The sequence below is a fragment of the Seriola dumerili genome, unplaced genomic scaffold (genome assembly GCF_002260705.1).
Source record: "Seriola dumerili isolate Sdu_G_001 unplaced genomic scaffold, Sdu_1.0 BDQW01000073.1, whole genome shotgun sequence".
Classification (NCBI taxonomy): Eukaryota; Metazoa; Chordata; class Actinopteri; order Carangiformes; family Carangidae; genus Seriola; species Seriola dumerili.
The window spans coordinates 4401885-4472888 of NW_019174328.1; the positions used below are offsets into that span (position 1 = coordinate 4401885).

General features: G+C 39.6%; 6 protein-coding genes and 1 non-coding gene across 11 annotated transcripts in view; 3 read left to right on the forward strand and 4 right to left on the reverse strand.

Annotated features, from left to right (window-relative positions):
* Positions 1-19929: 19929 nt before the first annotated feature.
* On the reverse strand, positions 19930-20023 carry trnai-uau. The gene is made up of 2 exons: positions 19986-20023; positions 19930-19965 (listed from the first exon to the last, which is right to left on the reverse strand). It is a non-coding gene; the product is annotated as a tRNA-Ile (tRNA).
* Positions 20024-21046: 1023 nt separating this feature from the next.
* Positions 21047-23171, reverse strand: LOC111220699 (hydroxycarboxylic acid receptor 2-like). Its single transcript, XM_022743889.1, has 2 exons — positions 23017-23171; positions 21047-22489 (listed from the first exon to the last, which is right to left on the reverse strand). The coding sequence occupies exon 2, from the start codon at positions 22426-22428 to the stop codon at positions 21427-21429; it is 1002 nt and encodes a 333-aa protein (XP_022599610.1). The 5' UTR covers positions 22429-22489; positions 23017-23171; the 3' UTR covers positions 21047-21426.
* Positions 23172-26670: 3499 nt separating this feature from the next.
* LOC111220782 (transmembrane protein 229B-like) lies at positions 26671-28517 on the forward strand. The gene is made up of 2 exons (XM_022744002.1): positions 26671-26727; positions 28033-28517. Exons 1-2 carry the CDS (start codon positions 26676-26678, stop codon positions 28515-28517), a joined length of 537 nt encoding a protein of 178 aa, XP_022599723.1. The 5' UTR covers positions 26671-26675.
* Positions 28518-30254: 1737 nt separating this feature from the next.
* Positions 30255-34161, reverse strand: haao (3-hydroxyanthranilate 3,4-dioxygenase). The gene is made up of 10 exons (XM_022743852.1): positions 33983-34161; positions 33695-33773; positions 32720-32803; positions 32471-32577; positions 32292-32381; positions 32143-32186; positions 31895-32040; positions 31036-31104; positions 30798-30880; positions 30255-30662 (listed from the first exon to the last, which is right to left on the reverse strand). The coding sequence occupies exons 1-10, from the start codon at positions 34069-34071 to the stop codon at positions 30590-30592; spliced, it is 864 nt and encodes a 287-aa protein (XP_022599573.1). The 5' UTR covers positions 34072-34161; the 3' UTR covers positions 30255-30589.
* A 2656-nt stretch (positions 34162-36817) lies between these two features.
* On the forward strand, positions 36818-54569 carry papolg (poly(A) polymerase gamma). 4 transcript variants are annotated; one of them, XM_022743751.1, is made up of 24 exons: positions 36818-37165; positions 37951-38109; positions 38509-38575; positions 38724-38805; positions 41839-41948; positions 42917-42970; positions 43853-43964; positions 44267-44356; positions 44642-44780; positions 44924-44996; positions 46394-46514; positions 46713-46797; positions 47493-47546; positions 47802-47921; positions 48425-48534; positions 49335-49456; positions 49589-49746; positions 49983-50083; positions 50449-50651; positions 50789-50872; positions 50975-51034; positions 51184-51287; positions 51393-51493; positions 52244-54569. In XM_022743751.1, exons 1-24 carry the CDS (start codon positions 37149-37151, stop codon positions 52417-52419), a joined length of 2502 nt encoding a protein of 833 aa, XP_022599472.1. In that variant the 5' UTR covers positions 36818-37148; the 3' UTR covers positions 52420-54569. The 4 variants fall into 4 exon arrangements, with proteins under 4 accessions (XP_022599472.1, XP_022599473.1, XP_022599474.1 ...); XM_022743752.1 differs by having other exon boundaries at positions 50485-50651; XM_022743753.1 differs by lacking the exon at positions 42917-42970.
* Positions 54570-62470: 7901 nt separating this feature from the next.
* LOC111220546 (prosaposin-like) overlaps positions 62471-71004 on the forward strand; it is an 8778-nt gene continuing 244 nt past the window's right edge. Inside the window, exons 1-15 of one of the 2 annotated variants that reach the window (XM_022743637.1) lie at positions 62471-62598; positions 65772-65905; positions 66076-66150; positions 66248-66373; positions 67139-67351; positions 67440-67583; positions 67684-67740; positions 68101-68106; positions 68806-68979; positions 69079-69171; positions 69302-69485; positions 69624-69787; positions 69875-69955; positions 70140-70247; positions 70472-71004. The exon at positions 70472-71004 is cut by the window's right edge and continues 244 nt beyond it. In XM_022743637.1, coding sequence (XP_022599358.1) covers positions 62565-62598; positions 65772-65905; positions 66076-66150; positions 66248-66373; positions 67139-67351; positions 67440-67583; positions 67684-67740; positions 68101-68106; positions 68806-68979; positions 69079-69171; positions 69302-69485; positions 69624-69787; positions 69875-69955; positions 70140-70247; positions 70472-70507 — 1629 coding nt within the window. In that variant the 5' untranslated portion in view covers positions 62471-62564 and the 3' untranslated portion in view covers positions 70508-71004. The remainder of the gene's footprint in view (positions 62599-65771; positions 65906-66075; positions 66151-66247; positions 66374-67138; positions 67352-67439; positions 67584-67683; positions 67741-68100; positions 68107-68805; positions 68980-69078; positions 69172-69301; positions 69486-69623; positions 69788-69874; positions 69956-70139; positions 70248-70471) is intronic. The other variant, XM_022743638.1, reaches the window with a different exon arrangement.
* slc29a3 (solute carrier family 29 member 3) overlaps positions 70717-71004 on the reverse strand; it is a 7241-nt gene continuing 6953 nt past the window's right edge. The window contains exon 7 of the mRNA XM_022743639.1: positions 70717-71004. This exon is cut by the window's right edge and continues 1889 nt beyond it. The gene's annotated coding sequence lies outside the window, so the exon portion shown is untranslated.

The following is a 71004-nucleotide window of genomic DNA, read 5'->3' on the forward strand; positions in this document are numbered from 1 at the left end:
GATCACCTGCTGCAGAGGGGTGGGACTCTCATCTGTTGCTACAAGAGCGCTGAGAGATGGACAGATTGGAAGATGGGGGGCCGGATTCCTCAAGCACAATCCTCAATCACACACAAACACACACCTGGGATCAGATCATCACCTGTAAAGATGGACATACACACATACACACACACATCAGACCCCCCTCCCTCATCTACTCATACAGACACAGCCTGCGTGGCCAACCACATCCACGTGTACAAATGAGCAAAATGAGTGTAAATTGCAGTGACATAAATACAGAAACCTCAAGGATTAAACTGAATGGCTACAGCAACAGGTACCCTGATTCAAACCAGACCTGTAGTGTTTGCAAAGCATTTTGGGGGTTTGTTCCATTCTGCTGGGATAATACAGGTCATGTCAGGCAAGTGGCGACATCGCACGAAAGTGTATGACTTTTATATACCTATTCTAGGATTACCCAAAATTTCTGGCTAATCATTCTCAGCAAAGTATTTTCGTGCCAGGTATATTTCAGATGTCCATCCAGGAGGCGTCGACATCTGTTACTGCTGGCTGGGAGACACACAAAACACACACATAAAAAGAGGTACACAATGTACTTTTCATGCTGGTCAAACACACACACACACACACACATGAACACCATGAACACACACACTCACACACACACACCAGCTCATGGAGTTAGGAGGCAGGCATCCCTTGTAGGCATTTCTGTGGGCAGCTAAGGCTCTTTAGTGGTCAAGGCAGACGCAGACACAGTCAGAATGAGAGCGGCATGGAAATCTAAGGCCCTCATAAACACAGATGATTCAGCCCCTTTTCACAGTGCCATGTGTGTGTGTGTGTGTGTGTGTGTGTGTGTGTGTGTGTGTGTGTGTGTGTGTGGAGGAGTTAGGGGGGTGAGAGTGGGTGTGAGAGCATCATCCACTAAAGTACTGGTTGCAGTGGAAAGGTTGTGACCCCCACTATTTGCAAACAGCTCGTACAGTTAATTTCTTTCCTGCGCAGGTGCCAGGAACTAATAGTATTTATACACTCACTGTTAGTGGCGTCATGTTTTCCTCATCTGGATTGTTCTCATATAATCACTTGAACATAAACAGCTTTAAACACAGACTGGGATTTATATGCAGCTACTGAAGCTCGTGAGGTCAGAGGTCAATAAGGAAGGCTGCAGGTGACCACAGGTGTGTGAATGAGTGTGTGTAATCACATAGGTATTTTTTTACTGGTAACAAGAGGTCAAAGGTCACCAAAGCTACTGCTACAAAACAGCAACAGTAAACTACTGGCCGCTGACAGACGAACGGTGATGTAAAGACTAACAACTACAGAGGAAAGACCTGCTGTCTATGAAAATGGATCCCTTCATTTATCACTTTAAAATAATTGAACGGACCCAATAATAATTATGTGTTGTTAAGGACATAAATACAAAACGGATTCATTGATGAACATTTTAATTGGCAATTTAGTCAAATTTACAGATTAATTTATACCTTAAAGATGCCATAAAAATTCTGTTCAGATTTTAAATTAAACTGAAATTAAGGATTTATTAAGAAGACATCTCTTAATCCCTTAATAACAACTTAAATTGACAATTAAGGTGGAAGTCATGTAGCCCTTAAAGTGTACTTGATTTTTTAATTAAGGGATTTTGAAATTAAGGTGTTGTAAGGGGTTTAGATTATATTTACTGTACCTTCATAACACCATAAATATAATGATGATTAATTGAATTGTTAATTACTAATTGTGCAAATGAATAGTTCATGTACCACTTAAAATCCATTTATATGAAGTTGTGTTTCTGTCAATGAAACTAGTCCAATATTCACTCTCCTTTTAGCCTTCCCCAAATCCTAAGGGAAATATCTGGCTCTTCGCCAGTTAAATGCTCCACCGGGTTCCCCAGTTAGTCGCTAACCTTGCTGTTTGGTGCTGTGGGTTTCATCTGGCGAAGCTGAAAACAAATGATTGATGAGAGCAATGAGAGTGAACTAAACAGTAAAATTGTGGGCTGTGAAAAAAAACCCAATGAACTCAAAGATGCAAAAAAGCTCCATAGAGTTAAGATGAACTGTACAAACTCAGTTTTCACAGGTAAGGATGGATCAAGGCTATTTTAAGCGATTCTTGTTTCATAATGTGAAAAATACAAGCGACAGAATGAAAATAAGGTTTTATTTGGATCAAGGAAATTGTCAAGGTACTGAATGATCACCTTAGGATAACTGAGCAAGGATAATTGGCAGCTAAATTGATATTTTTTCTTAAAGTTGGTGATGGAACTTCAGAGGAGATCTATCTTGCCTTTTCTGTGCAGGTGCAGGAGTGACGCTTAACTCGTTGGACTAACCTTTTTAATTAACGCAGAATCCACTGCCTCAGGTAACCTGAAGCTAAGTCCACTCACACACACAAACACACCCTTTTTGCCTGCTTGCCTGCCTGCCTGTCTGACTGCCTGACCACCTGAAGCATTGTGGGATATTGGAAAGCCGCCCCCATCCTCCCCCGGCTCTTGTTCTCCTCCACCCAGCCCCATTAAAAACTCGAGCCACTGGAGGAAACACCCACTTCCTCCACATTCCTGAAGGATTTTCCATACAGAGAATAGTAAACAAACCTGTGAACAAAGACGGAGTGGGGGAGGGAAGGGGTGCATGGACAAGTTAATGTTATTTCCTTTCTGTAGTAAATCAAACTAAAGGATGAGGAGGAGAAGGGGGGTGTTTCTTTTGTGAGTTGGCAAAGGTGTTTACCATCAGCAGCGCTGGCAGCAGGAGTAGGACAGGGAACAAAGGCCCTGGCGACGGCATGCATCACCCTCCTCATCCTCCCACTTACCTTTCCCAGCTGCTTGGTACACACAGCCCCACAAACACACACTGGCTTTCACCGCATGGGAGGAGAGAGGAGTTGGCAAAGGGAGGAAGGCCTCCTTATCAGCTTTCAGCATGGGAACCTCCGTGTTGTTCACTGACTCGTGTCAAAACCTCGGCCTGAACTTGACACAGAGGGAGTGCTTTTGTGTGTACATGTGAAAGGAGGAGAGAATCTGGAGAGACAGGAAGAGAAACAGTCTGTCGTTAACTGACAAGTACAAATAGCCAAGAAACAGACAGCTAAATGGAAAGATAGACATTTGGCTTATTCCCAGTGGGACTGATAGACAGGTAAAAGTCTGATCTTGTTACTGGTGTATCTGTGTTTGTGTAAAAGGGAGGGGAAGGACACGAAGCGCCCATTGGCGACATTTAGCATTTTAACCGACAGAGCAGGTGAGTCTTTGATTTTTCCTGTAATGACGGGTAACGCTGGCATACAGCTGTTGACTTTTAAAAGCGTTGATTTGCGCAGTTGTCAGACATTTCCTGCTGGCACACACACACAGAAACACATACATACAAAAACCTTAGCCCACACAAATGTGTGGACCTCTAAAAAAAAGTCGGCTTCCTTCTTTAAAGGTCACTCCACTCAGTGTTGACAGTTTCTGAGGGCATGTGAATTTGACATCCACAAAGCGTCCAGAAACAATAAAGCACCATTCCAACCTTAGACCTCCGAGCTGTAGAAAATATCTGCTGCGCTCATATAACACAGGAGGCCCGTTAAACTGTGTCAAGGTCCAGTGTCATGGAGGCCGGCACAGGATGTGTGAATGACTCATCTTCTATCCTGCTATCTAGCAAGGGCCTACTAAATCTGAGTCCTGACCTGCTGCTTGTTCTGACGACGTCCTCTCTGCCCAATCCCTCTGGCAGAGGCCGGCCTGTAGCTGTGGATCCTGCCCCAGCTTGCACACAGGAATGTACTATTGAGAAAGCGCTGCACCGCAAACCCTCCCAGCCATTCCAACCCGTAATCAGATCCAGCCTGTCATCCCCCATCCCGTCTCCAATCTCTCTCTCTCTCTCTCTCTCTCTCTCTTTCTTTTTTCTCTTCGATCCTTCTTTCTCTAAATGACATGCACACACGCAGAACACAAACACCCACATACAGAACAAGCACTCAGACACCCACACAGAATCGCAGACACCAATTTGTAGACATGTATGCTTGTGCAAACACGGCGCAAAAGTCACACAGACTTTCTGCAGCAACAAGTAAATGTAGCTCTACAGGGAAAATTGGAGATTCATTGGATTTATGTCACATTTACTTGTAACTGGGAAAGATGAAAACCCCTAAAGGCCTGGTAACACCTGGTCACACCAGAAAGTGACGTGATCTGTGTTCTCGCAAAATAGGTCAGCTGCATTATCTCTCTGCACTTCTATTTTCCAGCTTTGTGGCTAACAGCACAATAAGTTTGTACAGTTTATTCAAAAGAAGTATTCGTACCGGCAACCTCGATCTTATGACTGTGTGAAAGCCATCCCTATTTAGTGGATTATTTGACACTGACAGAGGAGGTAAAAACGGCAAACAACCTAAGATAGCTTCTGTCCAGTCCGTCAAAGGTCAGCGCTTTCAAGGCGGCTTCCTATTGGACAACAAGTGCTCAAGTGTCAAAGTTCATCAGAGTGGAGAGTTCAGAGGAAATCCACTGATCACCACAAAACCTTACAGTTGTAATTGCTGGTGTGACGGGTCAGTCATGCGGAGTTCAGTGGGCATTACACTGTACCACTTCACCATATGTTTTGAATTTCAAATTTGAATCAATTCTGATTCACAACTGGTTCTGAAGTTTCATGAATGTATCTGTTTACTTTTCCTACTTTTCATATTTCACTGTTTCCCCATTTGTGCATGTGCCTTGCTGGTTGTAGGTTTATCCTCTTGATGTTATACAAAGTTATTAAAATGTAAGAATCCATTGTGCTTCACCAGAGGCAAATATTTTAGTTCACATGTCTGCTTATCCACTTATACTCTTAGTCATTGTTTCAGTTAGTTAATCACCCTAACAACGAGCAATCTCTTCCTCCCTCTATCTCCAACCACCAAATCTCCTCATCTCTTTCCACCTGACTGGCTATGATTGCTGCTGATCCTTCCCTCTTCATCTCCAGACCTCCTCCCCCCTCCTCTCTCTTTCTGTCTTTTTCACTGAGGCAGGATGGGGAATATTTCTTTAAGCTCCTTTTTCTCTCTTCTTCTCTCAGGAAACTCTGACTGTGGGGCTGCTTTGCTGGCTTTCAATAAACTCTTGGATCCTGCGCCTTTCTGAAAAAACCACAGCTTCGATTACACAAAATGAAGCACCACACAACCCTGGGCAACCGAAAGGTGTTTTCAATAATTACTTATTATATGTGTTTGGCGGATCAGAAACATCTGCGGCGAATTTGACTGAAAGAGCCCCAAAACATTCCTAAAATAGGAGTGACGCACGCAGGCTCTGAGACACAAACTGTCTTTCAGACACACGCACACACACTGGAGGGCTACACTGCGCCATTGTCAGTATGGGTCTATTTGCGGGCTGTTTTTTTAGCTGGCCACAGCTGCGGAAATGAATATCAAATGTGGTTATGCTCCCATAAATCAAAACCGTTTGCTGTGTTCTGACTTTCTTTCCCCCCGTTTAAAGTCAATTCGCTGGGGCAGTGTGCATTACACTTACAGCTTAACTCTTTCCTCTGAAACAGTCACAGAGGAGTGTTCAGGAGCTGGAAGATAAGAATGGTCGGTGAGGTTTATTTAATGAAATGTTGTATAATCCTGAGAACAAAATGCTAGAGGAGAGAAAATGACAAAAATAAATGTACAAATAGAAAGAAGGTTAAAAAGCTGTTAAGACTGGCTAGCATGTTAGCGGTAGGTTCGCCAGTTACAGTAGTTCAGCCTTACAAGTAGTCACTACGTCATCAAGCTTTCAGAAACACATATTTGTGAAGACGCATTTTGCTGTGCCACTTTCTGGTGCAATCAGGCCTTTTAGGTAATGAAAGACATCATTGCTGACCTTTATGGGGTCCAATCATAACACTGTGTGTGTGTGTCTGTGTGTGTGTGCACATTTGTGTGTGTGCAGGTGAAGGAGGGTGCGTCGCTGAAAGCGCCGGAGGTCCTGGAATGGGCTTTACCTCTGCTTTTCTGGGATTAGAGGGGATCCAACGCTGTCCAAATCTTATCCTAACCTACTGTCCAGGCCAAACCAACACACACACTCCAGATCAAGCTGTGGGACAATAGACCTGCCATGTGTTAGTTTAACAGGTCTGGATGCTTGCTAAAGGGGGATTGGGGAGGCCTGCTCTGATGTCCAAAGGCCCGGGAGGGTGAAGGAGGGAGGAGGGAGTGAGGCTTTGCCAAAGGGGAATGCGTGTGTGACTTAGTGTGCATGTGTATGTTCAAGTAGGGCAGGGTCACATAAGGCCGTGCATGTGAGTGTGCGTGTTTGGGACACTGGAATGTGAGGGAAGGGGGAGGGGGGCATGCAGCATGGGACATCCCATTAATACCAGACCTAATCTCCACCCTGGGTACTGAATATATACACACACGCATACACACACACACAGAAAGACTGACAGACAGACGGCCAGACAGAAGGAAGGGGATAAAGTCAATGTTTTCATTCTGAACTGAAATGGAAAGGAAGAGGAAATGTTTTCATTTCCTTAGTTATATCCACCATCTACACTTACACTGTAAGAAATGAGACATGTTTGAATACATATCATCAGCATAACTTTTCACTTTCTCTGAGTTTAATCTCGTATTTTATAACTTCATGACAAAAATTTTAATGTCACCGTGCTTTTGGTACTGAATTTCAAATTTTTAACATTTCACTCCTAGTAACATAAATACTTTCATAATCATGCAGCTTTTCTAGAAGGAAGCTACTTTTTACAGTAGCAGGGAGTGAAACCAAACACTATCACAAACCAATGAGTCAGACAGAATATAATAATAAATTATAAATTATGTTCCTATAGAATAAACTGACCCACAAAATACTGAGGGCATTTGTTTACTTTATCAAATGTTTTTTCTATGTAAAATAGCTTCCACGTATTACGCTAATTTTCATGTGGCGTGTCCTGTTACTTTTAACTGAGCTACTTTTTAAGTTTTGCTATTGCTACATAGCCAACATTAGCATTAACAGCTGTCTACTTACCAGTATAGATGAAATGTTACAAGTTCAGCATCTATCATGTCTTTACTTCCAATGAAGTTAGCACGCTAACCAGTTAACCCTGACCCGTCGCAACACTTTCTGATAGCAACTCACTGTAGCCTCCAACCTGCCCTGAAGATGTAGTGCTGCTCAGAGGACGTATCATAACCTCTTGTCTTGTAAACACAACAGTGGCCAGCAAGAAAAAAATGTTTGGCCGCAGTGATAACTTAAAATTAGCTCCTTTTAAATACTTTTAGTTTAGCTAGCCAGATGTAGCCTCCTCAACATAGCTGGTAGCAATACGTCTTTTCCACTGACTGCAGAAAACATGCCACTTTGTCTGAGATGCAACTGGACAGAGGTTCACAGACGATTTGTCTTTTCAGGTTGGTCAGTTTTATTAATTTATTTAATAAAGGTGACAAAGTGAGTTGCTGGTATTTTTGTACTTTTGTCTACTGTTTAAGTCCATGTATAAAAGAATATGTTTTTTATAATGAAAGGCTGAAGGATTTAAACTTGGTTCTCTGCATTATTTCAAATAAAATATCCTCTGAATTTCACTGTACTCTTAACTATCTTAATCTGCAAGTTGTTTGAATTTAATAAGCTCAACAGTCGAATCTATAATTATCCTTTGGTTTCTCCTATGAATCATTGTCACACTGCTTTGGTTACAGTGTTTTTTTAAAGTCAAACTTATTCACCACTTTTAAATGTTCTTTTCATACAAGGCCAAAACAAGAGCGATAAAGTGCATCAAAGCTCTGTTCATAAATCCAACATTTGTATCGAGTTACTGTGACTTAACAAATTTTTGAGGAGGCTTATTTCCCATCAGCCATTTCCCAAAGTCAAACTTTTTTAATGCACATGTGAGTATGGACAGTAAAATAAATTCCAGATTGCACCTTTAAACTCCATTCAGTGAAAATTACTGCTTCACTCGCACTGTGCTGTCAAGCTTAATAAATTCCCCCTGAAAGCATGTTCTTTGCATGCAGCCTAATGTGTTTAAGCCCTGAGTCTGGGCAACATGTGCAAACAAGTGCCTACTTGCACCCATCCACACACACAGAGCTGTAGCCATCACCCCCCGCCTAGCTTTAGCTTATTAAGATGGGCAGATTTACAGCTGATGTTGAGCTGTAATTGGCAGTTTCACCAGGAGTGATAATGCAGTGGTGTCAGTTGCACTCTGTAATTACACTGGAAATGATCTGCTACTCTCGTGTGTTTGTGTGTGTGATTGTAAGCTGGTCTTTTTTTCATGCTTACGTACGTATGTGTGAGAATGTGCGCCAGTCGGTGTGAATGCTTCGTAGCGTGTGTGCGCTTGTGTCTCTGACAGTGTGTTTATCTGCTTGCGTGTGCATGAGTGTATAAGGAAATGACAGAGCGCCTGTGATGTGAAGTCCCATAGAAGTGTTTGCTGTAGCTGCGGCTCCTCTAAGCTGAGAATGGCAACAATAACAACCCCCTCAGCACTGGAAGGAGTGATGTCAGCCTCTCCCCTCCCTTCTCACACACACACACACACACACACACACAAACAACTGACACCCCCTGGATCGCTCACATCAGACACTGGCACAGCATACCACCCTAATTTAGCCAGTCCTTACACACATACAGCTTCTGTCGCTTCACTCTCCAACCTTTCCTCGCACCCTCTGCTGAATAGCCACATTCATAGCTGTCTGCAGAGAAACATAAAACACTATTAACAAAACAGCAAGGGCCTGCTGAGTGACACCTGCCTGGCCATGCCAATGTACACTTAAGCCCGCTCAAGTGTTATCATAGTCAGCCCTAAGGAAGGTGTCATAAAAAATATGTTAGAGTTTAAAAATATGGATCCTGGAGGGCAATTTGTGTGAAGCTTGGGGAGGATGGTCGTACTGTAGCTTGGAGGCAGGGCAAGATGGCAGAGCAACAAGTATAACAGAATCTACAGCCAGGTGTGAGTGCATGGACTGCAGGTTATAAACACCAAGCATGGAGTGTCGGAGGTGATAGCCAGCCTGTATTTAGGGCAGAGAAGAATGGTGCTACATAAAGAGCCAATGGAATAATACCAGTGGGAGCACTTTAGTGAGCTGCTGCATGGAGCCAGTGGAAAATAAAGCTGTGCCATGCTAGTGAAGGTGCCAGACTGAGAGGAGAGGAGGCAGAAGTAGAAAAGAAGGATGATGGTGATGTGCAGATGATGATGGTGAAGAGGTAAAGGGTGTCAGAGAATGAACAGGATGATGAGGACTCGGATATTAAACACCAGTTGTTCCAACAGTGCTACATCAGCATCATATGGCCTGGCTACAGGTGCTGCAAGATTTGTTCCTTTGCAGTTTTTCAATGTGCTTATATATTTCATTACATTTTCATCAAGTATTAAAACTTGTATTTTTCACTTCATATTAGAATTTCATCTTACATTTTCAAATGTGTTGAACAAAAGCAATAAAATGATTTACAGTATATTATCACCCCGGTTAAACTACGTTGTGACAGGAACCAAAGTTCCAGGTGAAGAAAACATGGCTCAGCAATGCATGATGGTCCCATGCAGTTATGTTGAAGCATTGGAAGCTAACAGATCTGGCAATATCGCCTTTGCCATTTCTCACTCACTGCTGTGTTTGTATCAACCTCACAAGTCAGCCAGTGACTTGTACTACTGCAGACTTTTGATCAGTTCTGTATCTGATGGCTGCTGACTTTTACCCTGGTTATATAAACCATTCCACCATTTTCAATGTACACATAGAGTAATTGCAGCTATATAGTATGTAAACAAGCCTGAAACACAGTCTGTGATATTGCAGGGATGGCGGTCAGAAGTCAGCTTTTGAGGTGGAGTCATAAGACATGAGTTTTCAGCCTCTTATAAAACAGAACAGCATCAGCACTGACTCTGATGGGAAGATCAATATCACTTTTTCAACATTTTTGACAGACTGGCTTGTGATATTTTCATACACTTCACTACAAAACATCACACTGCACTGTGTCGTCCATCAACACTTAGCTCTCATTGAAATACATGGGATACTGTGAGTTTTTTCAACAGATCATAGGTTCTGGGATATCACGGAGCCTGAGCACTATGCAGCACCTGTAAGTCCACTTGCCTCCCTGCCTGTAACCACAGGCGAAGACAGAGGACTGCAGAGTTTTTCCCAGGCTCGGCCAAGGTGCATATAAAGGCAGCTCTGTTCGCTCTCTGCCTGCATCTCATGCTCCATCTCTTTGAACTGGGCAGTCATGTCAGCAGCTCCCAGCCCCCCGCCACCACACCGCCCTTCATGTGCCCATGGGGAGCGATAGGCTGGTCGCAGACAGATCCACACAACACCCAGAACGCACGCACGCATGCACGCACACACCACACACACATGCACACACACACACACACACATCTATAAACACATGTGCTTGGTTGTGCCCTGTCTGCCTACAGGAGACGCTGATGCAGACATGTGCAGTATTCATTAGACAGAGAGAGGGAGGAGGAATATGTACCATTGGCTGTATTTCTGCATTTAGCATGCATTCAGTTACACACACAGTGTTTGAGCCAAAGTTGGCATTTAATAAGTTGTGTCAATGCTGTAAAATTAAACTTTTGGCTGTTGATTAGTAAACATTAATTTAACAGTGTCTGCTAGCTTGAGCAAAGATGGTTTGTCGCATATTATTGTTATATATTATAATATTCCACTGCAAGCAAACAAATCACGGGACATCATGGGTGTGTCTGGCTAGCAGCTTGTTTGCTCATTTGCAAAGATTGTATGAATAAGCAATCAACAACAACAATTTAAGTGACTTTGTAGGTTTTTCCTGTTGATGCCACTCACTTTCATATTTGAAATAGTTTGTCTTTTTGCTGTTCAAAAAGACAGACAGAGTGAGCCTGCTGGTTAGTGAACAATGTAGCATCAGCTGATTGCTGTACATTCTAGCCAGAGAGCATTTGAGTACTATCGACAGCTAACACTAGCTAAAGCTACTAAATAAAACTCCCTTAGCTACACTTTGAATCTGCAGTGACTGATGTTTTAGCCACTTGCGAATACAACATTCTCCCCACTGCCATTAGGTTGTACATAGCACCTTAACCAAAGGCAGTCACTCATGACCTGGACTATGAATCTAAACTGCAGATATGTGCAAACTGCTGAACAATTTGAATTTCTCCAAGGGGATGAATAAGGTACCTATCAATCTATCATCACGTTTTAAGTTGATCTGGTAAACTTGCTAACAACTATATTAGCAATTAGCACATTTGATTATGAGCAACATCATTCATTTAAAGCTGTGTTTCTGGCCATCTGTCTTGGTCTCTACTAACTAATGAAGGCCATATCTGGTTCTTTAGCTATTAAATGCTTAGTTGCTAACTGTGTTACATGCTGAGCAGTTAGTGAGCAGTGGGCTTTTCAAGCTTTTTCACTGAAAACAGCTGCCTGCTGTGGTTGAAAACAACACTATGACAGCGGTAAAAGTGAACAACAGCAGTAAAGATGCGGCCCAGACAGCTAAGCAATGAGCTGAAATTCACTATAAAGCTTTGACAAGCCAAGAGGAGGTACAAATGACTTTTCACATTGCTTTCACTGATTTTTTTTATGATACATTTATTAAACATTTATTATCAGTCCATAAAACTATAACATTAGCTAATGTTAGTTAAGCAGCTAAATGGTGATAAGAACTGTAACCATGAATTTATATCTTCTTTACACCAAAATTAGCATGCATAATGAGGAAACTCTTTTCATACTGCTAGAGGAGCTTGCCTTTCATCACAGCACAGAAAAGGGACAAAAGGTTGCGTGTTCACCTGGGTATCGTGTTTACATCATTGCTGATCAGAGCTGGAACCAATAAATATCCACGATTACTACAGAGTCATTTGACCCGGGAGTGAATGCCAGTTGTACTCTTCTACTTTGTGGACAAAAGCCTGATGTTAGCTGTTCTTAGCAGGTGTTTTGACCAGTGTGAAAGGGGCTTTAGAAGATAGTAGTAGTATCTGATATCTTCAGCTTTAAAAAAACATGTTTTGAATATAATAATACAAAGCTTATTTTAGGTATAAAAGTGATGTAGCTATCACAAAATCTGAGCTTTAATACATATTCAGGTTTTTTAAAGTGAACTTAAAGCAAAATACTGCACTCTCATTTGTTTAATTTAATGAAAAGCAAAACAAGCCATTTAATATGGCTTATATAAATTCTCATATCAGTATTTTGTAGCCTTCAATAAGTTCACAGTTAGAAACAGTGGAAAAATACTAATTGGTCCATTTGACCCAGATAATCCTGCCAGGATATTATATTAAACAGGAAGGTTTTTAGCGAGAGATAAGCTGTACACAAACATACAAAACGCATAAACATTAGAGAAAAATAGGATTATGCAGTCATTTATAAAACTGTATTGAATTACAGTATGTTCAAACACATCAAGCGTCTTTGCCTTGCCAAATACGTGTAGGCATATATACACATGTACACTTTCCCTCTCATACACACCTACAGTCAATATACAAACACACTAATCAGGCATCCTTTCCTCCTTTTCCGGCCACGGTGAGGTTAAGCTGGTCTGTAGATAGAGTACACAATCACGCTGGCACAGGATCAGACAGTTCGTTTCCTCTATCACAGGTCATCATTCTGTTATTTATACCATCCATGTCTGACTCATACTGTGATTGCTACACAGTGAGCAAAACAGACACAATGGAAGCCTTATAAATCATTGAGTCCATACAAAGTATTTGGAGGACTGATGAAACACACCTGGCTCATGCCAAAATGAAGATTATGGTGTTTGTTAGCAACAAAGCAGTAAATACACAAGTCATGGTGACCGGAGGGAAGTGCATGTGTGTGTATTTGTATGAATGTGTGTTTATTTCAATGTCTGTTGTGGCAGAAGCAGATGTTTTAAAGAAAGAAAGATGTTGAACTTGTGCGTGTGTGTTTATCTACATATGCAAACTGTTCATGGGAAAAGACAGAGCAACAGTCAGAGAGACAACTGTGAAAGCAAGACAAATATATATTCATATTAACAGCATATGAAAACTCTCCTCTCTCTCTCCCTGTGATGAGTTCAGGTCAGTCCATCCAAGAGCGCTGCCTGGCTCAGACTCTCAGGAAGGACCCTTTTAGGGATTCTGGCCCTCCATCAGGTCACACACTCTTCCTCTTCCAGAGGGCTCTGCACACACATAAATCAAACACACTCCCAGCGCTCTCCCCATTATTTGTGACATCTATCTGGATGGGCAGACGCATTGTAGAGGATGTGGTCGTTTACCAGGCCCCGCCAGGCCAGAGTCCTGGGCCAGGGGAGTGGGGCGGAGGCTGGAATACAAACAAATCCCTGGCTGGGATGATAATACTCCCCATGCTATTTTTTCCAAATGAAAGCCTTAAACCTTGCTGGGAAGATATAGGAAGTTGCAGAAGTTGAAGAGTTTCAAGTCCAAAGTTTCCTGGAAGTTATGTGACGCAGCAATAGTTTGTTGTAAAGGTTTAAGTACAGGTTTCCTGGATATAAAACAAGAGAATTAGTATGTTCATGTGCACCTATACTCCCACACAAACACCGATTCATACAAAATGTCACACATCTGACCCAAGTGACCGTAAATGAAGAGTGAAGTGCTGCAAATCCTTTAAAACCACTGTCATTTCCAGGAAGATGGTGTGAGTACGTATGTGTGTGTGATTGGAGTTGGCAAAGAAGACAGGCTCTTGGAGAGATGTTTAATTAGGTTAAGGAGGTGCAGCAGGCAAGACAGCCAACTGGCCCTACACACCCTTGTCCTCGACACACACACACACACACACTCGTAGACACTCACCTCTCAAGTGTATCTGGCTCCTCTGGCTCAGTACACGCAAAACTTGGAAAACTGTGCAAGTTTCCAGCTGCCACCTGCTGCTGTACTCACTTTTCATTACTCCTGAGTGAGAACGCACAGCACAACTTTGAGTAAACTGCAACCTTTCATTTATTTTTAATGTCTGTAGAAATTGACAAAGCAAATATGGAAATGTAGAAAAATGATTTACTTTTGACCTTTACTTATCCCTCAGTATTTGAACATGCACTGTATACTTCACTTTACCATGGTAGAGGTAAGCACACACACATGTCCTACATAAAAACCTTGCCTTGAGGCACGTTGGCAGTAGCTCTTGACTTGGATTGGTAAATCAGTGCTCAGATTGGAGAAATAGTTCCTCACCTCAAAATAAAGCCTTGTCATTCATGTCAGTGAGGCGCTGCAGGATCCTGACACAGACAGCTCCAAAACCAGAGACAGTTTGTTCAAAGACGGCACATGGATATATCTTACTCCTCTCTAGTGTAGCTACATCTGCAGAGACTGTCCTTTGTGATAGAGGAAGTTAAGGTGACTACAATGACACTGAAATTAGCTCTACCTCTCTCAGTCACAAAGTGATTTCAACACATCCAGATTACAAAACAAGACTATGTTAGTTACTGCATCTGTTGGTGTTGTGTTTGTCCACCAGAAGCTCTGTTATAAATTCAGTCATTTTATCCACTTTGAAGCCACTTTTTGATGCAACACTTGTTGTTTTTCCTATACATTTTATCAAGGATTGATTGATTGATTGATTGATTGATTGATTGATTGATTGATTGATTGATTGATTGATTGATTGTGGTGGAAGTACTGAGTTACATTTACTGTCATTACTGTAACATAGTCCTTTTATTCTGTACTTTTTGTGTACTGCATGCTTGTGTATGTTCGTCGCTGCAACTACCAGCTATCTTTCTACAAAGCACAGTTTACAGGCTTATTTTCACTATAAATTCATTTCTGATTTTAGGAGAAACAGAAAACTTTCCAGAGTTGTACGGTCTTTTTTTGAAGGAGTATAAACGTTGTTGTATCTAATAGTCATTTAATGGACTCCCTGGATTGTATTTTGTCTGCCGCTCCTTGTGCTGCTTTGCTGTAGAGGTACTTTCAGTCTGAAAGCACACTTACACAACACTCTCCAAAAGATGATGATGATGATGAAGTGTGAGAGACATTCACAGTTTACCTTGTGAAAGTGAAGGTTAAAAAATGTAAATGGCACATCTGGGAATTCTTCACCGGATGACCCTGAAAATTCACACACTTCCCATGAAGAACAGTCACATAATTGGCTTCCTAGAAACAAAACATTATCTCATGTCTTCCTCAAAACTCATTCACCCTCCCTGGCTGTAGGTTATATCCAACACACCCACACATCTCCCCCTCTGACAAGACACACCTCTGACCTCAGAGTTTGCTGGTGTGCAGCCAGGCAAAATGACATCACTTCCTTTTGGCAGTTTGACAGACTCTTCATCAGTGAAGTTGCTCAAGGCTTGAGAGAAGAAGTGGAAGAAAAAAACAATAATGATAATAATTATACCTTCACACGTAATGAGCAGAGCCCACGGGCCACAATATATAACAGCTGGGCCTGGGAGCTGTCAGACAGCTAGATAGTGAGTGAACACTCAGTGCTAATCAAAGACACATGTGAGTTATAGCTTGTGACACATAGCTGTGTGGTTAGTAACGGGTTGGGGGCAGGTTTGGATCTAGATATCTTAATATACTGTGGTGGAACGCCTTTCAAAACACTGAAATGAAAGTTTGACGTTATGGGTGAGAAGTTATTGCAATATCTAGGCTTTTGCAAAATTTTGAATAGATTTCAATGTATGATGTATATTTTCCCACAACTCTTTTGGCATTTAGTGTTCTTGTGTGAAGCAATTATCCTAAAGTTGGTAGTCCTAACATCATCATTATAACCAAGCGCCAACCTCTGGGGCTGTAAAATGAAGCCAACACCTATGTGCCAATCTGCAGTTACACGAATGGCCACTTGAGACTGGCACCAAAAGTCAGTCAATATCCATAGACTCCAGTGTTAAAATGAACAACTTTACAACAGAAATAAACATGTTTACAGCCTGGTGCAACGGTTTTAGTCTGTATCAGTAATTTCCCTCTGTACGGGAGTGACTTTTATGTAAATCACCCGTTTACATTTTATTAAGGCTTAAAATTATGCATAATTGAGGGCATGCTACTTTGAGTTGACTTTGACGGACACGCCACATCTTTGCCCATTTTTTAATTTAAAAATAGGCAGAGTCAAGCACTGACATTCATGACAAGTGTTTTTATCATTTATTAATTAAAAGCATTGGCAGTTAATTTGATATTTTAATTGAAAAAGATTAGGCTACAATAATTTGCAGTCTTTGTAGTAGTGTGTGCACATTCAACTGTGTGTGTGTGTGTGTGTGTGTGTGTGTGTGTGTGTGTGTGTGTGTGTGTGTGTGTGTGTGTGTGTGATTAATGCTGCAGGCCAGATTAGGGCAAAGATATGAGCACAGGCCATGCCACAACACCTACAAATTTGCAGTTTATGGTGCCTTCAGGTTCTGTTTATTCTCAAGTCTCCTCTTCATCACTCTGTGTGGTTTCATCATGACACTCTCCCGCTCCTCTTTTCTCATCAAACAGTTTGTCCAATCAGTGTCCAATCAGTTCACTTTTAATGACATTATCACTCATACTTGTGCACACAAACTCGTTGTTACAATGAAATGGATCTCCAAGATGTATATTCAAATCATAACAAACCAAAGCTATTGTACAACTAAAGACAGGATGACCCACATCTTGCTCACACAGACAAAATGTGTCTCAAGTGGAATGTGTTGGTTGATATGAACCTACTGTATAACCAATACAAACCCATGATCTAATAATACTGCACAGGTTGTTCTGACATAATGGAAACCAAACAAAAAATTTGTGCAATGTATGTATATTGGTAGACTGCTGCTAATCCACTGTGCACTGTTATATTACATTTTATGTGAGGCACCAATGTCATCAAGACATTGTTTGGATTTGAGACAAAACCTGATTTGAAAAATTCCTGTCACATGAAGGAAATAGGTTTTGCTAGGTTGCAATGCTTGAAGGTTTAGCATACACTAAAATCAGAGTCAAGGCTGCATGCTTAAACTTTAGTACACACTATGTTGATGCTATGCTTTTATTTCAGCACTTTATAGAGCTATAGTAGGTTAAATCCTAACAGTGCTAACACAGAGATATATTCAGAGACAGTATTTGCTCTATGCTGACTCTTTTGACACACTACATTGGCAGAAAATAGACTATAATATTTTTGTTGGCTTGAAAAACAATAGATACCATGCTAACACTTTAGCAAACGCTATGTTAAGATGTAGTTGGCTATTTGGTAATACTTTAGCATGCTATGTTGAGAGCCCATAAACACCATCATAATACCTTTGCCTATACTACTAGACTAACACAAAGAAGACTCCATGTTAAAGACACCATGCTAACACTTTAGCATTAGCTTTGAGAAACAGTAAACTCTATGCTAACATTTTGAAAACACAACAGACAATAGACTCCATGCAAACACTTAAGCTATCACTGTTCATCATCATCATCATCATCATCACCATCATAATCATCATCATCATCATCATCATCATCATCATCATATTAACATTTTTATATACACTATTCTGAGTGATAAGCTTAATTTAAAATGACTTAGCATTTAGCTTTAACACTGTTTTTTTCCTCATTTTCTCTGCATCACAATTCCTCTTTCACATCTTAAGCTGCATGTTAAAGGATGTTGTTTTATAATAATACCTAAAAGAAATTCATACTTTACTCACCATTTTACTTTCAGTGCACTGTCATATTTATTCTAACATGCACACAAATAAAGTAATCTTGAGAGGAGATGACTGGTTTACACTGAAAGCTAAGTGAGAGGAGAGAAATCAGCTGTGGGAGGAGAGGGAGAAAAAACAACACTGGCAGAATGAAAAGACTCCTGCAAATGTTTGTACAGGCAAGTATGGTGATAGGGACTGTGATGAAATGTAAGAAAAAAATGTTTTCACTGGATCAGATGAGACTTGGTAACTTCTTGAGTAGTTTTGGTGACATTTTCCCACCCCATACTTATTGTGAATGCTGCTTGTTTAAGTGGATAATCAAGTACTCTTTACAAGAATACACCCCTGACTTTGCAATATGGTGATCTCATGCTCACTGCATCTGGCCTGATTTCAATGGAGCAAGTTGAAGTCTCTCAGCACACCATGTTTTCTACATCAGCCCCGTTCTTGAGCTTGTGACAGTCAATAATACACATCAACCTCAGGGTTAAATTTTTGTAACCAGTGTGTTGTGTGTGTTGTATTGAGGTTTTATCATATCAGTTCTACCTAAACTATCCACCTTCTATTCATGCATACGTAACACCAATCATACACAGCTTTCCTCCTTCACCACTCTTAGGTATGTTAGTGGGCAGCATGGCAAGATGAAAAATGACAGCCTGTTTGACTTAAATATGCAGAAGCAACCAGATAGTACTCAAATGGCACATTTTCATCAACACACATTAAAAAAAACAATCTATCCAGACATCTATATGTGTAGGTCATGCTGCAGTTCCCACTAGATAATAAAGTCAGCTTGAGTGAATTGAGAACACACACACCCAGAATACATAGAGTGCAGAAGTGGGAAGAGCAAAACTGGACCAACTGTTTTCATTCAAACACTAGACACAGCCAGTCATACTCAAGCATCACATCAGCAGCGGGTGGGGGGGTGGGGGGTGGACAAAACGAGGAGCAGCACAACCAAAAAGTGGGCAACACTGACCCCCAGTGGAAGAAAAGTAAGTTGTCATGTCAAGTCAATAAGAATTTATTTAGCACAATTATCACCTCTCACTCACACTGACTCATGATCTAATCATATGCATGAAAATTAATATTTGCATTTCTCCCAGGAGCTTTAAACCATGGTATGATGTTTATAATAGATATGTGATTATACACTTCACTTTTTAATGGAGCAAATTGGTCCAGAAAACTGAATGAAGCCAGAAAAAAATTGCCGATTTGGACTGAACTCTGTCTATATCAGATTTACAATACAATGACACAACTATCTAAACTGAATATAACTTGAATTAGTATTTTCTTCAAATATTATTTTTGGGCATGAGATTTGATATCCATTTTAACTATTTGTGAATGGATATAATACCCTGCACTGTGGGATCTGACATCCATTACAGTTTTGACATACATTATAAACTATTTATAAATGATTACTACAAATATGGAGTCAGAATATAAAGTACTGCAAGTACATGAGTCACTTCTTTTTTCAAAAGTTTTGGCTTGATATTTGCAGAGATGGAGTGATACTGCCCCCTGTTGACAGCATATCTGAACTACTACTTGTATTATAAAAAAAAAAATTACTTTTAATCATCTTGCATGCTATGTTTCTACAATATGATGGTTTTGCTTTTGGGTGTGTCACAAAAAATATAAATAATGGATGATTTGTAATTCATGTTAAAAATGTGGGTTTTCAATATGGAAATATTTATATGTTCCATTGCCTCTTATGTTTAAAATTTCTATGTAGGCAACTGACTTTGTGTGTGAATTTAAGGGACACTTGCTGTTGCCTGTATTATCACATTTGGTATGGTTTTCATTCTATCACTATAATAATCCTACAGACTTGTAATTAATTTGTAAGAGTGACATTGTAGGCTGTATAACTATACATTTTGTCGTTATGGGCTCATTTTAACACTACATAACCACATTTCTAGTATTTGTAATCCAAAAGAAGAGTGCATTCACTTAAAACATACAGTGGATTAGTATCAAAAGGCTGCTCCAGGTGAGGCTCGAACTCACAACCTCGGCATTGCTCTACAGTGTACTGTCATATAAGTACCGCGCGCTAACCGATTGCGCCACTGGAGCTCACTGTTTCTGAGCCGTAGTTGGGTTTATAAGCATAACACAGCTTGACACCGGTGTAAATGTTGTGTCCTTTTTTTAATTGTGTAACGCTGCTGCATTAGTTCCATGTAGACGTTTCCCTTTCAGATCAAACTACAACAACAAAGTGGTGGACTCATTGAAAATGAAATCAAAAGTATTTTTATTAGTATTGTGTTATGTATCAAACACGTAAACAGGGTTACCGGTCAGAAACATTGAACATATGTGATACGAGCAGTGCCTTAGTAGACCCAATTTTCGATTTCACTTCACTTCAATTTTATTTCGGTCCTTGTTAATATTCTTACATAAGTAAATATAGCTTATTACAAATACCCTCTCCACATAACGTTAAATAAAACGGCAACCCTCTCACTACAGTCCAATGTATGGTCAGCAAAATAGGAGCGAAAATAAAACAGACTGAAACTTTGATTTACGATGATTATATGTCATTAGTTGCTTGTCGTGTCGTGTCGTGTCGTGTCGTGTCGTCTCTCCTATAGTGATGGGTCAGTGATGTCATGCCTGTAGTAGCTACTGTGACGCACGGGGAAGTAGTTACACACAGTCAACAATTTCAAAGTAGAAAAAATCTCAAAGACACAGCAGATAATCCACCATGGTCATGCTTGAAGTAAGATGATGATAAATTAGTCACTGAAATATTATTTGTTGAAGATATATCATTTTATTGAAAATACATTTTAGTGTTCTTGAATGTCACTGTTGTTTTCTAAAGTCTATCTATCTATCTATTTATCTATCTATCATTGGTCCATTTCAAACATTTTGCATATTCATTGTACAGACTGTCCTACCTTAAGTACCATGTTTGATGTATAATGTATTGTTTTCATCAGTGTCGGCTTTCATTTTATAGTAATGGTATACATTCATACACAGGACACAATCAGGAAGTGAGCATGTATACATGTTATATGTATGTATATATATATATATATATATATAAAATACATCAAATAATAAACAAATAATGAAAAGAAATTGCATAGTCACCATAGTTTTAAAGCTTAAACACAAGTAGACATTCTGTGCAAAGAAATAGATGCAGTGAATACCAACAAATGACTACACACACTCACAGGCGTCTGAAAACCTGGAGCCCACTTGTGGGGGCCGACAGCTCTGTGGGGACTAAAATGCTGAACCTTACAAGTTTAAATGGCTTCTTTCAGGGCTAAGACTTGAGTTTAAGATTGCAATTAGGTTTAGGTTACTGTTGGGGTTAGACAATTACAGTATTAGTGAGGGGATGCATTATGTCAAAGAGTATCCTTACAACTATTGTAAGAGCGACATGTTTAGGCCTATATACATAGATATACAGTATATTATAATATAAAATGTTGTGTTTGCCTTTAGCTGTTACTGGCTGTGCTATTGGCTGGCCTGACATTCTTCTTCACAAAGCTCAGGTGGCTGATGGAGCTCTTGAGGGCATCATGAAACATGGAGCTGGAGAAACAGTAGATGACAGGGTCCAAAGAGCTGTTGAGGTAGGTGAAGGGAATGCTCATCATAAAGAACTTGATGATCAGATTGTAGGATGCACAGTCGTCCGGGTAGAACTGCTTGATGTACATCCCCCTCAGACCTGTGATGACACCTGGCATGAAGCAGATAGTGAACACCAAACTGATCACTACTACCGCTCTGGTGGCCTTCCACACCATCTTCCGCCTGTATATCCACCGTTGGTGCAGGGAGCAGGCTATACGAGCTGAGCAGAACAGCAACAAGAACCACGGCAGGAAGAACTCTGTAATGAAGACCCCATAGTGTACCTTTATCGCCGAAGGGGTTCTCTTATAGGAGTTGAAGCTGCGACACAGGGAGACGTTGCCATCCTGGTAGAGGAGATTGGTGGTCAACAGCGGAATCCGAAGGGCAATTACAACAGTCCACAACAGGCCTACGAGCCAGCCCGCCTGAGTTAAAGTCATACGGCTGATGCGGTGATGTGGATGGACCACTTTAAAGTAGCGATCCACTGTCACAGCTGTCATGAATGCAATACTGGCAGAGCGATTGACCGCCAGCATGAAGAGGTTGATGCGGCACCAGTACTGTCCAAACACCCAGTAATCCCCTCGCAGGCTTGTGTCGATGCGGAAGGGCACGCTGATGATAAGCAGGAAGTCAGCTATAACCATGTTAAAAAGGAAAAGAGCATGGGGTTTCCAGAACTTCATGCGGAAACAGAAAATCCACATGGCTACTGTGTTTCCTGGCAGGCCCACAATCATCTCAATGATCATGACAAATTGCAAGAACAAAGATCCATGATTTTGGGGGGTTTGGCAGTGCATGATAATGTTAGTTTCATTTATTGCCTCAGGAGTACAGTTCACCAAAGCCATTTCAGCTGTGAATGTGGTTGGATCTCTCCAACTTTTCAACTGCTTCTTATTTTCAGCAGCTCTTATGTTCCCGAAATTTCCAAAGAGGAGGGAAGAAGAGAGAAAAGTGTTTTAGACCTCAGTATTTCATGGATCAAATAGATAAAGCAAAAACACGTATTCTTGAAGACTTAATCTTGAACTACTGCTGCTTGGATTGTACCACATTTGTACATTGCTTTGGGCAAAAACATCTTTCATAATAAACGTTAAAGTAAATACACTATTCACTTTCTTGCAGAGAGTAACATGATAAGTTAATACCACTCTCATGTCTTTATGGTTGACAGGAAGGTACAGCCAGCAGCTAGTTAGTCAGCTAGCTTAGCTCTGTACAAAGATAACACAATCCACCTACCAGCACAACTATGATTCATTAAATGTGTAAAACTCTGTGCTTATCAATTTATATCTTCCAATACATTGTTTAGTTCAACTTTCTTCATATTGTATTCTTAGTAATGAGATACACCAGTAATAGTAAACGCTGTCATGCAAGCTATCAGTCTTTATACAGAATACAGATCAAGTTTAAATATCTGTACTCACCAGCAGTCAACACTGAACTCTTTCATTCCCTCAACAAGACCCAACAATCTTCATTTTCAGAGGAGTTGTTTCAGCAGCGCTTTCAGCAGATGTGGACAACCCCTTATATAGAGGAAGTGATTCAGTAACACAAAAGGGTTGAAGCATGCCCTAAATAAAATCAAGTTCCTCCAGTGAGCTAGTCATAACATGAGGGTTATATTGGTTCCAGTGAAAAGAGGCTGATGAGAAAATGACTGCTGGTATGAGAGATAAGTTCTTGTGGGTGGTGATGATGAAAATACACATCCATACACTTGCATGAATACTTTGATTTATGTTTACTTTATGTTTACAGAGTATAAATATTGAATAACAGAATCCTCTGTGCCTTTTGGTTTATAATTCATATCCTCATCGCACATTTCACTTAAATGATACATTTGTATCTACTGTACAATATGTGTTAATATTATACAGTGATTCAGTACTTGTATGTACATAGGTGTAAATCTATTGATACACTGTAGTAGCTACTGCCAATCGCACACTTTCATTGCAGTAATTTGTGCTACTATGCGTCGTTTAAATACCTGCATATATTTTGTAAAATGTTCTATATTAACTTTGTGCTATTATGATGTATTCTGGTCCTTGTCTGTGTCAAACAATTTCATCTCACCTATTAAACTTCATCTAACAGTAGGTGTCATTTTGCAAAATATGAACTGATTTCATTACATTTTTCTTCGTCATGAATTATCTCATTTCATTCGAATTAATTTTGCCTTAGACTAACTGTATTTAACCCCTGATATCATCTCGATCTTTTGATTTAATCTAATTTCATTTCATTTAGATTCACCTTACTTCACCTTACCTCACCTCATCACAGTGTATTTCACCTTGATTTATATCAGCAGCACGTCAGCTCTTCTACAATATCTCATCTCATCCCGTTTCATCTCACCTTGGCTTATCACACCATGTGATGGCTGCACCAGCAGCCACACATTGAACAGAGGAACGGTGGTAACTCTTTTGATTTGTTTATTTACTTAAAGAGTCTTTCTTTCTTAGTGTGACACTTAAAATTCACATATAAAAACATAAATAATTGCACACAGGTTTTGGTTTGATAAAACATACAGTTTTATTAGCAAAATTTGACAGTATAGTTATCTATTTGAAGTGCACACATTTAGTTAGCGATATAAGTTTCATACATTTAAGTTGTTTTTCATGAAATTAATTAAGCTTTCTTTGACTTACCAGTTCCTGGGGTTTGCTGCTGGAGTTGGAAATCAAAGGGAGTCCCAGCTCCATTAGGCCTGCTTAAATAGTGGTGATTACTAATTGGACTGCAACGTGTTCCTCCAGCATCGTGGGAGGGGTCAGTGTCTTTTAGTTTGATTTTTTTGTCATTAATACTTTGACAATTCTGTTTATTTGTTTCAGTACTTTTCCTTAGTTAACATGGTGTAGCACTATACTGACATATTTTGTGGTTATTGTGGTTTGTTTAAATGGTTATGTTTTAGTCTACCCCCTTGTGTGTCTGAATGGCCTGATCAGCCACTACATATGTCTCCCCTATGTTTCAGTCAGGAAGGTCAGTTTGTGCTGTTTAGTTCACTTCTGTTAGTACTTGACTTTAGTTCTGTTGCCTTGACCTCTTTTATAGGCCCAGAATTAGCTTTTTGTAAATAAAAAATTGACATTATTCTTCCAAGAACCTGTGTCTCTCTGTTCTATGTGCTCGGTCCTTGACATACCAGTGAAACTCAACTCCTCAACATCTCAGTTCTCACCTAATCCCACCAAACCTCTTCTTATCCATTGTCATCTCATCTTGTCTCATTACCTCTTCTTGACTGTTATTTCATCTCATCTTCCTCGTATCGTCATCCTACTTTAACCTCAAATTGTCATCCACACCCACGTCATGTCATCTCCTGCATTACATCATCCCATCAATTTTCTCTCCAGATTAATTTATATGTCTCATTTTATTTCATTTCACCCCATTACATTGCATCCTGTATACCCTCACTGTATCTCATTTTGTTTAATCTCATCTCATCTTGCCTCATTGCATCTCATTTTACTAAACCTCATTCCGTTTAATCTCATGTTATTGCATCACATTTCATCTCATCTCATGGTATCTCATTTCACCTTATTGTATTACATCCCATATACCCTCACTGTATCTCATCTATTTTATTTCATCTCATCTCATCTTGCCTCATTACATCTCATCTTGTCTTGCCTTTAATTATCTCCTATTTATATCCAATTTCATTTCATGTCATCTACTCCTTTTGCTCTCAATTTTTTTTAAATCAAATTTGAGTACATTCAGTTCAGTGTACCAGAGTGATCCAACACTGACAATAACTGACTTGCAGAGAGAAACAGGTGAAGTCGCTCTTTATTTTCTCAGAGCGAGAATGCTAATTTCCCTAACCAAACTTTCTCTGGCTCATTACACATCAATACAATAAATGCACACATAGAGTCAGCCTCAGTTCACCACTGTGTGAAGAGCCCGACCTTTGTCAGTTCAATAACTTTATGGTCACTGACTCCCATACAGCAGCATAGTCCCCCTTCACAGCCCTAAAAGTGTGTTTGCTAGATCCACTGGACTCTGATCTAGAGGTCCACCATTCATCTAACTGTTTTATTAGAGTACACACAAAACAAACACACAGAACCCAGCAGTGGCACCATGTCAAGACTGACATCTGCTCTCACTGACACTTTATGGTTAAACTGCATGCTGTACATGTGTGAAACTGGTAGAGCTCTGTGTCCATATTTATATAGTATGTGTAAATGTGTGGTGAAAGTGAGTGCTTAGTGAGTGAGGGGGGAAATTAATGCGTGCATCAAATTTCAAGGCTGTTGTCAAGATACTCATAACCACAACCACATTGGGAACTAGAGGAAAAGTGTGGGGCTCACATATTCATTCTGTTGGGACCAATGTCTGTAGCAAATCTCATTTCCGTGAATTTTTGTAGAAAATCTCATGCCAATCCATCAAGTGGTTTGGTTTGGACCACAGAAGTGGACTGATAGACAGGGCAACATCGCTATCCTTGGATGTATTATTGTATAATTTCTAAATAGGTCCTTTTCAGTATATTAATATGTGTATAATATGTGTATAATTTTGAGCAGGTTTTCTGACACAGCCAGCTAATGTGATTCACTGATAACCCCAAAGCTGGCCCACCAAAATTGAATCAGGAAATACAGCATTATATGGAGCTTCTGTGTGATACAGACACATCAATACAATTATTTGCACATTTACTGTATGCTTAAAAGATAAGATTCAAGCAGCCAGTGTGGGATCAATACTAGAACTGGCAGTGCACAAAGACATGCACGAAGACACACACACACACACACACACACACACACACACACACACACATTTTTCCTCAGGTGGTCCAGGTTTCACAACCTTAGCCTGTGACAGAGACATCACTGTCTCACTCTGACAACATGGGGCAGCTTAATGTTTAGCCCTGGATCTGCACACACACACACACACACACACACACACACACACACACACACACATACAGAGAGACACAAATGCACGCACACACACATAGGGAAGCAGAGGGATTACAAAGGCACAGAGACCCATATGCTGCCCAGGGATGGAGACGAGGAAACTAAATACAAGAAGAACACAAGATAATTATGACCAAGGTGAGAATACTGTTTATTGCATTCCAACCTAATTTTTAATGACTGCAGAAGGACACTTTGAGGCTTCATGTGACTGACTTTTTTGTCACTGCATCTTTATCTCAGTTGTAGTGAGTGAAATGATGGAGTTGGATTCAAAGCTTTTGTGAAACTGTTGTTGATTGTGTTGAACTTCAAGGAGAAATAATTGACAATGACAGTCGCCTAGTTGATAGACTTGCACTAAAAATTGTATTATTTTCTAGTGCAGAGTGAAAACCTGTTGAAGATTTTCTGAGCCTTTAATTTGCTAAGCCGGGCTAGTAGCCTGTTAATCCACATTAGAGCATGTAGGCTATACGATGCTGTGTGCCCTGTGGAGGAGGGACAAAACAGGACTCTATACACACTAAATAGAAAATGCAAGAAGAACATTTATAGAAAAAGATGGACTCTTCCAAAAAGAAATAACATTTATCTGTCAAAAAATGTATACAGTCTTAATATACCTTTGTTTAATTTTTAAGACCATGGTAGAAAGAGATATCAGATTCACAGGGAAGCAGCCTCACACTGAAGATTCATTATACAGGAGAATTTCACGATTACCAGAGTGAAATGATAATTCTAGATAATTCCAAAGAAGAAATATGTTGAAAAAGAATTAAAGTAAATGTCTATGGACTAAAGGTAGTGTCCCTCTACAGGGACTGAAAACAGGCAACAGCTAATGTAAATCTGTCATTACTGTTTTCTGAAGCTGTATCAGCCACGTAAACGAAGCACAAAAACAGCCTGTAATGTGAATTATGATCAGAGAAACACACACCTTCTTTCTTTCATGTATAACTTTTCAACGTGTGTAAATGTATTTCAAATGTATATGAAAAAAAAAGAAGTTGACTGACTGAGCAGTTCCTGTCACTTTGTTTTCCATTTCTTGTAGTAGTCAGTAATTTTACTTTTACTTCATAAGTTTACTTGTGATTTTACTTAGAAATAGTTTAATATTTTGGGAGACGAGACGCTCTTTTGTGTCTGTGCACTTAATATGTAGCTGGAGCCAGCAGCCGGTTAGCTTAGTTTAGCACAAAGACCAGAAGAAAACAGCTAACCTGGCATGTGAAAAGAAATTCAGCTCTTCTAAAGGTCTGGCACATAACCTCTTGTAAAACAAAAGGTTCACTTCTTGGCTATTTTTTCTTTTTTTCTCTATGGATTAGGTTTACATGCTTTAAATTCAGCTTTTCAGGATAACTATAGAGAATATTTGCAAAAGTTGGGCCAAAAACGTACAGTACATTCATTTCATTTTCTTTGTGACAGGGAGCAGTGTTGAAAAGGACGCTCCAGCAGAACCACAAGGCAGCAGCTCCAGTCGTCCTCTCTCTGCTGTAGTTCGTCTCTATGTGTATGCACTGCACGGCTGCCTATGTGAGGTGGCCTTCACTGCAGTGTGGGACTGGTGCAGTACCCAAGACAGGAGGCTGGAAGGTCACAGCAGCCTGTGGGCGCTGCCCATGTACGCCACCGCAATCTACCTCATGGAGAGCCTGAGAGCGTGGCTGCTGGCCCAGCATCAGCCGCTGCCTGTCCGTCTGACAGCCTACACCTTGTTCATTTACCTATGGGAATTCAGCTGGGGAGCAGGGCTGACGCTGCTGCAGGCCTGTCCCTGGGACTATTCAGGTTATAGGTACAACCTGGGAGGATTGGTGACTCTGGAGTACGCAGTACCCTGGACTGTGGCAGCACTTATAGCAGAGCAGCATGTGATCAGGAACACTCTGAGGATAAGACTGCACAATTGAACTGATACCAATCTGGAATAATGTGCTTCCAAAAAACAGCCACAATATATCTACGGACAATGTTTAGATTACTGTGAGTTTTTGACATTTTAATAATAAAAAGTTGGTTCATTTGCTGCGTCTCTCTGTTATGTTTTTCTGTTCAATCTAAGAGCATTTTTTTCTCACCTGCAGTCTGAAGACAAAACTATTATGTTAGGACAAAGGGTTTGGCAAGCTAATGTAACCGACTGAATGACAGCGTCAAAGGAATAGTTTGACCTTCAGCTCATGCGCTTTCTTCCCAAGAGTAAGACATGGAGAATGACATCGCGCTCATATCTGTCAGTGAAATATGAAAGTAAAGGTGGGGGATGGCTAGCATAGTTCAGATAAAGCAGGAAAGAGAGCCAGCTTTGACAAAAATCAAGGTGGAAAAACACCAGGTTGTGGTGTTATAGATTTTGTGTTGGATTGTTTTGAGCTTGTGAGTGTCTGCTGGTTCCTTGGCAAAGCCACAGTGTTGACATGACTCCAGGAATTTGCCACGCCCATCTGCTACTTACCGAGAAAAAGTCCCAGCACCTAACTCTGTGCAAAACCACACCTTGTCATTTTAACATTTCTGTTTGTGTATGATTCAAACTCACTATAGGTTCATTATTGAGCTTTAGGCATTTTTTTAAATTTTGGACAGAGGCTGTGTCCCCCTGCTCCCAGTCTTTATGCTAAGCTAAGCTAATCGAATACTGGGATCGACTCTGTACATAACGCACAAACTTGAGAGTGATAATAACTTTCTTATCTGAAATTCAACCATTTTCAAGGAAATAAATAAGTTTATTTTCCAAAATGTGAGACTGTTGCTTTAAAAATGGGAATGTTTGAATCAGCTCAGATTTGAACAGTGTAGTCATAGAACTAAATTATCAGAAAGTGTAAAGTGAAAGTGTAAAGAAAGTCAAATACAGGCTAATGTCAGACTTGGAGATAGTTGTAACATCAAAGTTAAAGCCATGTCTGTCACTTCAACACTCAACAAGTTCAGATAACAGTGACTGAAAAACGCCACCACAGATACAACTGGAAATCTGCTGTATGCAGTGTGGTTAGTCCTGTTAAGTTTTTTTGAAATTAAATCATGAATCCTAGCACTAGTGATCATTTGCAAAGACTTAATTACCAACATTTTTTAAATATCTATAATTCTGATTTATCTTCTCTTATAAATTGTCTCAGAAATCTTTGTGTTAAAAACCCCAACAACAACAACAACAAAAACCTTAATAATCCCTCTTGCATCAAAGTCCACTTCTATGCTATCCATCAGCTTTTCTATCTTCATCACTGCTATATAAAGGAGGAAAATGCAGCTTTAAATTACAGGAGGTAAACACAGTATTTGATACTGAAAAGAGAGAAGAAAAGAATTTTACTGTTTAACTTCAAATAGACTTTCCAGCAATGTAAAAAAGTGGGATTCAGAACAAAATTACACCTATGTCTCAACAATAGTTGCACCCATTACTGGAAGACTGTTGTATCACTGGGAGAGTGCCATCATTTTCAGTCACAGGTAACAGGATTCATGACCAGTCAGTTCTGCGTTTCTCTGGAAAAGCCCCGCCCCCCTTGTAAAGTGTAACTACTGCAGCAGGAAAAAAAAAGGAGAAGAAATTTAATAATGAGGAAGTAAAAGTAACTGTCAAGGAAGAGTGTGTGTTAAGACAAATAATCACATCGCAAACTTTGTTTTTTTTCTATCCACATTTATGTCTTCATTTTCTCTCAACAATAAAGATGTTAACATAAAATGTATTGATATAATTAATGTACACCACTGGTCTGGTGTATGTAACTACAACAAAGTGCAATTTACAGTTTCAGTTTCAATAACTTCTTGTGCCCATTAATACTGAAATGAGTCAAAGTCCACTTTCATTAACAAATAACAGAAGCTTATAGCCTGTATGAGGTCATGATTTATATTATTGTATGTGATGATACACAATCTACTTTTCAATGCCGCTCATTGACTGATACTGTAGTAGCCTACATGTCAGGTTGGGGGCAGGTCAATAGGCAGGTCCTGGTCATGGTCTCTTCCTCTCAGGGTTTTGAACCACAAACAGGGCGACAGTCCTCTCATCTCTCTGCCACTGGTACCTACAGAGGAAGAAGTCATTTATCAATTTGTATAGCATCTCAAGTCATTACTGCCAAATCACTTCCTGTAAAATTCTCTTTATCTAGTTATGTGTGCCCTGATAGGTTTGCCATTAACTGTTAATAATGACTCACTGGCTCTGTTCAGGAATCAGTAAACTGTCTCCTGCAGAAAGAGTGAACTCCTGCTCATTCATCGTTACTCTTGAGGATCCCTCCTGAGAGACAGAGGGAGAAGGTGATGAGAGAAGAAAATGCTCAGAAAAAGATGGACAAAATGAGAGTATGAACAGAGGGTCAGACACAGATATGTCACATGGACAGCAGCTTTAGGCAGCACTGACAGACTGTTGAAGCGACAGAGTGAACATACCAGCTGCCAAATCCACACATCACTTTGTGGTGTTGTTGTCTCTGTGAGCCCAGGGCCAAACACCATCGCCTGTTGGAGTCATAAGAAAGAGTATTATAGCATTTTCAATCTTTTGTCTCGTTCTTATGAGTTTACAATGAAACACTCTGTGGCATGTTTTCATCTATAATGTAATACAGTCATGAGGGATTTCCACAAGCAGAAAAATGCCAAAAATTGCCTGGGATCTACTCTTGTTTCAGTCTCACTTTACCAAACCCTTTGGTTTAAGGATATCAGTAAAGTGTTGAGCAGAATGTCAGTGAGAGGACTTCCAGTAAAAGGGCTTTGGACCACCTGCAGTGTAATTGCTGTTCCTTGAAGTAATGGATGAAATCGAATACTTTTGCCCTTTACTCTCAATGGTCATGTTTTCTTTCACCATACCTAACAGGATATATTTTGATGATGGATGGAAATCACTTGCTGTACTATAAGGTTTTATAAGGGACATGTATTGTTTAAAATATTTTGCTTATTACTGAAAATATGATACCTGAGTTTTGCTAATGAATATTTTTCTCATACCTTACTTCAAGAAATATAAGCATGTTTTTCTACAAAAGCTATTTTTCATTTCCATTCCTCTTAAATGTTAAACATTGCTTTAACACAAGTAGTGATAAAAGAACCTGAATAAAATAGTCTAAAATGAGAAAAATTACAATTTAAATTTAAAGCATCTATCTGATGAAAAAAGAAGTAAACATGATTAAAACTCTGACAAAGAAGTTGATGCCAGCTCAGTAGTGGACAGTATTTAATACTCTGTATTTTATACTAAAACTGATAACTTAAAAAAAAACTCTATTCCCAGCACCTCTGTCTCAAACTGAGCTCCGAACATGTCGACGGGCCTGCCACTGGCCAGAGAAGGCCTCTGTTTATCCAGCCAGTCTTTGAAGGAGAAGGGAGACATCATGTTCATGGTGTTCATCTGGAACGGAGGCTCTCTGAAGACGTCATCTGTTCATCAAAGGACAGCAGTGAACCCAGTTAAAAATTTACAGGGATCAGACTCAATATCTTGATTTTTCAGGAATCACAAGAAATATCAGAACAACTCACTTGGGTCAGGTTTCCCTGTTTTGCACTGCTTTGATGCCATGAACCTGCAAGTGACAAGTCAGCCAACATCTACTGTAGTCAAACAGATATCCTGGTGTGATGGAGACTGTAAGCGTACAGATAACAATAAAGGAGGGAAGATGTCTTACTCTTTGATTATTGGCACCAGTTGGGTTCCTAGATTCTCACAGTAGAACCATTTCTCAAACAGGATATCAATAGTGTTGTCCACATAGTACCTGAAAGCACCAACACACACTGATTTTAGAGGACAAGAGAGGAGAAGAGGGGAGGAGAGGAGAGGAGAGGAGAGGAGAGAGGAGTTAACCTCAAGCAGTCGGTCTCAGTCAGCAGCCGTCTCCTCTCGACCACCAGTCCCACTGTGTTGGCCTGCCTCTGTGGGGAGTGGGGGATCCGAGCTGGCAGCAGGAACATCTACCAATGGGGAAGAAATCAATGGAATACTGCTTTAAAGTTAGACTCCATATAAAGTAATAATATGTTACATTGACTTACTATGTAGAATAAAGAACTGTGGCAAAGAAGAACTAAATTTAGACATAAACATATTGCTCACCTCTCCCTCTCTGATGTGCACATCTTTGTGTTTGCCATTTTCAATCACCTTCAGACACATGTCTCCCTTCAGCTGGTAGAACAACTATTTAAAATAGGGAGTGGGAGACAAAGGAAGAATAGATCTGGATTAAAGGGGAACTCCAATGTTTTTCACATCAGCATGTGTGTTTATAGGTGCTGGAGAAGACGACTGCATATCAGAAAAATCTGAACAACAACATTAGTAGTACTATCATATTTCACCTTAATCTCTGACTGAACTGTCAGTGGTCGAGTTGCATTGTGGGTAGGGCAGGTGCCAGGTTTTGACAAGAGAGAAGAATGTGTGGAATAAGAAAGATGATATCTTTTCTTCTTCTGCATCAATCCTTTTTTTTTTTTTAACTGTCCAACAGTGTTGTAGGAGTGCAATGCTAAACTGGTGGAGTACTCTTTTGGGTAACTGACAACATGGTGATTAAAGATATATTTAGCATAGTGCAGAAAAACAGCTCTAAAGAGTTACACATTGCAATATGTAACAGCTTATTGCATGTTACACATTCCATGTACTGTCACCTGACCACACTCTACACTTTGACACTTCAAAATGCCTGACAGCAAAGGATGCTAATAACAACAGCACCCAATGAAATGCAAGTAGCAGCAGCCAGCCAAAATGATTTGACCAAGCATTGCAACACTGGGGTGGAATAGTGGGGGGAATAGTATATTTTTAAGAGGCAGTTATTATGTAGAAAGTAGGGAGTTAACTGTAAATGTGAAACAATTAAAGGCAAGCAGGAATTTAGTGTCCTTGATGTGCAATCAATGGAAAAAGTTACACTCAAGTAAGTGATTTGTATTTCTATAGTTTAAGGTAAACTCCAAGTCGGCATTGAAAAAGCAGAGTGTAGTTTCTCCTGGTTTAATTACGTGTGTGTCTGTCGTGAATTAAGACTTTATACAGAACAAATCAGTACTATTCTCTTACCTCCTCCCCTTCCTCAATATGATAATCCTTCCTGGTGTTTGGACCTCCAACAAACATGACATTCAACTGGAAAAAGTGCCTGAGGAATTGAAGACAATCATTGACTCATCACGTCCTCTAATGGAAGTTAGTTGTTCATTTGTCATTGCACCGTAACTAAATTTATTGTGATTTGAATTACACATTGCTCATCATATCATGCAATCCAACAAGTTGTTGTAAAGAGGAATTGACAGTAATTACAGACATATGTAACAATGTGGCGAATATGAAAAATGTATTACTCACATCAGCTTATTGCACACTGGTGGCACAAAAGCATTCTGGTTCTCTGCTATCCAGTCTTCCACATTCACAAGAAGAGAACTGTTACTCATGTTTTAAACTGATTGGGCTTTATTCTGTAGTGTTAAATGTCTCTGACCAGTCTGCTAGTCTGGGTAGTTTAAACAATGTGACTAAGACTGAAAGTCCAAAATGCAGAAGTGGGTGTAGGCTGAGTGGGGAGGAGCTCTGCTCCCCAGACAGGTGAAAGGTTGCTTGCACATTCTTAACAAGTAACATAGTATTTGACCTGCTGTGACTCTGCAGATCTACTGAAAACCATTTCAACTCTCATGAAGTCAAACTAGCAAAATGCAGACATTGTATTAGGTCTCTCCTTGAAAGTCAATGCATAATTTGACTGACAGATCCCTGTGAGATAAGAACACACTAATATTAGAGCTTCAACACTGAACACAGAAAAATGCTTAAATAGCGGAGAATAGGTAGGTATTATATGTTTAAAACAAGTTTCATTTGCACATTGTTTTTTTACTTGGCCTACAAGAAAAAAAGTACACTGACCAATTAAAACCAATGTTGTTTTAGGCTGATAATTTGCCCCTACATACATACTACATGTAATAGTCAAGTCAGTTATACCTCTTGTCGTGCTTAGCAATATCATATCTAGTATTGTTTTTACTGAGTGTCTTTTGTATTTATCAACATACATACTACCACAATGGATTGCCTTACAAAGACTTTACTCCACAAAAAAGTTAACTGAAATTGCAAAATGGCAAATAATGCTCAGTGTAATTTCACATGCCTGCATCATGTGTGCAATATCATGTCTGTAGGACCAAAATCTGCAGTTTTGACAGGGAATGTAACCAGTTCACTGCTCACACTGAGGTCGAGAGTTTACACCACGTGTAATGAGTTAAACTGTCCACCAGAGAGAGCTGTTTAACATGGTGAGATAAGTTCAAAGCTGTGTTCACGGTAGTGAGTCATGAATCCCCCAAAGGTTGCAGCTACTCATGTGGTGAGTTCTTCAAAGAGCCTGATGGCCAAGCTGGGCCTTCAAGTGAGACAAGGAGTTTGGGATCATGAAGACCTACATTTTGTTATTGAATTAATAAAAAAGAAAAACAGTTGTCTGTCTCGAAAGGTAAACTCTTTGGGTGCTCAGTGGGTAAAGTTTTTGTCGGAGGCTATGACAAGAATGACCTCCAGGTCAATACAGACATACATTAAGGAGCTGGTTGAGGGTAAAGGCCAAAAATTGGTTCTATCATGGCAACCCCTTCAATTGTCTCTATGGCAAAACTTTTCCATCTTTCGACGTTCTTTATTCACCACCTCATCACAATGTGCACCCATGCCCCTTACCACAATACCAAACTGAAACTGACAGGTGATAGTAGCTAGCTTCATTATTTTTTTATATATATATAGTCATTTCAATTTATTCTGAGGTTGCAGAAATTATAAATGGATATTTGTCCTCCAGTAAATGGCAAAATAAATTTGTTTTGATAATATATTAACTGATAATCATTCCCCAAAATGTGAAGCTTTATCTTTTAATAGCTTCATTCCGTCTTTCACTGTGAGTGAACATCCATCCATCCATCCATCCATTTTCTTTCACTTATCCAGGGTCGTGTTGATGTGGAAGCAGGCTAAACAGATTATTCCAGACATCCCTCTCCCAAGCAATGCTTTCCTGCTCCTCCTTTGGGATCCCAAGGTGTTCCCAGGCCAGATGGGATATGTAATCCCTCCAGCAAGTTCTGGGTCTACCCCGGGACATAATAATGTCACAAGCATTTATATTAATTGCATTGCTGTCTCTTTAAAGGAGAGCAAAATAATGAATGTCAGCAAAAATAGCATTTCTTGTGTTAAGTACAATTTTATTGACTGGGAAAATAAACTGGTTAAACTATAAAAAATGTATTGCCCTATTTGATTTTCACAGTTAAAACAGTATCTGTCAGTTATTAAGTCCGTATCAGTCCCAACAAACACACAATTATTATCTGTTATGGTTTTTGAAATTATATATTGGTACATCTGTCGTTCATTCGTCTAGTTATTAGTTAGTAATTTGTGTTATGCCCTTATCGTGTGCTTCCTTCCATCCATCTTGTTTTTCTGTGAAGAGGTGCTCCCTGGTGGGCACAACAGTACACCGCAACAATAAACACAAATCAACAGTTCACTTTACAGACGTGAAGGTTTTATTTTTCATACAGAAAGGCACTGTGCATTAATGAAATGCACTTTTTTACATTCCTTTATTTGTCTAAACAATCCTAAAATAAAGAATGTCATAGTCTCACAAGTTGTGTACAGAGTTGCTATTTTTATTGGACAAATAGGCCTACAAATACAGCTATTACGTTGGCAAATACAACTATTAAATTGACGGAAACATTAAGGTGAATTCGTAAATGTCCTCCTGTAATAGTGGCTTACAATTTAGTTTGTTTTGAAGAAAAAACCTGAAGTTCAACAGGTTTAAATAATGCTGTATGAATTTGTGTCATAACAGGCTAACAAAAATAGCCAATATTAGCTTACATAAGTTTGGCCGACGTACTTCATCTCTTAAACATTACACCTGAGCTTTTTTGCTACTTCATTTCCAGACTATTCAGTTAAGAATGCATTGATATATCTCGCATTTTACTCCTTCATACCTACCTTGTGTAACAGGTGTGGGTGACATGTTGCAGCTAGCTGTGCTACATTGCGTTAGACTCGGTAGCATCAGGCCTCCTCGGTGGTCACGTGATTTGTGGCCTCAGTGAGGAGGTGCTTCCTGACGATGGTTGCTGAGCGTGCTGCACGCAGACGTTGTCCCGACAAACGCCGTTACATTTGTAGTTTTGAATTTAAAAAAGGTCCTAACAGCTATTAAACGCGTGTTTAGCTGCTGGCATCCTAAAAATCCCGTGGGATTTGTAAACGAATTAGATATGAATATTCTTTCAGGGTTACGAACTTGTACGTTATCTTATAAGAAGTGATTCCGGTTCAGTGGGAAGGTTTGAACGGTTCTCTGGAAAGTGACCATTGTTGTAATCAGGTCGAGGCTGTTATCATTTCCACTTGCGGACTCTTATAGTTTTTTACCGGTTTACAGCTGAACACAGGGCAAGCTTTTAAGAGTGTCATGAAAGAAATGTCAAGGTAAGTCATGCATATGGCACATTTTCCACTTATGAACATTTTTGTGCGCGGTTAAGATAGTCCTAAAGAATAGGCTAAAAGCTAACGTTAGCCAAACTGTCACAACAACCAAACAAGGCCTGCAGCCATCGTTTGTTGGCTAGCTCGTTTGTATGTTGTTGGGTAACCATAGTGCAAATGTGCCTGACAAAATGAACAAATTTCACATGTGTTTTTTTGTTTTAATTGTCAACTCTTAAATAGGTCTGACATGATCATTAATGAAACCAATTCTTCCGTGGCAGCCAGCTAACGTTTGCTAACTTTGCTAAATTAGCTAATTTGTTAGCGCGTCCAGCCTGTTTCTGGCATCTCAGCTAACATTCAATCGCCGCCAGCTGAGGTAGAAAAGTGGCACATTTCATACACATTTATGCAATTTTGGTAAATTCAGTTTTCGGATTGGATTTGTACACAACTATGGAGTCAGTAACACGCTTTTTGCTTTACTAATGTAACTTAAGGACATTGCTCTCAACGTTTAGCTAAGTGTTTACACATGGGTTCGCGGTAATTGGAAAGGAGAAAAACAGAAACTACTTAACAGTGACATCTTCCACATTTGGCTGTTGCTGATAAAAGCCTTAGCAGTAACTTGGTAACGAATCGCCATTTCACATCATGTTCATTGTTTAGGTTTGGTAAATCATGACATGAAACAATGACCACAGTAACGTTAAGCGGTATTGTATAGTAGCTGTCACTCCATGTATTGTGTCGTGTTCACATGTCATGTTCCCTCGCAGCACCATGCCTGGTGGGCAGCAGCCTCAGAAACACTATGGCATCACCTCTGCCATTAGCCTTGCACCTCCACGAGAAATAGACCACCAGTACACCAAGAAACTCTGTGATGCTATGAAACCTTTTGGGGTATTTGAAGACGAAGAGGAATTGAATCATAGGTGAGGAATATTTGACATGACACAAATAGTGGATATTTTGACTGCATACCTTTCATTGCAGCAGTCTCAACTACACTTAAGAGTTCATTAAAGAAACACCTGTAATATAATGCACCAAGACTTCTCTAGTGGTCTCAACAAAAATGAAAAGCCCTCTCAAAGCAACTTGTAAATAGTATTTATTGTGAGTCTGTTGTGTCCTACTGCATTGTATTTACACCTGTTCATGTTATTGTGGTAACTAAATGTATTTTCCTTTCTCCCTTAATTTATATTTAAGACAACTGAACATATAACTATGTATAGTGTATTTATTGTATCATTTCAGTCTTGCTGTATGTATAGTCAAAGGGGTGGAGTATGGAAGAAGCACCTGCTAAAATTTGTATCTCCTTTCAGACTTGCAGTTCTCGGGAAGTTGAATAACTTTGTTAAAGAATGGATTGCAGAGATCAGTGAATTAAAGGTATGTTCTGTTGTCTGCATTCTACATTAAAGCAATGATGTATGATGCATTGTGGAGTCATTAACGGGAAATATCAAATCGGAGACTCTCATCCAATTGAAAGTGGGAAAAGTCATACTGACTTAATTGTAAATGCTTCTCTTCACAGAATCTACCACCATCAGCTATTAGCTGTGTTGGGGGCAAGATATTTACATTTGGTTCGTACCGCCTTGGGGTGCACACAAAAGGTATGTGTAGTATTTATTTTGATATTATAGTCATTCATTCAGTGCAGTGACATCAATCAAATCCTTGTTTTATGCTGGGAAATTGTCTGACAACATTAAACTTTAATAACAACACCATGTAGTGTATGACTGGCTGTATTGGTCCTCAAAAGGAGCAAAGAGAGACAGAGGTACCTAGACATTACTGCCACACAGCACTCAACCCTGTCTAAGCAAGCATGCGTCATTGTTTTTGGAAAGCTTAGTTCACCCTGACCACACTAAAGCATGAGGCTGGCATTGTCATATTCATCTGCTATTGAGTGTTTTTGAAAAGACCAGTTTTGGGGTTTGAAAGCTGGGCAAACACTGGCTTACTATAGGCTAAAGGCATTGATGTGCACACCTCCTTGCTATTAAAAACAAACACAAAAAATTGAGATGAAAAGGTAAAAATGATGCAAAACACATACAACAGTATTGCAGCGTTTTACTTTTTGTTGTGCAACAAAGTTGAGGTTTTTTTATTTTCTAATTATGCATAGGCCATCATATTGAGTGCAGCCAATTTCAGCAATGTTTCACAGGTGCACCACATCTCTAAATTGCTGCTGTTGTTTGAAAACTGCATTTGAAAGTCTTTATTTTATTCATGCTGCAAATAGAGAGTCTGTCCTCATCCTTTCAAAACATTCCTGTCGCAACAGGACATCTCAGTTGAATTTACTTATTTTAGGGATGTACTGATCAAATAGTTTTTCTTCAAGAGTGCTTAAATACCGGGAATCTGCTCGTACTGAATCTAATCTGACACTTTTCTTAGTGACAAGGCTGCCCAGTCCACACTGAAGCTCCAAACTAAAAATTACCTAACATAGAACTTAACACTCAGTCCTCTCTGATTGCACAGTGGTGTTATAGAGTTTCTTCAGTCATAAATCATCATTGACTTAGTACAAACACCAGCTGTTGGCGGGCACACAAACCAGACAACAGACAAGTTTATTTTGAGCATGTTAGCAAGTTACTCACAGAATTACCATTAATTGCAGCTTATATGTCCAGCTGCTAGAAACATTTGTCATTTTTACTGTTGAAGTGCTGGTCTTTAAAAAGCAGTTAAAACCATGTAAAAATGAGAAGCTGCTATGTAAATGTCTTATATACTGCTACTCTTTTCAAAAAGGTAGAGAGAGAAAAGTAAACAGATTCATTAGCGTGGGAGTTTGATGAATCTGTATTTTTCCAATCGGTGTGTCAGAACTCAAAAGAGTACAGCCAGACCTGATAAAATCTGTAAACATGTCTTTTTTCTGTCTGTTTTAGCTCACCTTCCAGATTAGAACTGTGTTTTTCTCACCCCAAAACAGAACTTTTCCAAAACAGCTTGGTGTTTCAGTGTGTACAGGGTAAACTGAGCTTTCCCAGAATGTTAACCTCAGCCAGTGCAAGGAGGGTCAGGGGCTGTGTGGCAGTAACGGCAAGACAACCTTTAAGCGCCTTTAACTTTCATGTCGATTGTTCATTTTAAATGCCATTATAGCCAAATACACAGAAGAGCTGTTGTCATAAACCTGGATTTACATTGATTCTGTCAGATGACATCACAATTGTAAATAATTATTGTATCCCTGCAGCACAGCAGCTTGGGAATGACTGCTGGCTAGGGGTGGGTATCAGCATTGATATCCAGATTCAATTTGATTACAGTTCACAAAGTCCAGAATTGGTTTTTGATAATTTAGTTACATCAGATAAACACCAGTGTTGTCCAAAGTGCTTTGCAGAATTCATCCTGGGAACTTAAATTTCTCACACATTCAACAAGTGAGAAACACTGTTGTTTCCTTGAATATGAAATTGTGTAAAGTGCACATTTCTTGGTTATAAAACTTTGGATCAAGGATTTTTTTTTTAATTTGGCAAATGCAAAAAAACGTGACATGACAACACATCTATATTTTCTTTAGGCTTACATGCAAAACAGTTGAGCAAGTACAATAAAACTCATGCACCACTTACAGGGGCATCATTATGTGTATTTTAAAAAATAAATGCAATTCCATACAATTAGACACAGGCTGTCTGTAGCAGGTACAGCACATCAACTTTAACGATCATATTCGAGCACAGACATGGCAAAAACTGAAAGACTGCTCATTAATTCATTTGCACTGTTTCCAGCCTGATATCTTTAGAAAGCTGTTAGAAGCAAAGACAGACTAAATAAAGTAGAATCCACACACTGTTCAGTTGGCGTCTGTTGTTTCACATCTTTTAGCCAGAGATAATATCTCTTCAACAAACACAAACAGAGCTCAGATCACTGTACAGTGTCTTTTTTTTCATTCTGTCCATCTCATAAGTATGATCTTAAGATTCGCTGTGAGAAATTCTCACTCGACTAACTATCCTGGGTCACAACAGTACCTTAAAGATTCGCAGCATTTCATAATTTTCAATTTATTGTAGACTAAAACATATCTTTGATGGGACTTGAAAAATACTGAAAACTAATACTTGGAGATAATACATTTTGAAGATGTTGGGTATAATTCAAACCTCACAGGATTTAGTTTTTGTGGAAGAGTTTGACATTAGTATGGACGGATGCATATGATGTCAGAAATCCAACAACAAATGCAAGATTTACACACACCTAGTCTTAGAAACTTTTTTTTTTTAATTCATCTCGCCCCTTACAGAGTTCACAAAAGGTCATCAATGTCTAGCAAAAGCAGGGCATGTGTGTAGTTTTGTCTGTTAAAAATATCTAGTCCTTTTATATTTCATAGGCTGAGATTGTCCAAAGCAGGAGCAGGATGAATCGGATGGATCATTGGAGAAAAAGCTATTCAAAAGATTCTGTGCTTCACTTTGCCCTACTTGAGTTCAGTGTCAAAGTTGTTTACCCACAGTGTTTTATTACACTCCCTTTAACCTTGAATGCAGAAACTTTGTTCAGCCTACTTATCAGATTGTTATTGAAGTCATCAACCATTTAACCTACTGAGCAACACAGATTACACTGATCAAACTAACTGTTTGTTACAGGAGCTGATATTGATGCCTTATGTGTGGCTCCACGTCATGTAGAGAGAAGTGACTTTTTCCAGTCTTTCTTTGAGAAATTGAAACAGCATGAAGAGATCAAAGACTTGAGGGTAAGTCTGTTGCATTTCACAATATATAAGCAACAAACAAGCTTATCTGTAGGCTTCAGGGTTAAACAACACGACATTTATAGGGGAACCACGATGTTTAGATATTTCCCAATGAAGAAATCTCTTGTTTTATTCTTGAGCCTTGAAAAGTCACAGTCATGTCAAATGAAAGGGTTTTCAGTGTAGAAGATGCAAGAGTAGCAGACCGCTTTCATCACTGCTCCTTGGGGAGAACGCCTTTCTCTAGGAGAGCTGAGTTCACTGTACTGGGAATGCAGAACTGTATGTATCACTGGTATTGATTGCTGGATTACATCTGTATGGTTGAGGCTTAACTTTGCTTTTGCTGAGTAGGAAGAGAATTAAAAAAGCACAGAGTAATAATGTAGTACCTCTCATGAGATGACCAATACTCAGGAGCATTGCCTGTGGTGTTGTTAGGTCTGCTGGAAAGCATTATTAATTTCCTAAGATGTGTGTATATATTAACGCTAATACACTTGATGAAAAAGTGTGTACATCTCTTAAGTTTTATTGTCGTGACTCTATATATTCTTGAAATAAAATAACTCAATTAGCTGATATTTGTTGAAATGTTCAGTAGTACTTTCAGTGGCATGGCTGAGGGCACTTTACTGGTGGATTAACGATAGTGAGAGTACCCCTATGCTTATTGACTACTGTAAGAGGAGAATGTTCATGTTTTTTTTCAGTTGAATTTTGAAACCCTGTACTCCAAAGTGACACTCATATTCTACATTATGTTGATGTTTCTTGAATTTGAACCCACGCTGTGCCCTCAAACTACAAATATACAAAGTACTATGCTGGAAGCAAACTCCACCTTGGTTCACACCTCTTGATCATTTGGAGCTAATTTAATTCCATGATAATGTCAGTCAGCCTTGTGACTTTGTACTGTCCCAGATTTGGTTTTGACATTGTCTCTGTCTTTTTTTTTCCTCAAGGCTGTTGAGGATGCTTTTGTACCTGTGATAAAATTCAAATTTGATGGAATAGAGGTAAGTTATTGAGATCCAAGTGATCTGTGTTGTCTTCTACATAAGTTCTCAGTTACTGGGGCCTGACGAAGTACCACCAGGGATGTTGCCTAGTGGATAAATAAACAGACTACTCATTAATGACACAACTCTTGTTTTGACTTGGATTTTATAGGCACTGTCTTTGTAGTTTGTGGTGTAGTTGGGACTGTGATTCTAGAGTTGACTTTACTTCAGCTGTTATTGTCTAATACAACAAAAAACCTTGAAGAAACTTCATGACACGAGTTGGTGGCCCAGCTTGTAGTTCAGGTCTATGAAAACCTTGCAGATATGAAATAATGTGACAGAGATGAGCATCAACATAACTGTTCCAGTATCTTCCTATGTTTGAAACCTGTGTGCATGTTTTAGTTGCCATTTTAAGTCTTGCACCATGGCTCAATGAAATTTGTAAACAAAGGAATTCAAACATTATCATTTAAAAGCTCATAGCTGTTGAAAATCGTAATTACAAATTATGTGGTTTTTATGGCATTGAGACATTTTATAATTGATGTGCACTTCCCATCATCCAACTGTGCCGTATTGCTTTGGACTTGTTCACCATTCCTGCAAGAAAAGTGATTTTAAGCAGCCCTCGTCTATCTATATATGACTTTCTAAAAAGTAAACTTTAAAATATTAGACACAACTATTTATTGTGTCCAGTATTTTAGTACTTAAACTTTTTTACTTGAGAAGTTTCACCTCAGTCCGCTGTGTATTTGTTCCAGAGAACCTCCAAGTTCAGAAATGTGTGCCCCCTGCAACTCTGAACAAGGTTAACGGGGGTAGACAATGGATTTTGTGTACTCTTTTTAATATCTACCTTCTGTCCTGCTTTTCTGTCTGTCTGAGCAGATTGACCTGCTTTTTGCCAGACTGGCCTTACAATCCATTCCAGACAACCTGGACCTGAGGGGAGACTCCATCCTGAGAAACTTGGACATTCGGTGTATCCGCAGCCTTAATGGTACACTTCATGGCTTCTATTGGATTGTGTAGAGGCAGTAGAGAAGTCAATATTGCACAATTTTTTTTTTTTTTTTTTTTTTGATTGACTTGAGTCCTGATACTGTTGCTGGTGCTGTTTTCCAGAGTGACATTTAATAAGTACAACAATAGAATAAACTTTTGGTATATCACATTTTGCAGGTATGAATGTAAATAACACAAGTTTTTGAAACGTAAACCTTTTTTGAATTCACACACAGACTGTTAGTGTGATGCTCGTCTGACAGTGTTTGAGATTTACGATGTTTTGTCTTATTACAGGCTGTCGAGTGACTGATGAAATTTTGTACCTGGTGCCAAACAAAGAAAACTTCAGGTTGACACTGAGAGCCATCAAACTGTGGGCAAAACGTAAGTGGACTTTCAAACACACTTTTAGGTGTATTTTTTGTGTATCTGCTTTTATTGCATCTATGGGTCATATTCAATGGATCATGAGCATATACACCTTGGCCCATCAGCAGTATTGCCCATCAAAAACAGAGAAATACACACAGTTGTCACAAGTTAAGAGACAATATATAAAACATTGAAGTAACAGTAACAAGTTTGTGTAGAATTAAAGATATGTTTACCTCCTACATGTGTCTCTGAGTTTTTTTTACAAACTTTTTGTAATATATCCTGTGACTGCAGGTCGTGGGATCTACTCCAACATGCTGGGGTTTCTGGGTGGAGTGTCATGGGCCATGCTGGTGGCCAGGACCTGTCAGCTCTACCCAAACGCTGTAGCTGCCACACTCGTCCACAAGTTCTTCTTGGTTTTCTCTAAATGGTGAGTATCTGGCTCTGCAACTAGGATGTTGTTTTTTATCCTGTTTCACTTGATGGCAGTATTTCACAGCCCTGTACAATGCCAGTTATTGTATTTCGGTATTCAAAACATTTATTGACTAAATTTGTCTTTCTATTCTTCAGGGAGTGGCCAAATCCTGTGTTACTGAAACAGCCTGAGGACAGTAATCTGAATTTACCCGTGTGGGATCCTAGAGTGAGTATGACACCAGCGTTGTATTTCCATTTCTTTATCATGTTGTTATGCCCCTGTTTATTATGTGTATTGCTGTGCAGACACAGGAAACACTATCTGGACAGGAGTTAATCTACTGAGTTGTGAAGAGATTGTTTGGTATTTTACAGTCAGCTCAACAGATATAGAACAGGTACATTTATTGTCTCTTATTTCATGTCTCCTCGCTCCTCTGTCTGTATGTGACCACGACATTGATCGGGTCGCCCATCATGAGTTCCAATGCTCTTAACTCTGCTCGGAGGAGGCTTCCCAGAGCAGCTTGGAGCAAGGAAGAATCCCTACGTGGACATCTTTTGTCAGACAGACGCATCCCTTCAGTAAAAATGCATTAGCAATTGAATAACATGACAGATCTGACATTTGTGTAGAAATCACACCAGTAAAATTTTGCGTTGTAATGTGCTTGTAGTCCAGGAATAGGACAGCCTATCCATTTGAATGTTTGTTTTTTTTCCCTCAAAGCCAAGCTTTCAAAATAATGATTTTGACTTAAACTTTGTTTTTACTCGTTTTTCATAATAATATCATAAATTTAACGTCTCCCAAACTAATTTGTCTATTGCTTTAACTGACAACATTCTAGCCGTTGAAATTTCTGTCATGTTTGTTGTGTCCCATCAGCAATAAACACATTTTAATCGTCTATTGTTGTTGTTTCCGTTCCGACACAGTAGGGCCAACTATCACTGTGCATTGGGCAGAAAGTAGATATCAAGTAGTAGATATCATTTTATAATTTCCAGAACGTTTAGGCTACTTAATTATTTCTGTTTACTATGAGAAATTATCATCATAAAATAGACAAAAACATTTTCAAACAAATGATGTAAAAATTCACTTGTGGATTGACAGATCTGTCTGTACATATGCGTTGATACCTGTCAACCACTTGATATTAAGGCTCAGTGTACACGTTTATAGTTCAAGTTATGTTAAATAGTTAAAATTAATGGCACAAACACTAGAGATTGTGCACTTAGTGTTTGGGTACTTCACATTATTTAATTACAAACTATAAGGGAGCATCCTAAAGATCAGTCACAATCCACAAACAGGTGATCCAGCTGGGCAGCCTTCATCAGTAATTTCAGATGATTTTGAGAGGGAAGCACATCTTTGATTCCTCCTCCCTTGCATCACTTTTGGGAAAAAATGCAAATGAGGGAAACAAAGTGAATTGAGATGTACTGTGTGTGTGTGAGATGTGCGCACTTGGTGTCATGGTGCTTTTCAGTGTGTGGGTGTGAAGTTGCTCTACTCATTTAGTTTTTTGTGTGGAGTGTGCTTGCTTTGGGGTCAGTGAAGGCTGATTCCTCCTGTGAAACCAATCTTGGTCCCCTGTGCTGTGTTTTTAGGTGAACCCGTCTGACAGATACCACTTGATGCCCATCATCACACCTGCCTATCCCCAGCAGAACTCCACCTACAACGTCTCCACATCAACACGCACAATCATGAGCGAAGAGTTCAAATATGGTAATACAGAATACACAAGTGAACCAACACTGCAAAGAAAATGAGTTCTGTTAACCTGGTTCTTAAAGTTCTTAAAAACATTGTCTAGGTTTGCTGAAGGCAGTGATAACAGTACATTTTTGTTCCTTTTAGTAATATACGTGTCACTTTAAGTATGGAATTGTTACATCTCTGTCTTTGTGTGTCTGTCATGGACAGGGCTCAGCGTCACAGATGAGATTCTTCAGGGAAAAGCAGAATGGTCCAAACTCTTTGAGCCGCCCAGCTTTTTCCAAAAGTACAAGTAGGTATCGAATTTGCTGGATAAAGGATTGATGGGTGGAACATTTTATTGACCAAAGCAAGATGATAAAACATGTAGAGCTGCATGATTCTCTTGTATTTACTTATTTTAAAAGTCATATAAGGATATGTGGAAACAAGCTGCTTGTGTAAACTTACAATTTTGGTAGACCCCACAGACTGTATTACTGGAATTGCAACTAAAACTGGATGATGCCAGTGTATTTCTTTTGACCAACATATTGTTTTCACCTTTTGAAGGTTGGGCAGATTTGACTCGTCCTAACTGTGGTCAGTAGAGTTGGGTCGACTCATTTTGTTTCTGGAAGTTCCTCCCACACAGTTCAAGTACAGAGACTGAGTTTTCTGCCAGGTTCTCCTCCTACTACACTGTGCAGCTGTGTAGCACAAGAAACCAACTTTTTATTGAAAAAGCTGCAGAATCCCCCCCCATTTGATGATTAACATTCTGTGTACACTAGAATCAAGATTGACAAATCATACAGCCCAGTAAAGATGTAAAGGGCTGGTCACTATATCATTATGCCAGTACAGTAGTCTTGCAACAAATACTGATTGTATTGAGGGTTGAGGGAGGTTTTCACTCTGTTAAATGGCCTTGAAGCAGTTTTTCCTCATAAATACACATGGGTAGGAAACATTAAATGTTTTGTTTGTTTGTTTTTTGTGCTTCAGGCATTATATAGTTTTGACTGCCAGTGCGTCCACAGAAGAAAACCACTTGGAATGGTGAGTGTCACAGAACTGGATTTCTTTCACCCTTCACGTGATTTAAATTGCATTGGGACTTTTAACTGAGGCAACAGGCGCAGCTGTGCACCATTCCAGAGTGAATTTATTTAATTGTATTAACATTAATGTGTAACAGATCCTGCTCACAATGTAACACAGAAACAAATACAACTGAATAAATAACTGTGCAGAAAGTGAAGTTAACTTGTATTATTGGCACTCCTGTGACTACATCCTGATGTTTTCCTTCAGGATCGGTCTGGTGGAGTCAAAGATCCGCGTTCTTGTGGGAAACCTGGAAAGGAACGAGTACATCACCCTGGCTCATGTCAACCCCCAGTCCTTCCCCGGGTCCAAAGAGAACCGGAACGAGTGAGTCTAGTTTTATCTGTTTGTACAAACAGCTCACTGAGGAAGTTCTGGAATAATGAGTTCAAATTCTGCTAATCATTAATCAAACATTTATTCTAAGATCAGTCAGCACATTTTCATTATGATGATGATGATGATGATGATGATGATGATTATTATTACTATTATTATTACTATTATTATTACTATTATTAGTAGTAGTAGTAGTATGCTTTTTTTTTTGTTTGTTTGTTTCATTTGAGTGACTCGTCAATGTGTTTACTGCTGGTGCAAGTCGGTGAGTCCTGAAATCCATTGTTTGCTAAAGTCAAGTTAGTTATTAGGCAGCACATTGGATTGGTTCACTGTAGTTTTGACAGTAAAATAAGTGTATGCATTTTCTCCTCTTTACTTGCTTGAACATCACAAACACGTTAATTACTTTTGAAAATTGTGCAGTGAGCATAAATCAAACATGAGTTAATGATCTTTTTCATTTTGAATCTTGTGTGTTTCTGCAACAGGAACGACTTTGTGTCCATGTGGTTCATTGGGATTATCTTCAAAAAAGTGGAGAATGCAGAGAGTGTGAACATTGACCTGACATATGACATCCAGTCCTTCACAGACACTGGTAAGTCCTGTCATATCCCATAGCATTTTCCATGGCCGGTAGTGGAACAACCTAGTCAAACATACAATAAGACGAAATAGGCTACAGCGTATACCAGCATGTGCTGTGCACTGCAAGTGTATAAATGGCTACAAAAGCCTAATTAGTGGGGTAAATATCCATTTAAAATAAATTTGATGAATGAGTGTGTTCAGGGACAATTTCTGCCTTTTTGTTTTCCTGACGACCACAAGATGAATCATAATTATTCCAAACTTTTATCCAATCACATGCATTATAACATTTTTTTGCTTGTAGTAATCGAGAAAATAAGCATTTAAGACGTTTAAACTTTTATTAAAAGTGACCCGGAGATGATTTTTTTCTTTTCCAGCATTTTTTGATATTTAAATTGAAATGTACTCTTAACTTCCAAATGTAATCTGAGTGGCAATTTAACATGCAATAATCTTTAACAGAATTTTCTGCAGGAAAATGGTACTTAGAGGAAAACTGCAGTAGCAGGAACTTTGCATTGGCTCTACATAAAATAGCCTCAACACATCAGGTTTAGTTACTGGACTTATATCAGAATTCACTTTGTGCTGAAGACAGGACAGAAAAGACAGTGGCAGGTGTCAGAGTGCAGAAGTATTTGAAAATACTAATTCAGAAAGATGAAGTGTTTGAGTTCTAAGGAGTCAAAATAGAAGAAATGTCCAGCACCCACTCGGACTATGCTATAAAGGATAGCTATATAGCTTGATATGTAAACATTCAGACCAGTGGTCAGTGAACCTTAACATGCCATGTCTCTGCAGTGTACAGACAAGCCAACAACATCAACATGCTGAAGGATGGGATGAAGATTGAAGCAACACATGTAAAGAAGAAACAGCTCCATCAGTATCTTCCTCCTGAACTGGTGCAAAAGAAGAAGAGGGTATGATATCTTCCTGTGCATGATGGGACAAATCCTCTATCATTTTCAGATGCATAATGATTATTGTCTTAATATTTTGCTTCTTTGTCAGTTGCCACACAGTTTATTTTCCCCCTCTTGTCTTTTCTGCAGAGCATAGCAGAGTTGAACCGTAGCTCTAATGGCGGAAGCTCTAAGCGGATCTCTCTGGACAGCAGTCATCTGGACAGCTCCAGAGACACAGACTCGGGGACTCCCTTCAGCTCCCCAGCCAACAAACCCTCCAAGCCTGCATCTGACACAGATGATGGGTATGATGTACTTGTCATTCGTGTTTTTCTTCACTGCTGTTATTCTGCACATCTAGTTTTAACTGGTGCAATTTCATATTTTGCATTTGTATGTTTCTGTAACTCTTACCTGCTACTTTGTTTCTGTTCTAGATCCTGTTTTCTTTCTCATGTTTGATGAGTCATCACAATGACTGGGCTCAAATCTACAATAACCATGTTGAGTAAATGTGTTCGTTCTTCTCTGTATTTTTCAGTGCCAGCCCTCCAAAGCAGCTCTTTGTGGAAGGCTCCCCATCACCCAGTGCGGCACCAGCTGCTAAAGACCAAGGCATGTCTATCCCTGTCATTGGCTCAAGTGAGTTTTCCAGTGAAGTATGGAAAAGTTGTGTGTGTGTGACCTTCGTTGGTGCCTGTTGCCAAAGAAGCATGTTCCCTTACATCTGGAGAACATAATTTGTAGGCCGGGGCATCTCCATAGCACCACAACGCTCCTGGGATTTGGATATTGCTCTTGGCCGTATTGTGATTTCAATTATATTTTGATATGCTGTAATAAATAGTAATAAATATCAACCAAAATCTTTAAATCTAGAGAACAGTCTGAGTGAACAAAGGGCATGTTGATACTGGAAATGTTGAAAGTGTGTCCTTAAGTGGAAATCAAAGATTTGGATACATCCTGATCTAATTTCGTCACATCTGTACTTTCTCACTCTGAAGAGCTTCCAGTTAAAGTTAAGCCTCCTTCCCCACCAGCCAGCAGCTCCGTCACCCCAGTGCTGAGCAGCAGTGTTAAGCCCAATGCCACCAGCAGCCCCAGAGAGGAGCCCAACGGCCTGGAGGACTCTGTCAATGGAGCTCCCACCAAGAGACCACACTCACCTACACAAGAGGACCTGGCCAAGAGGCTCAAAGATACAGAGGTAAGGAGGTTGTTCTCAGTTTAGGGCAGGAGTTACAGAATGGATGAGTTTTGAATACATAGATTTAAACTTAAGGGCATATTTAATGAGATTTACAGTAACTGTCATGCAGAGTAAAAGTTGTGTTTTTGCTGCAGGTGGTGTCCAACGATGACTCTATATTTAAAGAGCCATATCCACCATCCTCTGACTCCTTACCGCCTGGAGAAGGACCTAATATTGTAGGTGTTGTCTACTCCATCTGCTTTTTATAAACAGTTTTTATAAAACCAGACCAAAAAAAAAAAAATTTACATTTTCAATTTTTGTCTCTTCACCATTAGACCCCTATTTCTGGATCAAAGGCTAAGCCCATTCCAACCATTGATACCTCAAGAACACAGGTAAGGTTTTCTTTGTGAACCATGAGCTCTATTTAATACCTGAGTGGTTTGACTTTAATCAACGTTAGACTATGTGATGGACTTTTGTTGAAGCAGTTACTAAATCATGTGCATGTGTATTGATTCATGTCGTTTTGTCCCTACCTCAGAGACTTCCCAGCATGGAGCTGCCAGACGCCTCCTCGCCTCTCCCAGCCAGCAACAGTTGTCGTGTTGTGAAGAATTCAATTAAACTGGCCCTCAATCGCCACAAGTGAGCTTCAGCTATTATTCCAGCAGCAATAGATGATGATATTTAATCGTCTTTCTAAAAATGTTTACTTTGTTCAATTAACTTGTACGTTCCGATGTCATGCAGCATCACACCTCCCAAGCCCCCAGTATTTGAGGGGACCCTCACCACTGACACTCCTCCTGCCAGCGAAGAGAAGGGCATGTCCATTCCTGTCATTGGCTCAAGTGAGTATCTGTATTTTCACCATCAGCTCTTGAAGTCATCAAGGTGCTCAGTACTGTTGTTAATTTTATCAAGGAAAACAAGTGAAAAATATTCCTTGACAAAAACAAGAATATTTCTTATATTTGTTGGCAGCCTTTTTTTCAAGGTGAAAATAAGACTAAAACTAAATAAAACATAACCATTGATAACAGAAGTCATGGACATTCGCTTTTCTGGGGTTGACATCACTTTTGTGGTCCAACCAAAAATTGGAATAGAAACACCAACAAAACAACTGGAACAAACCACAAAACATGCAGGACGGCATGCCAACATGTATTTTAAATGTGTAATATACATACATACCTCACAACGTAACATTAATGTTGCTTTCATTCAAAGGTTTTTGTGTGTGTGTGTTTATAGGAAGGAGTAAGTGCAAAGATGAATGTCGCCCGTCAGTCTATTGCAAAGCTTCATCTTGATTCACTCAGTTTTTTGTTGAGCCTGCTTTAGACAAGGATTTTACAAGAACGACACCCATAACCATGGCAACTGTCCACAACAAAGTTGGAGACAGTTAAAAATGTACATTACAAATGAAACAATTCTAAAACTAGACTTGAAAGTGTTTACAAAAGTTGTAAAATGTGACCATGGTAAAACCAAACTTTTTTTTTTTTTTTTTTTTTTTTTTTGAAGACTAAAACTAAAACCAAATCGGGAGTCAAAATGAACAATGTTTTTGTCCTCTCTGTTTCTCTCTGTAGAACATGTGGCATCCAAACACGTGGCGCCTCCCGTCGGCAGCTCCATCCCCACATTAGTGAGCAGAGGAGCCGACCCACTGAACGGAGCAGCCTCCAAGAGACCCCACTCCCCCTCTCTGGAAGAGCAGGCCAAGAGGCTGAAAGAAACAGAGAAGGCCAGAATCCACATAGCTTGAACACACGAATGATAGACTGGATTCATCCACACAGAGGTGGGGGCTTTACATTTAAGTCAAACACCGAGACGATGACTTCACACGGGGACAGGGAGTGTGTTCAGTCTCAAGAGTGAAGCAGCAGGACGGACGCCTCAACTCAAATCTTCAGAGATTCCAGATTTGCCAGTGGATAGGTGATTTGGTCAATGTTGTCTGCGCCCTCTGGCACACTCACAACCAGAGGGCATTTAACACAACTTTATGGAGATATCTGACATGAGAACTAAAGCAACAGTTTTTTTACTCATCTTGTCCCTCAGTGTTTGAAAATGCACACAGCAATGATGGAAAATGAGCTGTTCTTCTTTTCATTTTCCCTTTTTTCTTTTCCAGTTAACATGTTTTAAAACAGCCCAAAACGTTTATCGACGCTTGCTACACACACTTCTGGTGTATGCTGATTTTCTTTTCTTTTTTTTTTTTCTTTTTTTTTCTCTCTTTTCTCCCAAACAGAAACCTGTACAGTAAATGTTGATGTACATAACTTTTTTGTCTTAAAAAAAGAAGCAAAAGATCACTGTTAAAGTCTTTTGACCATTCTATTGTAGTTTTATCTAAAAAGAAAAAAAAATGTTTAAAAAATTGTAATTTCTTGTTTTTCTCTACTGCTTGTCCAACAAATGTGTCTCCAGCCCTGGATATCTTTTGTAAACATTGTATAGGTTTGGATACTTGCAGGGAGGATTTATTGAGGGTTTGCTTATGACGGAAATCACAACCACAACTCTTTGGGCCACCATGACTACCCAAAGAGGACTCCAGGGTAGTATCGGACCTGCAGTGTGTAGGCGATCGTAGACGCCCGGTGACATCAGTGCTTCTCAGGTGCCAGTAAGAGCAAGAAAATCAACCTCACAACAACAGGAAACGTCAAGCATTTTCTGGAAGTGATGAAATGGGTCTGAAGCTTTTCAGTCATTGTTTAGCTCTTTTGAAGGATTAGTTCAAAAACATTGGAAGAACCATATCAAGATGCTACGCTAATCCTTCTGTTCAGTAGCTTCAGTGTCTCTGTGTCACGCCAACCGTTCGTCTTGGATTAAAAGAAAAGGTTGATGAGTTTTCTGCTTACTTTTCATAGTGTGTTTAAGCCCGATGTCGGATAAGTGTGGTTGACACAAAAAAGTGAGTGTGACAGGTCACAAGAAAGCTGTCGCAAGTAAGTGTTTAAACATTGGTTTTGTGTATGTACCTGTGATTGACAGATTGTCTGACACCTAAAAACTATCCTCTAATCCATCAGGAAAGCTAAATAACAGGATACTGTTTGACCCCCCCACCACCACCACCACCACCACTTCAACGTGGTCTGTTTGCTAGTGAGGCTCGATCCTGACGAAGCGAAGTCCTGGCTGTTTTCGTGTTCAGTGTCCATGAAAGAGTTTGTGGTGCTTTTGTGAAAAATGGTTCGAAGCTTTTTGACGAGTTGTGCTGGTTTGTGTGTGTATGCATGCGTATGTGGTTGACTGTGTGTGAGCGTGCATGCATAGATGGTTTATGTGCTGGAGAGAGATGGAATTCCCTTCGTTTTGGGTGTTTAACCCTCTGCGCCTCCTGTGGAGGTTCTTAAAAGGCATCTCCTAGGGCCACGGGTGGGGGGTCGGGAGACAACTTTTTCCTGCCTTTGGCCCCAGCCCTCCATCTTTATGATCTGAAGCTGGGTTTCTTTGTGTTGGTCTTCAGCACAGAGGTTCTATGTATACAACAAAGTGTAAAGTGATGCTAGAGAAGCGCCCTCTTCATCGGAGCAGGTAGAGAGTTGGGACACAGGCTCTTTTTCCAGCATCAGTTTCCCCAACTATATGTACAGAGAACATTTTTTTCAAAAGGCATATTCTTCATTATTGGGGGTTTTCTTATCACTTTATTTATATTTGCATATTTGTACCATGTGATCTTTTTTTTAATAGCATTCATAGCAGGTAGGTCTTTTTTGAATGAAATCTGCACCACTCTGTTTCAGACAACTCATGTTTTGCTGTTCAGAAACATTTAACAAAACAGGTCATTTAGATGTTTGTTTCTAAAATGTATTGAAAGGGTATTTTTGTATGTGTTTATCACTTCCTTTAAATGAATCTGTACACCAATTAAACCCCTAAAAACTATGGTGTCTTTTTTTTTTTGTTACGTATATTTTTGAGTGCTGTAGTATAGGGAAGGGTTTTTATGACCTGTGTGCCTTGTTTTCCTGGAAAAGTCTTGATGACTTGGTGTCAGTTTGCCCAAAAACTCATTGGAAATGAAAAATGACATGATAACTGGAACTATTGTGAACATTTAATTAATCAGTCTACTAAAGTGGTCTTAATGGTATTGTTTTATCATTGTTTCAGGGATCAAGAATCAAATTAGATAGATACTATATATTTATCCCCTAGGGGAAATTCATGTGTCCATTAGCTCATTGTTGATATTAATAATAAATAAACATTAATTAGAGAATAAAATAAAAATTCAACCTTTAAACCAACAAGATCTTGATCCAAAAAAAATAAATTTAGAAATTTACAATTCCATGACTACTGTACAAACTAAACTAAGAAAAGCATAGACTTACACTGAACTGAAAATTCCAGAGCAGCTAGTACACAGTGGCAAGATTGTGGAAGTGTGACAGTGAGCCAGCATGTGCAAAACCAGGACCCTGAAACTGAAGCAGCTAAATGGAATTCAGCCATCATTTCCATTATTCATACCTGTGATTTTCCTACAGTGACATGTCAAAATATCTTCAATGAAATGAAGAAGTCCCATTAAGTAACTGATTCATTAATAAAAACACAAGGACAGTGACACTAGACACTGAAGAGTCAACAGCAGCAAATCAGCATTGTTCAGAGCCACAGCGACAGGAAGCAGCAAAATATTGATGCAATGACATAATGAAAACTATCCCTATTCACCATGCAGCATCTAGACATGCAGAGCAGTGTTAAGGTGTACAGTAAGACATTAACAACTACTATATTAATTTTGATACGATGTTAATAGAAATAAGACTATATTAGGGCTATATGTATTGTTATATTATTAATATGATTATTTTAAATCTAATGTTGAGTGTTTGGAAATTGCTATTTGCCAGTGAGTTAGCTTCCACAAACCTGAGACACTAGACACATAGACAAATGTGTAGACAGTGTTCTGAGGTTTCTTTTCTCTACATCAGGTTCATTCAGTCATGTAAAGAAAAAGCTGAGTTTACTGTGTTGCATTGACTGGTGTGATTGATGGTCATTGCTCCTCTCCTCCAGGTGGAGGCGCTGTAGCTCCAACAAACACCACTGGTTTCTGAAGGTTTTCCATGGAAATAAGAAGATAAAGAAACAATGATGGAGCTGTTGTAGCACATAAAGACATGATGTTTGACCGTTTGTGTTGTCTACGTGTATAAAAAGACTGGGTCCCGCTGTATCACTCAGGCTGAACTACAGCGTCTATTCACGGGCGCGATCCCACTACTGAGCGGCACGGGGGCTTTGACCTGCTCCGTCTCCGACCTGGACCGGTGCACCCCTCCTTAGACGACCTGGTGGTCCCGGGCTCCCCCAGGAGCACCATATCGATACCGAACTTAGCGCGGACACCCGATCGGCACAGTCCACTGCAGCTCAGAGCTCCTGAGCTCAAACGCTCCGCCAGCCTCAGCCTCCCGGTGACTTGGATTACAGGCGCGCGCCACCGCACCCGGCGATGGAGCCTTCATTCATAGAGGTGTTGGGGTTTCAAAATGGTGACGTCATCAGGTAGCAGGCTCCAGCGGCATCTAGCGACAGAAACAAACTGCAGCTGCAGCATTAAAGGCTGCTCAGTGTTTGAACAGTGATAAAACCTTATTTTAATAAAGACAAATAGTTTATCATCCTTTTCCTGAGTGCTCCTCTTTTTAATTTCCCATCATTGATATAAAAGAGAAAATAAAATGCAAAGTTGAAATTACAAAGCAGTGGTGAGAAAAACAAATCTTCAAGCAGTGTTAGTTCCTCACCTGACAATCAATAATCAGTCATTGTATTGCTATTATTCACAATTTGATCCTACATGTTCAGTGGAGTTGTATCAATCAGACCACAATATGTTGCAATATAAAACTATGAGAATATATACAGTGGAGCTGAAACCATAGTATTAATACAATCTGATCAGTTATGACTCCCAAAAGGTCCAGATATCTGTTCATATACATTACATACCAGAGTGTGACATGTCCTCCATTGACTGTGAACTGTTTGCAGCGTGAAGTGTGACTTGACATATTAGGATACAGATTTAAACATGTCCCTGTTCTACTCAGCAAATCTAAAACCAGTGTGTGAGAGGAAGATGATTAAAGTGGGTTTTGTAGCCAACTGAGGTGTTTTCTCCTGTCATGTTCAGACAACATTTGTTCTTTAGCTTCATAAAAACATTCTTAGTCTTTTTCATTTCCACTTTCATTGTATTTAGATTCACATTTGCTTGATAAACAAAAAGACACTTTATTTAAGAGATCTCATTATTTGCATGATGTAGGCTGCTGTATCATCAAACTGAAAAGAGCCGACTGTAGCCTGCACTGGACCTTTAGGGCTTTCAGTCCTCTGTGGGAGCCAGTGGACTGACTGACTGACTGACTGACTGACTGAATGAAATACATCTAAGTGATAAGGTGAGTTTAAGAAATCCAAGCCTGCATGAACATTCATGACACTGATTACTTGAAGCCGAAATCGTTGAAGAGCTTTAGATAATTAATTCTATTGAAAGATATTGTCAGTCAGTTTGATCTTCACAATAAAACGGCATTGTTTCCCCTCAACAGCATGGAGGATTTCAAAAGAACTGACTTTAATGCTTTTAATAGTTCTCACTACAGACAATAATTTGACAAGAAATCAGATGTGAGAAATTAAACAGAGATACATGTGTTTCTTTATTTAATGTTTTTGGTGACTGTGATTAGGCAATTTAAAACAGTTTGAAAAAATCCACTCTTAACAAAGTAACGAAAGTATTTTTACGTTTTCAGAGGTTAAAACATATATAATGAATAACTCAATATACATTTTAAAATTTCAAGACTTTTATTTTGACATTTTCTGGAGCTTCAGCACAAGCTAGAAAATCCCAAAGCCACTGGGAGCTGTGAGCAGGTGAGGGCCTCATCACAGGGCTTAAGCTTGTGGCTCAGAGAGGCTTGACCCCCACATGCTCCCAGTCCCCTAGATAGAGGGGCCCCAGATGTCATCTGATGCCCCTCTAAAGGTCTCTTTATGGCCCTGGACTGCAGCCTGTTGTTTCCTCCCTACTGTTCATATTTTATGCTGATATCACTCACTCAACAACTTTACAACAAGGTACAATAACAACAGTGTTAATGATACTGATTTACTTAATGTGGGTACAGTTANCGTTTTTGGTGACTGTGATTAGGCAATTTAAAACTGTTTGAAAAAAGCATCCACTCCTAACAAATTAGTGAAAGTATTTTTACGTTTTCAGAGGTTAAAACATATATAATGAATAACTCAATATACATTTTAAAATTTCAAGACTTTTATTTTGACATTTTCTGGAGCTTCAGCACAAGCTAGAAAATCCCAAAGCCACTGGGAGCTGTGAGCAGGTGAGGGCCTCATCACAGGGCTTAAGCTTGTGGCTCAGAGAGGCTTGACCCCCACATGCTCCCAGTCCCCTAGATAGAGGGGCCCCAGATGTCATCTGATGCCCCTCTAAAGGTCTCTTTATGGCCCTGGACTGCAGCCTGTTGTTTCCTCCCTACTGTTCATATTTTATGCTGATATCACTCACTCAACAACTTTACAACAAGGTACAATAACAACAGTGTTAATGATACTGATTTACTTAATGTGGGTACAGTTATTTTATTTGAAAAATAAAACAGGCAAATGTGTAGACAGTGCTCTGAGGTTTCTTTTCTCTACATCAGGTTCATTCAGTCATGTAAAGAAAAAGCTGAGTTTACTGTGTGTTGCATTGACTGGTGTGATTGATGGTCATTGCTCCTCTCCTCCAGGTGGAGGCGCTGTAGCTCCAACAAACACCACTGGTTTCTGAAGGTTTTCCATGGAAAAAAGAAGATAAAGAAACAATGATGGAGCTGTTGTAGCACATAAAGACATGATGTTTGACCGTGTGTGTTGCCCACGTGTATAAAAAGACTGGGTCCCGCTGTATCACTCAGGCTGAACTACAGCGTCTATTCACGGGCGCGATCCCACTACTGAGCGGCACGGGGGCTTTGACCTGCTCCGTCTCCGACCTGGACCGGTGCACCCCTCCTTAGACGACCTGGTGGTCCCGGGCTCCCCCAGGAGCACCATATCGATACCGAACTTAGCGCGGACACCCGATCGGCACAGTCCACTGCAGCTCAGAGCTCCTGAGCTCAAACGCTCCGCCAGCCTCAGCCTCCCGGTGACTTGGATTACAGGCGCGCGCCACCGCACCCGGCGATGGAGCCTTCATTCATAGAGGTGTTTGGGTTTCACAATGGTGACGTCATCAGGTAGCAGGCTCCAGCGGCATCTAGCGACAGGAACAAACTGCAGCTGCAGCATTAAAGGCTGCTCAGTGTTTGAGCAGTGATAAAACCTTATTTTAATAAAGACAAATAGTTTATCATCCTTTTCCTGAGTGCTCCTCTTTTTAATTTCCCATCATTGATATAAAAGAGAAAATAAAAAGCAAAGTTGAAATTACATAGCATAACTAACTAACTAGCCTTTATTGACTTTCAGAGAAGCCCAGGGCAAAAATCTAGTTTTAATATCTTTATTGTTTTAGTTTGAATTGGGATCCTTAGCGCATAAATAACAGATAAATAAAGTTGTGTTTGATTAAATTATCACAATCAAACCTGGAGCCTGACAGTCTTGGTCCAGTATGGGAGTACTGGTTGGGTTCTGAGTGTGAGGTTAAATAATGAAGTATAGTATGTGTAGTGTATCTGTGTGCTCTGTTCCTGATGGGAAGTCGAAGGCTCCAGGTATGTGAAAATACATTGAGGGAAGGATGTGGGGATGATCAATTTTGGCCCATATGCAAACTTTTGACTTGAGATAAATATGGGCCTCCATGGGAGCAGATCATACCTGACTTGATGAATTATTTTAGCATAAAAACACTTTCATGACTTTTATATCTGCAGACCTCTTAGTTCATTGTAAAGTGGGAGAGTCATGACCTTTTTAATTTCTATTAAGCCAAAGATCTTTTCACAGCAGACCATTTGACTTGTCATAGTAGGAAAAGCCCAGATGTTACTAATGTCATTAACAAGGGCTGTGTTGCATTGAAGTGCTCCCGTATATAAGGAGAACGTAACAGTGAGCCATGATTCATTTTATTATTTGCACATCAAAATGTCTTCTGTGAAAAACGCTTATCAAGTCTGTTGTGATGATCCTCTGCAGCTTTTTTTGTTTTTATATTGCAAGTAGAAGAAGTGACAACTAACCTGGAGCAGTAATTACACTAAGATAGACTACACGAAGTCAGCTCTTGCAGGTGGTGAGAGAAAAGGCCTCTGTGCCAGAACAACATGGGCAGCACAGGTAATCTTGTCACACTAGATGTTAGTAGAATCAGCATGTGTGATATCCCTGATTTTTCAAGCAAACTATACCACATGTCCAAAGTTATTCCAAAACTTTTTGATAATGCTTTAGATTACACACTACAATGTACAATGCAATTACTGCAGAGTTACAGTGTAATCTTTTGTAATGTTTTGTACTGAACAAGATGAAGTTATTGATTAAGGGGGTAACAATAAGGGGAAGTGGATCTTACAACAAACTACTAGCTACTTATTCTATTATTCCAGGATAGAGAATGACCATAACATAAATTACCACGGTGGCCTACTTTTGGTATTGTCTTCAAAAATCTAGTATCAGCCAGACTTTAAAATATGGTCAATGACTTCATTAAATGTGTTCATGCACTCAGCGTCCTTTACTTTCTGTTTATGGAGATCATGCTGTGCTGACTGTGCTGTAACTGAACCCTAACGGTTGTTTTACAGGTTTTCACAATTCATATCCACCATGAGGTTTATGTCTTTAAACCTTTTCCACAGTTGTTGGCCTGAATTTGGATGTTATGTCATAATAAACTACCTTTTAGTTGCAGGTTTTTCTCAACTTCCTGTTCAAACATTGTGCTTCACATGATGTTCAGTGATGTGATGGCAGTTTCACTTCTCATTTTCATTCCAGTCTTAGAGATGGTTTACTTAGCTCTGAAAAATGTAACTGGCATAAAAATGATTATATTAGCAACTGAATACCACATTTTGAATTTGAATTACTACTGAATACTTAGTGTTGAAGTTTAAATACTGTTTATATGTGATTTTGATAACCCTCTCTCTGAATTCATGTTGTCTGAATTTCAAGTTCTGCAATTTGAAAAAAACTTGACTTTGAGTCTATATTTATTTTGAGTTCTCAAGTTCAAATAGAAACTCCACGTGCCTAATATTGTGTTAAAAGATATCCAGCCTTGATCACTGACTGAGACAGATCTGTCTGACACAATGAGCTTCCAAATTTGAGTGTGTTTTCCTCACCTGATTTAAATAAAACAGCCCTGCATGATTTTAAGATCATGATTTTACTGTGTTTTTCAAGGACGTTCTCAGGCTTGTTAAATTTTATTAGTTGGCTGGGATGGCATGTTGTGTAAGGCCTCCTGTGCTTGGCCATGCTTTATCCAAACATACAGTAAACACCACACTGTGGACTTGTGGACTTGGACATTTTTTACAATTTTTATCAAATTGGTAGACATTAGGTATTGCATTAGATTACAGCCTGCAATGTACAGCATAAATACTGTGGAGTTACAGTGTAATCTTTTGTACTGTATTTTTGTAACAGTGTACCAGTACAGTATATACCAATACATATATACAGCCTACTGAGGAACAAGATGTGAAATTATGGAATAAGGGGGTAACATTCCGGGATATTACAAAGAACTTGCACTGTAGTTACTCATGGGTACATATTCTTTTATTAAAGAGTAGCCTACAGTATAACTCACTGAGCAATAATCTGGATTTTTGGGAGGAATTTAGAGAGAATTTGTACTGTAGTCATTATTTTAACTATACCTTTTCTATTATTGAAGGGTACAGTATGGCCATAACATACATTACCACATACTTGAATTACTTTGGTAACGCTTCAGATTGCAGCCTACATACCTGGTAACTAAAAGGGGGCAACTGCCACTGCATATATGCTGTAACTACAGCTATATCTTGATGTACGTACAACAGGTTTACCATTCCAACAATTCTAACGATGCAATGTATGTTTGGAGTAGTGCAAAGACCATTATGCATGAAAAATACATACAGACAGAAAGAAAGAAAGAAAGAAAGAAAGAAAGAAAGAAAGAAAGAAAGAAAGAAAGAAAGAAAGAAAGAAAAAAAGAAAAAATAAACAAAGCTAAATTAAATAAATAAGAAATCTTTTTTTAATTATTACATAAGGCTCAAGTTTTCACAGCTTTAGAGTTTGTGCAGTATTTTGTCCAGTTACAAGTCAAGTATAACATGAAAACAGTGGTTGGGTCTGGAATTTTGCTAATAAAGAAATAAGATCAATAACATATATTTTCTTGACTAACAGTTCAATAAATAAGTGTATAAGTGTACAAGTGATAATAAGTGAGTTAAATATCTGTTTTTGTATTTAAAAAAGATTAAGGTCATGCCACCAAAGGTACACTCTCAAAAAATGAGTTGTTTCAACAAAGAAGGTCAACATTTAGCCTGTATTTTACAAAAAACTTATTTAACCTAACTTGTTAACACCTTCAGAAACACATCTCACACATTATTTGAAACAAACAAAGAAATTCTGGGTGAAAGACTCTTGATGTTCGATACTAAATGATCACATCAGACACAGCACGGCAGAGGTAGAGTCACATGTCTTATTGAGTCTTGCTCAGTAGTCAGCTGACAGCGAGACATCATAAAGGCATCAACAAGCCCCACCGTCTGCATTGCAGTGCTCGCCACTCTACTGAGTACTTCAACCACCAGAAAAACAGACGAGCTGGAGCAGGAAAACAGCGCAGTCATGCTGCTTTTAACTCTGCTTTTCGTATCATCAGGTAATGTCAGCACGCTAATAAGAAATGAATGTTGTTTTGTACATGGTCGGTGATTTTGTTCAGACAGTTGTCGGTTCACAATGAAAGGTCTGAGGTTGTGTAACGAAGTGCGTTTCAGCATCAAAAGGCGGAAACGTTAGCTTGGGTAAACAGTGGCAAATTAGCTAATGTTAACTTTACCTTGTGCTATATATGATTTTTTATAAACATCAAATGTTTGTTCTTTTCAGATTAATCCGCTACACACGTAAAATATGTAAAGAAATCGTGTTAAGTGAATCTCGACCGTTTGCCTTTGAGGTTGAAACGTTGTTGTTGGCCCACTGGCGTCAGTTAGTAGCTGCTCGGCTAACGGCAGGCTAACGTAGCTAGCCTTAGGTCAGTTGATTGGATGGCTAAACACCAATACAGCGTTAGCCTTAGCTCAGTGTTTGTTTTTGTAGACATGTAGGGACATTACAACGAAGCTAGTTACCCGAGCAGCTAGCTAACTGACACTTTATTTTCGTGGTGTTTTATGTCGGTGTAGGTTAATGTTTCTCAATAAAACAGAAACTCAGTCGGCGCTGATCCGCCCTACTTGCTGGGAACAGATAATGGACTGTATGTGGTCCTTTGTTGAACCCTGGTTCTACGAGGAAGTTTAGATAAATCCTCTCAACCAGCAACTTTCATTTCAGCTTTTTTTTTTTTTTTTAGTATAATGTCAGTTACTTAAGAAGTTTTGTTTTCGGATTTTCTTGTTCCTCTTGGTTGTTTTCTGTTATGCTATGACACCTGTACTTGTCTTCATGTGGCCCTTTTGTCAGTAATAACCTTGGAAGCTTATCTTTATGTGCAGGCAAATCTGGGTCAGTGAAATCAACATTTGAGTTATTGCTGCAGTGTTGTGCATAAACACCTAGGCTATTTGGCTTGGTTTTGAGGCATTTGGAATATGGATCTGAAATGACTGCCATTTGTTTACTTCTTATCAGAGTAGAAACTGTGTTTCTTGCAGCCCACTGGCAATATTGGTTCCTTCAAGTCATGACATTAGTGCTTTGTGTGTTCAGTGCTTATCTTAAATTTGACTTGTAGTTCAAAAATTGATTTTATATAATGCTGTTTTTGCACTTCCACATTTTTGCATGTGTTTGCTGCAGACATTCCTCGGTGGTTCATGTCATAAGCTTTAGGGCTCAATCATATTGTTCAACAAGTGGTATGCATACTTTCTAATCTAATCTTTGGTTGTTGGGTCAAATTGATGTGTAGCCTGCTTCACTGAAACCGTTTCACAGATCACTTGCTGTTGTTGAACAATACAGTCTGAATCCTGTGTAAAAACCTTTTGCGCTTTGCTGTGTCTGTGTCATGTGATGTTGATTCACTCACATTATGATGAGATTGTCTGTTTCAGAGTCATGGTCACAGAACATGAGTCAAAAATGTGCCACAGGCTTCTTTTTTTTTTTTTTTTGGATGGCGTCATAAAACTTAGACTCTTGACCTGCAACCTGTTTATCTGCTGTAGGTGATTACATAAAGACAACAGAAATATAGAGCACACATTTTGTGCTGCTTGTTAACTGTAAATGGTTTACTGCAGTGTTGAGGTCGAATTCAAAGATGTCTTCCTCATTGGTACAGACTGTCTGCCAGAGAACAGCTTGTTATTTTCTTTGACTGCTCATGTGACTCAAGTGGAGGGTGGGAGTACGCTGCCTGTAACTCCACTGTAGCTCCACTGTTTTGAATGCTGAGTGAGAGGGGTTTCACAGTGGAGGGTGATTGAAGGTTTGTCAGTGCAGCCTCACCTACTGTGCCAATTCTTGGCCATTATCACCACAGGCTGCTCACTCACAGCACTGGCATACTGATCAGATTATATTCTAAGAACACTGTTGTGTTTAGACATCTAAAAAGCATTTTAGTCATATTTCCAAATATTGTTTCTCTGACATGGAGATGATACTATTTTCCTCCTTTTTTCTTTTTTTACCAGGGTTCAGAAAGTAGTAGAGAAAACAGGAACAGTACTGTGAAGTATTAGGTACTTCCCCTTGTCACTTTTTTCACTTCAGTAAATGTGTTTTGCATTGGCCTAAAATATATTTTTATTATATGCATAACCACTAATAAGTCATTTCTGCAACTGTCATGGACATGTAAATGTAAATAATAAATTCCCCTTATGGCATGTCTTCTTGGTCTGTTGCTTTCTGACTGGTGGTCTCAGTCTAGCTTGTGGTGGGAAATCATGTCAGATTTAAAAGCGTATGTTAATGCGACTTAGCGATTTGAACTAAAAGGATTTAGTGAGTTTTTCCTTGATGGCAGTTATAAAACAGTTAAGCAGGCTGTTTACCCACAGTGCTCAGTGTTTGAGGGAGTTTGAGCTTCATCGAGCAAGCACACTGATTTTTGTCGGCTCACCTAACAGGACTTAATTGCATTTGATTGGTTAAGGGAGGCTGGACCAAACTGATAGGGCAAATGATTGAATCTGTCTTTAACTAACAGGTGACTGAGCAAGTGCACTTCTTTACTGAAAGGCCAAAATAAATCATTTCTGAACTGGAAATGGCTGCAGTTCTGAAAAAGACCTCAGCAATGCTGAGTCAGTTTCACTATATTTGGAATCTTCCCCGCCAAATTCAAGTACTTTATCTTTATCAGATTTGGTAGCTTCCAAGGTATTAAGTTCAGTTTAAATATAAAACACAACACTGCTTGTTGCAGTCTTTCTCTACAGCTTTTTTTTTTTTTTTTAAACCAATCAGCTGTTTTTAAAAAAAAAAAAAAAAAAAAAAAAAAAAAAAAAAACATACACACTCAGACATATTGACAAAAGATAAGGTAAAAGATAATTTCTACTTTTAGCTAAACTAGACTTAGCAGAAATTCAGTTAGAGGATGTTGCTTGCTTCACATCTATGATCATGTACAAGCTGGATGACTTGTTAAAATGTGTGTCTAGTCTATTGTAGACGGATTGAGAGTGAGTTCAACCATAACCTGATAGTTGCAGTACCTCCTCAAGTAGGAAACTGAATATTCAGTCAGGAAATGGGAGACCATTTCTGCTTGTGCCTTTTTTCCTCTTTAAGCAGGAATAACATATTGGGGAATATGGCTTTGTCTGCTTTCTGATTTCTATAGTAAAAATTTGACTGTTGTCTACTTCGCAGCTGTAGCAACCCCACTGCTGGGCACTGAACAGTGTGCTCGTGGCCCCCCCTACTGGTGTAAGAATGTAAAGACGGCGTCTCTGTGTGGAGCTGTGACTCACTGTCAGCAGAATGTGTGGAACAAGCCCCAGATGGTGAGACAGCTTTTTTCTTCTTTTTTTTTTCTTTTTCTTTTTTCTTTTTTTATATATATATGAAACTGACAAGTGCCATTCATATACTTTTTCTTTTATTTATTCTGGAGTGTTCTGTACACTTGAGACAAATGGATTTTTATTTGACATATCCAATTGTCTGGTTTCAGAAAACAGTGCCATGTGATTTATGTAAAGAGGTTTTGATGGTGGTGGAGCAGGTACTGAAGGACAATGCCACTGAGGTAAGATTTTTAAAACAATCCCTGTGAGATAAGCAAATTAGTTGCATGTGACTAATCCATTTGAAAGACTTATATCTGGTTATTTCCATGACTGCAGGGTGAGGTTCTTGGGTACCTGGAGAAGGCCTGCCAGCTCATCCCTGATCAAAGTTTGACAGCAGAGTGCAAGGAGATGGTGGATGAATACTACCCCATCCTCATGGGAATCATTACTGGAGAACTGGTGAGCACTGTTAAAAAGGAAAAGATGGGCTAAGGCTCGCATGAACAGTTTAAATACAGATTCAGTGGTGAAAGGTCCAGAGACATAACAGTTAGCTGAGATAACATTAGTCTAGGGCCACCACAAATTAGCTTTTTCTATTTAACCATTACCAGGCAATCAAGATCTGCATTTAGAACCATATTGGAGTTTTCAGATGTAAACAAAGATCTTATTAAAGCTTATTTGAGTTTGGTTTGTCTGTCAGTTTATTGTTCAGCTTCATCTAAGACTCTTAAAATGGTCCATCTGCCCCTGTGTGTCGGAAAAGAGAAAACAGAAGAGTCTGTGAGCAAAGTGCAGGAAGCTAAATAAGAGCCATTGATGAGGAAGTGAGTCCCAGTCTAAATGGGAACAGAGTAGTCATTGTGTAATACTAAACCTCGTGACTGGGAGAGCGTTTGGTGTAGGTTTCTTTGTTTCAACTCTCACCTGCTACAGCAACTGTGAGAACAAAAGAGACGGTTCTTTACAGGTCATATACAAACAAAACATGACTTTTTCTAGTTGTCAGCTGCAGGTTGAGTTTCTATTTAAACTCATTTGATTGTGCAGCTATACAGATAGGATTAGATAGTTATTTGTTATATATCTCCTGCTGCTTACAGCTAACATACACTGTTTTAAAGCTTTTAAATGAAGCACTTCACTATGATGTGAAATATGCCGGTTTTTGAAGTAACTTAAAGTTGTTTGTTTTTTTTTTTGTTTGTTTGTTTTTTTTAGGAGGATCCCAGCGTGGTGTGTGGTGCCATGGGGCTGTGTACGTCTCAGCAGGTCGCCATGGCTCAGGCGGAGGCCAAGGAGCAGCTCATGTCCAATGAAATCCCTCAGGTCGACCTTTCCCAGCAAGTGGCTCCTTTCCTCCTCAACGTGCCCGAGCTCCTCTATCCTCAGAGTCCCAAGCAGGAGGCCCCCAAAGAGGAGACTCCAAAGCAGGTGCTCTGTTTAACATGCACAGCATTATGTTCTCCTCATGTTGTTGAGTTTTGTCTTCATTTTTCCCTGAATCTTACTTTCCCTGTAGGAAAGTGATGAGGTGTGCCAGGACTGCATCAAGTTCCTCACTGATGCTCAAGCCGAAGCCAAAGCCAACGCCTCATTTATTGATTCTCTCATTGAGAATATTGAGAACCAGTGTGACCTGCTAGGGCCAGGCTTGTCTTCAATGGTGAGACTCCCACAAGTGGAGGAGTTTTGATTTTAAATACATATTGTTCTTTTCTGAAAAAGCTGAATATGAACTGCATTTTTTTTTTCCCTCATTGCAGTGCAAGCAGTATGTGGGCCAGTATGGTACCCTCGTTGTTGAGCAACTCATGTCCATGGTGAATATTCTAACTTTTCCCCTTCATGTGCTTCACTTAAGTTTCTGTGTTTCGCATACATAAGCCATATTATAACATGAATCGCCATTATATTCTAATATTCAATGATGAACTTATTGAACTGGTCATCAAAGCTAATGACTGTGATAATTTGTAAGTTCTGGTGGTGCTAAGCCCATACCCGGCACCCACTGGCATGCTGACTGAATTTATTCATATCCTTGAATCGCTTACTTTCTTTTTATTTTCTTAATTTCTGTTGTCTTGTTCGTCTGTGTTTCTTCTTTACTTTCTTCCCCTCCATTCATGTTGTCTTGCTCTGTTTTCCCCCCGCTCTGGGTTTTGTGTGCTGCTCCCCAGGAACAGGTAGGTCTCTCTGTGTTCAGCCTGTAGCCTTTTAACCCGTAGCTCCTGCTTTTTGTGCCGTCTACTCCACTAGAGCTACTCACCTGACACTGTAGAGACATGTTAAATTATGATCTAATTATGAGTGAGACTACTTCACGTAACTCCAACACTCTGCTTGTTTGGTTAATGACTTTACACTTAAGTGCCTGTTGGGACCCTGCAGCAAAGGGCCACATTAAGATCCTTTGCTGTGTCTTCACATCAAATGAGCATACAGTGCTGGCATATTTTAAAGTATGCCTGGATGTTGTGATGTATGCTTGGATCTTGTGACTTAGTGCATGAACAAGGCAACTGAGAAATGCACTGGTCTCCAATAACATTGATGTGGCTAACCCCCCTCCAAAAAGCACAATCTTTATTGATCTCTACATGGCTGTTTTTTGTTCTTAAACACAAAGTTCAGAGCTGCAGATGTAAAAAGAAACTGCCAGTATGTGTGTGTGTGGTGGTGTTCTGTGTTTAGCACTGGTAAAAGAAAACTGCAGTAGATGGGTTTTCTTTGAGGGAGGGGGTGTAACAGAAACTTGCATGGGTGGTCATGCTGTGGAATGGTATGCTGATTAGAAACACATGGTTTGTGCTAACAGCATGCAGTGTGGCAGGTTTATTGACAACATTAACCTTCTATCCTAAAGTACATGTTTCTGTCCTCAGCAACCCAAGGATATCTGTGTCCACGCTGGCTTCTGTGCTGCTGCTATGAAGAAGTCCATTCCCATGATGATGCTGCAGGCTGCCAAGACTGTGCCCGCTGCCAAGACTGTGGCCGCTGCCAAGGCCGTACCTGCTCTCAAGCTTTTCCCTGCCACCAAGATGGAGTCTGCTAAGGTAAGTCGTGGTGGCAGTGACTACTTTGCATTTGATATTGATACAAGATAAAAATCTGTTCTGCACATGCACGTGAGACATTTCCTTATTGTGTTCCAGCCCATGGTGCGTGTCCGTGATTCCCCAACATGTGCCATCTGTGAGTTTGTGATGAAGCAGCTGGAGAGTATGTTGGAGGATCAGACAACAGAGGTGGGATGTGTGCTACTAGATGTATCCACTCTTGCCATAAAAATAAGCTCTACAAAACTGCTGCCAACGTACTCTTGGTGTAGTTAGTTAGACTCAGCACTGGTGTCAAACTCATCCGTCTCTGTCTCAGGAGGAGGTGATTCAAGCTGTGGAGAAGGTGTGCACACTTCTGCCTTCCAGTCTGACTGCCCAGTGTAAGGACCTGATAGAGACCTATGGCCAAGCCATCATTGAGCTGCTGGTGCAGCAGGCTGACCCCAAGACTGTCTGCACAGTACTGGCACTCTGCAATGATGCCAGCCGCGCATATGTCTGTAAGTCCTCACTCTTTAAGGCACACACTGAATACAAATGTTAGTTTTGCTTAGAGCAGAGATGTTGAAGGTGTGATGTCTTATCATGCATTTCCACATATCAGTCATGACACTGATTTCTGTTCTAATTCTTTTCAGCTGCACTCGATCAGGCCCGCTTCAAGGCCGGTGGCTACTGCGACGTGTGCAAGATGGCAGTTACTTACATCGACAGGATTCTGGAGAAGAACGCTACCGAGGCACAGATTGAAGAGGCTGTGAGGAAAGTGTGCAGCTTCCTTCCCGACTCTCTCCAGACTGAGGTGAGTCATTTCATCTTCTTAGTTTGTGTAACTTTTACCCATCTTCATGTGACAGCCTTACATTAACCCCTGTGTGTCTGTCAACAGTGTGACCAGATGATTCAACAGTATGAGCCAATGCTTGTCCAGCTGCTGCTCCAGATGCTGGACCCAGACTTTGTGTGCATGGTAAAGAATAAACTTTATTAATTCATAACAAAAATAACTGAGAAGTTCATTCTTGTCTTCACAGTTGATGGGTTTTTTTTTCTTCCATGAATAGTTGGGAATGGGCATTTAGTGGGATATTTAGCTTGCACCTGCAGCTCAGTTTAGTATTTGAGCTTTGTTTGTTTGTGTGTGTGTGTAACAGAAAGTGGGAGCCTGTCCTGAAGCTGTGCGCAGGCTGCTGGGAACAGAGCAGTGCAGCTGGGGACCTGCATTCTGGTGCAAGAACATGGAGACAGCAACTCGATGCAATGTAAGTAATTAAGTGCCATTTTGAATGTGTCTCCAGAGTGGAACTCTTAGTTCATATTCACAGAACAGGCTCTATCTTTTAAAGCTATGAATCTTCAGTCATTATTGATAAACTGCAATGTCTGATGTTGCCCAATAGATGATTCCCCTTTAAATGTAACTGATGATGTAAACGGTTTTTTAACATGCTTTGACAGCCTGTCTAACCACTTGTTTGTCTTTTAGGCTGTGGCTCACTGCAAACGCCATGTGTGGGTATAGAGGAAGACCAGCACAAACTGACCTGTAGGGAATTAAAAGAAGAACTACATAGTGCTGCTTCCCACTTTTAATTGTTGTCCTGTTTTCCTTTTTTTTAGTAGACTTAAATGACTGCAATTTATGTTTAAATTAACTTTGATATTTTCATTGAAGTCATGGTGGAAAGGGACTGGACTTTTTTTTTTTTTTTTTTTTTTTTTTTTGGGGGGGGGGGGGGGGGGGGGGCAGGGAAGGAGTGATTACGTGTATAGTGGCCTGCAACTCAGCCTGTCGCTGCTTCACTGAGCAGAAGTCACAAAGCTTCACTGTTGGGCTTTAAAGATTTGCATCATTTGGGTTGTTTCCCAATATTGCTAGCAGGGTGTGGTGTGTGTGTGTGTGTAACAACACAAATTCAAGTTTCACATGTGGTATAATGCTGACACAGTGTCAGATAGCTGCTGTCCTGAAAAGAGACACAGCTCAGTGTGTTAAGAATGACTGGCATTGCTTTTATC

Bases quoted from the DNA above. Each gene is read 5' to 3' on its own strand.
- LOC111220699 (XM_022743889.1), bottom strand. From the start codon at position 22,428: ATGGCTTTGGTGAACTGTACTCCTGAGGCAATAAATGAAACTAACATT.
- haao (XM_022743852.1), bottom strand. From the start codon at position 34,071: ATGAGTAACAGTTCTCTTCTTGTGAATGTGGAAGACTGGATAGCAGAG. The intron at 33,774-33,982 runs GTGAGTAATACA...TCAATTCCTCAG, and splicing joins CCAGTGTGCAATAAGCTGAT to GCACTTTTTCCAGTTGAATG. The intron at 32,578-32,719 runs GTGAGCAATATG...CCCCATTGGTAG, and splicing joins TGCACATCAGAGAGGGAGAG to ATGTTCCTGCTGCCAGCTCG.
- papolg (XM_022743751.1), top strand. The intron at 38,576-38,723 runs GTATGTTCTGTT...TTCTCTTCACAG, and splicing joins CAGAGATCAGTGAATTAAAG to AATCTACCACCATCAGCTAT. The intron at 44,997-46,393 runs GTGAGTATGACA...CTGTGTTTTTAG, and splicing joins TACCCGTGTGGGATCCTAGA to GTGAACCCGTCTGACAGATA.
- LOC111220782 (XM_022744002.1), top strand. From the start codon at position 26,676: ATGGAGACGAGGAAACTAAATACAAGAAGAACACAAGATAATTATGAC. The intron at 26,728-28,032 runs GTGAGAATACTG...TCTTTGTGACAG, and splicing joins ACAAGATAATTATGACCAAG to GGAGCAGTGTTGAAAAGGAC.